General features: G+C 40.9%; 1 protein-coding gene across 6 annotated transcripts; it reads left to right on the top strand.

Moving 5' to 3' along the window:
• The first annotated feature begins 1,849 nt into the window (after positions 1-1,849).
• Positions 1,850-59,463, top strand: MTMR1 (myotubularin related protein 1). 6 transcript variants are annotated; one of them, XM_060250085.1, is made up of 17 exons: positions 1,850-2,151; positions 5,966-6,071; positions 13,121-13,144; positions 16,566-16,616; positions 23,443-23,518; positions 25,742-25,836; positions 26,061-26,168; positions 26,902-27,000; positions 27,494-27,577; positions 28,876-29,025; positions 30,295-30,483; positions 32,651-32,836; positions 38,649-38,855; positions 39,106-39,198; positions 45,104-45,217; positions 47,535-47,711; positions 56,906-59,463. In XM_060250085.1, exons 1-17 carry the CDS (start codon positions 1,958-1,960, stop codon positions 57,062-57,064), a joined length of 2,112 nt encoding a protein of 703 aa, XP_060106068.1. In that variant the 5' UTR covers positions 1,850-1,957; the 3' UTR covers positions 57,065-59,463. The 6 variants fall into 6 exon arrangements, with proteins under 6 accessions (XP_060106068.1, XP_060106067.1, XP_060106070.1 ...); XM_060250084.1 differs by having other exon boundaries at positions 16,566-16,619; XM_060250087.1 differs by lacking the exon at positions 13,121-13,144.
• Positions 59,464-61,947: the final 2,484 nt, after the last annotated feature.

Below are 61,947 nucleotides of genomic sequence, written 5' to 3'. Positions count from 1 at the left end.
TTTCAACCTTTCATACCTTACATCTATTACAATCGCTCTGTCAACCACGGTTCTGCCATGCCACCATGATAGAAACAGCCCACTTTTTTTGAGGACATTTATGTGTTTGCAGGCATCCTATTTTACTTCTAGCCTGGCCAAAAAAAAATCGGATGATCTGTGACAAGTAGAGTCTATAATGGAAAGCATGTCATGCTTGCAGGTGGATGTGGGGAGAGCAAATTTAGTAATGGCTGAAAATCCTGTGTCCCACCCATACTGTTAGGTCCCACAGGTGGAATGTGAATTACCAGCTGAAAAAAATGGCACAACACAATGCTGGCTGAACTGATTTGTCACCACAATTTCAGAAGCAGCCACTCTACAAGTGAACACAGCACTGTCACCATAACGTTTATGGGTACCAAGTCCTGGAAGCTGAAACGGAAACTGTGGGCTGTTGGTTCTTATCTTCTTATTCAGGACTGTGCAGCAGTCAAAAAGGAAATGGGACGAGACTGAAGTGCCCACAAGTAAAATCTAGTCACCTTTCTGCTTCTCATATGGTAAAACTAAGCATCTATTTCTGTCAACTAGCCATTTGGCTTTTAGCATTTTAAAGTATTTTTCTTCTGCATGTAAATATGTTTGCTCTATGCACAGAATTGGAAAACGAAAATACCTACAGTAGAAGAATGGTGGTTGAAGTGTTGGAATTAGTAGAAATGGCTAAAGTTACTGTTTTAATTAAAGACATCTACTTTTATTGCTAGTTGAAGACCCTAATAGACTTTCTATATGCTAAAGAAAAAAATGCCTTGATATGTGGATTTGTAGAATAAGGGTTTGTAATTTGTAATTAAGTTTATAGAGGGAAAAGGTTTGGTGAAAGATTATGGTTAAGAGGAATAAATTTGACTATGGTAATATGTGACTGTATTTTGCTTTGCTGCCAAGATATTTCTTATATTTGGTTAAAACTGTAAAGATACGTTTCTCCACAAATTCCTTCATTTTTTAAAAAATATTTTTTCAATTCTTTTTAAAAATGTCTACCTGGAAATTCCAATAGAAATGTTAAAATATAAACATGGTTCTCAAGCCCAGAATCTCGACTACCGGATCATTTTCCCTGGAAAAAACAGCAGCTCTGAAGTGCGGATTCAGCAGCATTATATACCCTGCTGAAGTCTCTGCCTTCCCCAGGTTCTTCCCCAGAAATCTCCAGGAATTTCCCAGTCTGGAGCTGGCAATTCTAAATTACAAAGGTAAGCATATTTGTAAGCAATGCAAGTGAGGCATTATTGGGTTTTGCCAGAAGTGTTGTGTGGTCACATAAGCTGAATGAGAACTACAAACTAGCGTCTTCAAAGCCGGGCGTACTCCAGGTGGGCAAGGGGCATTCTGTCTTCTTGAGTCGGAATGGCATACAGAAGGCCCAGATGGGTCATTTAAAGTGGCGTCTTTCCATTAGTGCCTCCTGCGAATACTTTTGGTTTAGTATTAACCGCATCTATAAGTGACGGGGCCTGATCCTATCCAAGGATAATCGTATGTGCTGCCCTACACGCTCCCCGGAAGACGGGAAGGATAGCAATGAAAGACGGAGCTGACAGTTAACGATATACTGCCCTTGGCCATGGATGTTCTATCTTGACTCAAAGCTGAGAAGCCGTTTTCTTCGTTTCTCGCCGCCCTTCGACTTCCAAACGGTGAGAGAAAACCATTTCGGCGGCACCCCCCTGCCTCTCCCAGCAGGGCCCCCGGACAAGCGTCCCATCTTCTTCCCCCTGGCGGTGAATCCAGAGTTGGGCCTGGCCCGCCTTTTCCCCTCAGCGGCGCCGCCACCGCGGAGGCCTCTGGGTAAGCCTTCCGCGCGCTGCTTTCGCCGCCAGGTGACAGTTGGCTCCCCGGCTGTGGCCGCCTCCACAGGAACGAGGCCGGGAAGAGGCGCGCGCTCTCTCGCGACGCCCCAAACATGGACGGCAGGGCGGTCGCGGCGGCCGGGCCAGGGCAAGCCGCTGTAGAGAGTGGCGGTGGACCCGGGCCGGGCCGGAGACCTAGTCGCTTGGTGTCTGGGGCGGCGGGGCCGGTGGCAAGCGCGGCGGCGTCTGGGGGGACGACGGCGAGCGTAGCCGGGTCTCGACAGCCCAGCATGGAGACGTTGGACAGGTGAGGAGAAGTCAGTGGGGAGGGAGGTCGTTGGTCTCCCTGGGAACGTGGAGAGTCCTTTTCGCTTCAGGAAATCGTGCGTGCGGGGAGCAGCCCTCCCCTCCCCCCTCTGCGAGCGCCTTTGCAGCCAGCCGGCGGAGGAGGGAGGGAGGGAGGAATGCATCTGTTAGGAGGGGGAGAGGGTGGGTGGCCCCGCGTCCTGCTCTCAGGGCTGGCCCCGAGGGCAAATTCTGCAGCTGAGCTGAACCCGGGTCGCAGAGCTTCTGAGCGGACCCTTTCCCTTCAGGGTCGCTGCTTTGACGTCCAGAAGTGAGAAAGGGACATACACACAGAAATTAAGTTCTGTATGCAAATATGCACACAGATTACATGCTCCCACAGATACAGTTGATTTACACGTATGGAGAGATACGCACACACGTGCACAAAGATTTCTGCCATAAGTTTAATCTTCAAGGTGCCATGACAGTCATGTTTTGGTTTCATAGTACCAGCATGGATGTCCCTCTGCAACACAGATAGATGCACTTATATATACTGAGAGATGATAGTAAAAGAAAACACACACACACACACACACACACGGTTATATATGCATGCAGATCTTCACTTGACACGAAACTGGTTGGGTGACCTGTCAGGACAACTTACCTCATAGGGTTGTAATTAGTTTTTTTTTATGAAAATGTAGGATAAAAATGTGCTGCTAACTAGCTTCTGTGCAAGTGTGACTCATTTCTTAGGTGCTTGCACAGGATAATTTCCAGGTGGGGCTGTATTGACTATGAAACAATCAAGAATAATCTTTATTTAGATTTATGAAAAAATATTAAGCATAAGATTACACAGCATTATAACAGAACAACAATAAAATAACAGTTTCTGGTATTTTAAAGGCTAATTATTGTGACCTAAGCTTTCATGAGTCAAAGCTCCCATTCATTTCAGTGGGATAGCACAGGAGAACTTCTGGTTAGGATTGTTCCCTGCTATGATTACAAATAAAATGCTAAATGGATTAATAATAATACAGTTTTCCTGCACTGTTGTCATTTATTTTTGTAAGAGAATATTCAAAAGAGATCACCTCTAGAATTATTGTATGCAACATTTAGGAATATAATGGAAATCTTATTGCACTTAGTGCATTTGTACAGTACCATTATATATGAAGATTTTAAGAGCATATTTAGACACAAATGTCCTCTGCTGCTCCGCCTCCCAAATCAGCACTTCTGGGGAAATAACATTGACCTACCTGTCAGTGTGAAGCACTTTGAATGCTAAAGTGCTATATAAATGCAAAATACTGAACTTGTTTGTGCAAGGATTGTGAATTTTTGTTAAGTTACATACTCCCTCCTCTTTTCTACATGAGGCAGCTCTACTGATGCAAAAGGCAAGAGGATAATTTGTCTCCTCCCCCTCTCCTCCCTGTAGCACCAGCATAACTATTAGTCCACATGGGTCCCTTGTCCCTGGGAATCAACTTCTCTAGAATCAGAAGAGACTTTGGTGGGAGAAGAACACCGAAAAGATCTGTGGTCACCAGCACCTTTTGCTGATGGATTGCTGGATCCTGCTCATTTGTTATTAGTGCATAAATAAAAATACATTAAAATATCATAAATCTTAAGTACTAGAAATAAAACAGAGAAGGGAGAAGGAAGCCATTTGAAGTGGGAAAATGGAAGTTAATTAACGTGCCTTATCATCCTTGTGACAGGTAACTTAAGTGTCACTTTTGACCCTTACCAGATATGTATTTGTGTAACCATGGGCTTAGGTCAGGTGTGGGTAGTTCATTTCCATAGAAAGTACACTCTTTAAACATCTTGGTTCTTTTTTTCTCCATACTATTTAACATTTCTCTTGTTGACACTGATTGCTGCAGAGGTCAGATTCTCATTTCTCTTCCCATGAGTCTGGCATTCTTCTCAGTTTTTTAAGTCACACTTCCCTAGCTGTTTCAATTAATAGCTTTAATGTTTATCCTGAGTGGATATTCCAGAACAAAGAGCCTCTCTGAGGTTGGAGAATGCTCCATAGGTCACCCAGTTTAAATTCATGGATTCACTAGCTCTAAAAACTATTATTTGTTTTTCCTGCCATCTATTTCATATTCCCAACCAGACAATTGAACTACTGTAGATCTTCTATTCATATTGCCTGACTTTTCATTGATGAAAAAAGGAGGCTCACAGTCCCATTTGACCATGGAAAATGGCTATGCTGGGAATCATACCTTCATGGACAAAAGTTGTGTGGACAGGGGTTGTAATAAAGAGGAGAGAGACTGAATAAAAAAGCTGGCTGGACCCCTTCCCCATCTCAGTCTTCCCAGTTCTGGGCACACTTGCTATGAAGCAGTTAATATTTATTTCAATAAAATTTGTTTTCAAGTATGTATGCATAAAAGATACACGGAACCTTTTAAAATGAAATTGGTGGGACATTTCCAAGTAGTGCTTACATGCAACTGGATTAATCTGATGGGAAACAATGAATATTACCTTGGGCCCAATTTTAATACATTAAAATTAATAAATAATAGGAACATGCACTTGGATCCTAATCCTTTCTTCTGTTTGTGCCCATCTTTGTTGTGGACATAGTAGTTAAGAGCAGTGGACTCTAATCTGGAGAACCAGGTTTGATTCATCACACTTCCACATGCAGCCAACTGGGTGATCTTGGGTCAGTCATAGTTCTCTCAGAGCTGTTCTCTCAAGACCAGTTCTCTCAGAGCTCTCTCAGCCCTCAAGGGTGTCTGTTGTGGGAAGAGGAAGCAAAGGTGATAGTAAGCCATTCTGAGTGAAGGACGGGGTTTAAATCCAACTCTTCTTCCTCTGCTGTACAGGGCATTCCTTGTTTGCTAGGTTATTTTCATGAGCAGCAGCTCCTGGTGTTGAGGAAAACACTTTGCTGGAGGACCATCCCCACAGCAGAAGCAATCAATCAATCAATTTTTATTTGTATCCCGCCCTCCCCGCCGAAGCAGGCTCAGGGCGGCTAACAACATAATCAATACATTAGTTTTACAAGGTATTTAAACATAACTAATTAACACATTAATTAAAATTCTACTAAAACTCTAAAATCAATAAAATCATTAAAATTAATATACTGGTGCTATTGTATAGGTTTCACTAGCAGTTTCCCTTAGTCGGTGAAGGCCAATCGAAACAGGGCTCCCCCTCCCCCGCCAAATGATTCCTTGGTCCTGATCTCTTATTTATTTTTATTTGGTTTTTACCCAATTTTTCTTTCCAGGAGTTCTAGGTTGCATACACGGTAAGGCTACTGGGGCCAGGTAAAAGCTTGCTAACTTGCATTTGTTTTCTAATCATTCTCTAATTCCTGTTGCATTTAGTTCCTTTAAAATATTGCAACAGCATTTGGATTTTGGTTTATCAATTATTTAGATCTTCTGAGCTGTGAAAAATAATGTTGCCAATTTGCTTCTCCCCCCCGCGCAGCACTAAGTCCCATATTTGTTTTTTGGGGGTTGCAGTAACAGTAGTTTGCTACGATGTCTGAATCAAATAAAATTTAATTAGCACTAATTGAAGTCATGGTTTGAAGTGTGTTTGAAATAATATGGTTTTGAGATGTGTTTTGCAATCAATTTTCAGTATTCAGATGTTGGGGCATGCTGTGGTAGGAGGGAATCTGTGCATGAAATGGAGTGGGTGGGGAAGTAATACTCTGATAGTATGTTGCAATTCTTTGGATTGTATCATTGGGATGTAAACAAAAAGTCTGTTAAGTGAGAAACTTCATCTACATAAGATATAATGTTTTGTTTTTGCAGCCCTACAGGATCCCATGTTGAATGGTGTAAGCAACTCATTGCTGCTACAATTTCTAGTCAGATTTCAGGTTCTATGCCTGCAGACAATGTGTCCAGAGAGTACCGGGTAAGTCTTATTATTTTCTTAATTTAATACAGGTATTCATGGTCACATAATTCATTGCCAAAGAAAAGGAACTGCAGAATAGGAATGCGGCATTAAATTAAAAATGTATTGTTTTGCCTTTTTTAAAAAAGGTCAAACAATAAAGTACAATAAAAGAAAGATGATAGAACATCTAGCCAAAGAAGGGATAAATAACACTACATAAACTGCATAAAATAGAATGCTGTTTCAAAATAATGCAAAATGTACAAACTGTTTCAGCAACCATACAGTGAAATGACTAACAAATTTATAACAGTTTCATTTGGGTATAATTTTAATTTGATTCAATCTTTGTGGTCTCTGTGCTTCACACTGATGGGATATAGTGCGCCTGCACCGATCCCAATCGGTACTTCAAAGCCTAAGAAAAAGGATTTTCGCGCCCGTCCCACCGGGCATGTGTGATTCTCCACTGCGCACGCCCAGTGGGACAGGCACAAGGATCCCGCAGGTTCCTGTTTGACCGCCGCGCAGATAGTATCTTTCTACCGTCTTTTGTCGGTACTCACCTTCGTTGCCTTTTCTTCAGTTACTTTGCTCTTTCTTCCACCAAACCTGCAAGAAAAACAAGGACACTTAAGTGCGTGAGTTTTTCTGGCTTGTCTCCTCCCCAGATGGGGAGGGACACCTTTCCCTTTCCCCCTGAGCGCATGGAAAAGCTGTGAGGGTGCTTCAAACGCTACAAAAAATGTGGCAGCAAACTCCCTCCCCCTGACAGCCACGATCTTTGCCTCCTTTGCCTTGGAGAGGTACACCACCCGGAGACCTGCACACATTGTGCTAAGTTCTCTCGACAAACGCGGAAAAATCGTTCCACGTGACTTCAAACAGCGCTTATGGAAGCAGCACTCACCCCCAGTATGCAGTCCCAAGTCGACTCGGGACGCGCATCAACGTCGACCTCTTCCACGCCGACCCCTTCTGGCACGGCTTCCTCCGACGCCGACAGGTCGGTGCGGAAACGCTCGACCCTGGCACCAACCTCTGAACCCTCCACTCCTGCAAAAAATGCAGGGAGGGAAAGGAGCATAAGCGGAACAAGGACAAGAAACACAAGACTCCCAAGAGCCCTCAAGAAGGGCCGAGCCAATCCACCACCCCAGCCAGGCTGGTGGCGCCCAGCAAGGTCCCCCCACTGCAACTGCTCACCTCCCTTATTCGGCAGGCCCCCCCATAGCATCTTCCTCAGGAGGAACTGTCGAACTTCGAGATCGATCTCACTCAGCAGACGTCTCGCTCTGCGTCCTCCAGTACTGAACCGAGCCCCTCACTGAAACCTGATCAGCAGGAGCGAGCGCCTACTTGTTGCTTCCTTGGCGACCGCGTACACCAGTAGAGGCCCCACTTCCGAAGGCTCCGGAAGATCGAGCCCTTCTACTGCCGCCACCGATGCACTGAGACCAGAGGCAATGGCAGTACCTCTATGGAGCGTATCCTATGTCATCGGGGTTTCCATGGATGCTTCGCCCGCCACTGGATTGGGACTCGCACTTGGTCGCATCTTGCCATTCTTGCCATAGGGACCCACATCAGTCTTGAGACACCCCCCCCCCCCCGCAAAGCATCTAGCGGAGCAGCTATGCACTCCGCAGCCTAAGCATGTCCCGACGCCAATGACTCCACTCCGACCCTCAACACCGAGGACTCCAGAACTACCCAGGCAGCCCTCAGAACATGACTCGGCTTCTTCTCACTCCAACCTCGATTTGGACTCCAAGCATCCTAGCCAACACCGAACTCTACCGGACTCCAACACCCGACTCCCAACACCGAACCGTCCCGCCATAGCAATCCATAGAGGAGTTGCTGGTCTCCCCATCTGAAGACCTCTGGGCCTATGGCGATTTCGTTAAGTGTATGGCCCATTCCTTATCGCTGCCAATCACTACTGATCTCGCAGCAACTCTGGATTTGAAAGACGCGTACTTCCATATTGCTATACACCCCCGCTTCCAGCAGTACCTGCGGTTTGCTATTGGGGACCGACGCTTCCAATACACCTCACTCCTCTTCGGGATCTCAACCACCCGCCGGATCTTTATGAAGACAATGATAGTCATTGTCGCCTACTTCTGCCTTCATGGGATCATAATATTTCCCTATATAGACGATTGGCTGGTAGTGGCCCCAGCAGCAAACACCCTCCAGTCACATCTCCACACTATTCTACACCTCCTCAGAGACCTGGGGCTCCAGGTCAATGCGCTGAAATCTCACCTCGTCCCATCCATCTGAGGGTGCAGTTCATAGGAGCCATTCTGGACACTCACCTTGGCTGAGCCTTCCTCCCTCAGGAGCGGTCGGATGTGCTGATCGCCCTCATCTCCGAGATCAGGCCGAGGCTTCAGCACTTCAGATACAACGGCCTCCTCGTCTGACATTACCGGCTCATGTCCTACTCTCCCTGACGTGGTGAGAGCAGAGCCTCAACTTACTCTGGGGCGCTCCATTCCTACTGCCAGCTTCATCTGCGGTGGTGACGACAGATGCTTCATTATGGGGCTGGGGTGCACATCTGAAGGGACTTTGTGTCTGTGGCCCTTGGGAGCCTCACCTCTGGAGTCATCATATCAACTACATGGAACTCCTAGCGATACGGTACGCCCTGTACTCCTTCCACTGTCTCCTACACAGCTGTGTGGTTTCCTTCCTGACAGACAACACCACCGCCCTCTACTACATGAACAAGCAGGGGGGGGTGGTCTCCCGAACTCTCTGCCAGCTGGCCAGTGACATTTCGGAGGACTGCCTTCGCTTGGATATCCATCCGGTGATGACACATCTTCCAGGCATTCAGAACATCACTGCAGACGCCTTGAGCAGGGGGAGTTCCATCTTCCACGAGTGGGAGCTCAACTGGAAGTACCTCAGTCCCCTCTTCAAAGAGTGGGGTTGTCCGGACATAGATGCTTTTGCGATTAGGTGCAATGCGAAATGTCCAAACTTCTGCTTCAGGGGAGGTCACGATCCCCTATCCCTAGGGGACAGCCTCCTTTATCTGTGGGAAGGGAAGCACCTCTTCCTTCCCCCCCCCCTCCTCTCCTTTGCTGACCAGGGTGGTTGCCAAGGCCCGAGCACAGAGACCCACAGGGATCCTAATCGCCCCCTGGTGGCCACGGCAACCCTGGTTCCCGGTCCTCCTTCGGTTGTCTGCCCAGAACTTCCATCAGTTCCCAGGATCTGGATCTATTGGTGGCTCACGGAGGTCGCCTCCTGCACCACAACATTCCACACCTGAAACTCACGGTGTGGTGGCTACGTTGATGTCCATCCAAGAATGAATGGACCACGTTCTCCTAAATAGTGGACATCCTACGACTAGATGCTCATATGAGGGCAAGTGGAGAGCCTTCTTGAACCATAAGGCCACACTACCAGCCTCCCTACAGGACACACCCCTGCTGCTGGTATTTAACTTCCTCCTTGCTCTATTGGACAGAGGTCTTGCCCTCTCTTCACTTCGTGTCTACCTGGCAGCGATCTCAGCCACTCACGACTTTGTTGATAGCGTGTCAGTTTTTGCCCATCCGTCGGTCAAGAAGTTTCTGAGGGGCCTTGCCCGCCTCATACCAGTGCATAGACGCCCGGCTCCCCCCTTGGACCTCTCACTGGTGCTGTATTGCCTCACTCTGCCTCCTTTTGAACCTATGATGAATTCCTCTCCTCATCTCCTGGCGTGGAAGATTGCCTTCCTTGTTGCAATCACCTCCTCCAGGAGGGTGGGGAGCTTAAGGCTCTTCACTGTGACCCACCTCATATCTCATTCTTGGACAGCAGGGTTCGCCTGATTCCCGACCTGGACTTTCTTCCTAAGGTGGTGTCAGAATTCCACCTGTCTGCAGACATCAATCTGCCCACCTTTTTTCCTAATCCTACGACTGGGGATGAGTGCTGCTTGCATACACTAGAAGACCAAAGGGCGCTCTCCTTTTACCTCCATCGTACCAAGGGGTCCAGGAGATCCACCTCGCTTTTTGTCTCCTATGCTTCCAGCTTGCTCGGACAGGGCATTTCCTCCCAGTGCTTATCGAAGTGGATTGTTGAGGCCATACGGACTTGCTACTTGCTAGCTAAAAGACCTCTGCCAGGACCTGTGCGAGCGCACTCCACCAGGATGGTGGCATCATCTACAACGTTCCTCAAGGCAGTGCCCCTACAGGAAGTCTGCCAAGCAGCCACGTGGGCTACGCCTCACCCCTTTGTGCGACACTGCACTCTGGACATTAGGAGGCACCAACTTGCCGCAGTAGGCATTGCAGTGCTGCAAGCAGCGATTTTCTGAGCACTGTCCAGCACCCACCTCCAGGTAGGTCTTAGGGCTTGCTAGTCTCCCATCATTGTGAAGCACAGAGGCCACAAAGAAGATAAACAGGTTGCTTACCTGTAACTGATGATCTTCAAGTGGTCATCTGTGCATTCACACTACCCGCCCTCCTTCCCCTCTGCTGTCAGTTCTCTTGAGCTTACAGCAATCAGAAGGAACTGGCGGGATCCTCGTGCCTGTCCCAATCGGCATGCGCGGTGGAGAACTGCGCATGCCCGGTGGGATGGTCGCGAAAATCCTTTTTCTTAGGCTTTGAAGTACCGATAGGGATTGGTGTAGGCGCACTATATCCCATCAGTGTGAATGCACAGATGACCACTCGAAGATCATCAGTTACAGGTAAGCAACCTGTTTTTATCCCTTCTCCAACTTCATTATATCTATTTTTTGTCTTTGAGATTACATTGTCCTATAATCTAATTTTTCTTTGAGCATCTTGATGTTTTTGCAATAAAGTTCATTTTAACAGTTTAAACAAGTCTTTTACTTTAATCAACCAATCTCCAGCTATTAGTCTATGATTTGACTTCTGTGTTTTTGCAAAGACAAGTCTTGCAATCATCAGTAGATGTAAAACAATCTGGTTTTATTTAGGGATTGAGACTACATAGTTCAGTAATATACCATGGTGCAAAAAATACGGTATGTTCAGTAGTATTGTTTACCTTGCATTGAAAAGCCACTGTCTGATGTAATTACCCCATTCCAAAATATTTTCCCCTGCCAGGGGAAGTCTGTTCCTGATTTCTTACAAAACCAACAGTTATCACTAGCATTACTATAGCTTCTTTGTGTTCTAACTGGCAACAAATGCCATTGGTGCAGCATGTTGTTACAAATAATAAAAAAATGATTTAAAAATTCTAACAAAAGAGTTAACAAAAGAAAGGTAAAGATGATAATATTTTATATTTGAAAATCTTACATCAGTATTTATATGGTTTTGGAGTGCCCTTCAACATATAAAACTGCTGTTTAATTTGAATCCTCAAATGTCATAGATTGCAAGAAAAAAAGTTCATCCTTTTCTTCTGCTAAGCAGTTTCAGAAAGCTCCCCTAACTTGTTCATGTACAGTAGTTTGTTTTGGTGTTCAAGAAGAGGTGGATTCTCTTCTAAAACTATCACACTGCTTAAACTCTTGTACATGTAGGTAATTTTCCACCAGTATTTGAAGATGGATCCATGGAGGCATGTTTGATCATGGTCTCTTTAAACATACTCCTTTATGTAGACGTATTCAATATAGTGTGCCCAGGAAAAACATGCTCTCCTGTAATGCATGGCAGCAAATTGCCTGTTAATCAGGTAGCAGTCTTTTATAAAGTATTGTGGCAAATTTGTCAATACAGCTATTTGTTATACTGTAACTTTAGAATCCAAGTTAAAGCTTGGAATTAAATGTGCCTGGGAGTTCAAAATATAATTCTCAAGAGCAGAGTGGCTTTACTTTAATATCTGCTGTTTCTTGGCTTAGCCATTGTTGGCACCTTTAGCTGACTGAGCCATTTGATAGGTGACCTCTCCTCTCCCTTCCCAGTGTTAAGTTTAATACTTGATGGCAGATATTACTGCCAAAAATGTAGCAAGACCTTGTGTAGGTAGATAGGCTACATGTTACCCACTTGTGTTTTAAAGTGTAGTAAACAACTTTAACCTCTGGTTTTACCCTTTTGACAGCAATGAAAAATAAAGGTTCATATGCCTACTCTCTTTGTACTGTGGGACATTTTAAGGTTGTATGTAGGGAAGCAAAAGACCATTCTTAACTAGCATAGCCTTTTTGAGTTTATTAATGAGTAAGTAGATGATCCTCTGCTAGTACAACCCCTCCAGGTGTGAAGGTGCTAGTGCTGGAATACTGTATTTGTTTGTAGTTGCTTCCTATGGTTCTTTATATCACTGTCATACTCTCTTGAGGCCCACCTTCTTTTGGCTCTCTCTTGCCCCAAATATGGGTATAAAATATGCTCTGCAAATTCAAATGGCTGTTTCTGTATTAGGGTAGCTTGAAAAAAAGTCTGCTTCTTTGATTTAAAATATGACAAAAATGAAGAAACCGTGACTTGCAGTTTCACACCTGTTAACTATTGGGAAAGTATCATAATTAAATATCATAACAGATTAATTTAGGAAATCATTTAAGCCCTGTTTATTTCAATAGAACTGATGCATAGAGTGCCTTATATATGCTGAATCAGAGAGCTGTTGTTTGCTCAGGTTGTAAATTATCTTAATGTTACAGACTTGCTTCCTATGGTTAGCAATAACCTTTTGTGCAGAAGCAATGAAAATAGTTGCATGTTATTGCCATAGTCCAAACTTGTGTTTTCACTTCTGCTGTTATTTTTCCTGTTAAAAATTCAGATAAATGGTAGCACAATCATAATTACACTGTACACTGACAAAGTAATTTGTCCTTTAGTGTCTTGATTGACTTTGCCCATCAATGAATTAATGAGGGAGGCAGAAGAACGTTGAAAATGAGATAGAGTCCCTGAAAGCTTAGGGACTCTTGACTCCCTCCACTTTAATCTTAGGAAGTGTGATCATATAAATAGTATCATGCTCATTAAAACACTTCTAGAACATGGGGAGGTAAAGCAGCAGGCAATGGGTGGTGCTGCCTGATTTTAGATTTGAATACATGATTTGTTGGATAATATCTGTATTTTAACTAACAGGTATACAGGAGGCCTACTATAAGGGTAAGACTAAATGTGGCTACTGGCAAACCAGCCTCTTACCTGTTCGTGTTTTTGTGCTGTGTTGAGAACTCAGTGTGCCTCAGTGTTCTTTTCTACTTCATTAATGATTGCTTTAAATGAGTTGGGCCATCTTGCTATGCAGCGCAGCAGCTTGTTTGCTATAGAAATGTTTTATGTACTTTACATTTTCATGAGCAATATAAGCCAGTGTGTGAAAGAGCATTGTATTTAAGTTATGCTAGAAATGCTTGGGACTAACTTAAGTTTCATTACATTAATTTTGACAAAATGAGCCCTCTCAACTGATGCCTACATGCTTTGGCCTGCAGAGTACTGTATTAGGAACCTTAATGCACTGTATGTGCTAAAGATATTAGAAGGAGAAACTTAAGAAAAAAGCAGTAAGTCTTAGTCTGACCTAAGTAAATAAGATTTCAAATCATGTATTTGCTTATACACATGTTGCCATAATTGCTTGGAAGCTTAATGCAAAATTCAAATCTGGGCTCAAGTTAAGGACCACTGCAGCGACCTTTATATCTGTTCTCAGTTTGTTAAAAAGTGTCTTCCGGTGTTCATTCTAGTTACGAAAGCTTCGTGTACAGTATTTGCTGCCTTCAGTTTCAAATCAGCAAAGACTGTAGAAGGACTGATGACTTAAAAAAACTGGTTCCAAGGACAACAGCGTACACATATTTTCTCCGTGCTAAAATGTTACTCCCTTTTCCCAGGGTACCAAGACTGAGCTTAGAAGAATGTAACTGGCTATTGGCCTGGTTGCCTGTGATAAGTGAAGCTCATCTCCAAGTAGCCAGGTAGATTGCAGATGTGACCCCCTCCCCCTTTTCTGGCCATCAGGATATCAGAAATGACTACCTGGGGGTCTGCTAAGAATTCTTGTGAGTTAGTAGCTTCTGAAACTATCCTTGGAAGGCTAGCATAAGTTTCTATCACATGAAGATGACGATGGACATTTATTTGTATAGCACTTACAAACATTTAGAGCAATTCATATACCTTATCTTGTGATCTTTACAACAACCTTGTGTTATTGTCCCCATATTACAGGTTGAGTGTGTGTCTTGAGGCTAAAAGAGACATGGCAAAGGCCACATAATAAGTTTTTGGCAGATTTGATGTTCAAGCCAAGGAATTTTCTTAGCTCATTCTCTCTGTCACTCTGCTTTCACGCTGAAGCTACAGTTTTGTCCTCTTGTTTGATATTATTTTATCTGTTCCACAAGGCGAATGTATTCATGTTGCCTCTGTGTTTTAATGCTTTAAAAAAAAGTCACACCAAGTTGTTATGCTTTCAAAGATCTGTGGAACTCTTATAATACAGAACAAACTTGCTTCCAGCCAATGTATGGTGCTAGCAAACTGAGAATTGGAAAGCAAATCCTGAGTTAAACTCTTCCACAAAAAAGGAAAACTGGTTGCTTTCTTTTTACTAAGGGACTTCTATCTGTTTAATAATGGTGATGCACAAAGCATTATACATTAGCGGATTAAATGGACAAGATTAAAAAGTTTTCCAATACACAGAAAGGCTGCTATGATCTGTCAGGAGAAGTAGCTGATGGTCATGGATCTTCCCTGCTTTTCTTGACCCCAGATGCTGAATATGTGTATCTTGAAGTTCTTAAGTTTTAGGACATAGTTCTTTTACAGTTTGCACAGCTTCAGCCTTTTCTTCTGCATCTCTGCATCTGATTCCTCAAATTGTCATTTTCTCATCTGGGAATTTCTTTCTTATCTGGGAATACAATGCAAATGTCATCTGTTCTCCTGAGCAGCATTTCTGACATGTGGAAGATGTGTTTTGAAGACCTGTTCTTTATGATAGTAAAAATGTGGGGAACATTTATAATCTGAAATTCTATTGGCTTTTTTAAGGTCAACTGAATACTGCTTTGTTGTGTAATATGAATTATTGCGGGGGAGAAAGCCATGTGGAACTTCTGCAGTCTCAATCAACAATAAGCTGGTCCAGTAAGAAGTCACCTTGCCAGCTGTTTGTTATGTTGTGTTTGCACTTTAGTAGCAAGCTAGAATTAGAAATGCCACAGTTAATTGGCCAGAAATGCCACAGTTCAGAAGTGCATTATAACTTCTTGCTAAGTGTCTGGCCTTGTTGGGCCTTCTTCTTCATCAAGAATAGTGGAAATAAGCTGCCTTTCAGAGAATCCTGGGGTCAAAATGAAATGGTATAACTCTATATGACAGAAATTTTCTGGATCTGTGTAAGCCTTTTTGAGGCCATCAATCTGTGTAAATTGTCGGGGATGGTGAAGAGCAGTGTTGTGATGAAAATACAAGCACACATGTAGGCTCTGCAAAAAAAAAAAGAGGATCCCCAGTTGCATGAAGAAACCTTCCACTTCGTATGTATAAAGAGTCTTTCTTGACAGTCTGCACTATAGGCCTACTGCCATAGTTTCACTCTCTTCTCTCATACTCCCTCCCATGCATTCAGTGTACACATATTGTCTGAAAAAGGATATCCCAAGAAAACTGTGCCTATGACTTTCATTTTGCAGCCTGAGCAATGTGTAATGCTTTTTCCATTAATAATTTCTCCTCCTTCACATTTGTTATCTGGCACTTACCTGGGATGAAGATAGGCTTGTCATGGAAGCTGATAACCAGCTGACCCTCACTCAGCAGAAGTAGCAAAACAAACCTCTCATGGATTCCAGCGATCTTTCACTTTGTTGCAGAGATTTTAGAGGGATCCTTTGCAAATGGAGACAGAAACTGGATGAGTGCACAGAAATTCAACCTTTGAATATTGTAGCAAATGGCATTCTTGTGACCCAGCTAGCACTCTTGGAAAATCGTTTCAAATCACAAAAGTTTAAGAAGCATAGTAGCAGAAATGGTTTACAGCCTAATCCTGAAGTATTTTGCTGATGATATTGTGTTAATGGACACGTCTTCTGATAAGACAACTAAACTTTGTGGATGGAAACTATGTAACTGTTTTATGCAAGTAATTGCATGGTTTTCTCTCCCTCTCCCCCTCCATTTCTCTCTGTGTGACCCTAGTATGCTATAATCAGTTTCTTCTGTTATTTCAAGCATGTGGCCTACTTTATATTCTACATTTTGTCTTTGCTGTTTTAAATATTGCTTGATTCATAAAGACAGTACATACTTCATGTTCTTTGGTATCTGGACATACTGTAGAAGGGATTGGGAGGCATGTGTTCCAGTTAATTTCAAATATATATATTTTAAAAACTGGATTTCACAGGTGCAAAATATATGCTTGATGTACTTGATATAAGCAGGATGCAAAAAGTACATTAATGTTAAAGTATCTACTGTCTCTTTAAAAAAAATTCTGTCCTTTCACCTATTATGTGCATGTTTTTTCCCTATTGCTTCTGCTTGCCCACTGCTGCATCATGCTATTCAGGAGATTCAGGATGGACACAATGGCTATCCTTCTGACGCAGAAGTTGATCAGGTGGCAAGTTTTACTTACTTTTTGTTCCATAACTAAATAGTATGTTACTGTGTTAGTGAAGGTGTGAAAACTCTTTCTTATCTTCTCCTAAAAAGATCCAGAAGTACCTTTAAAATGTTGTTCAGGTCATGTAGAAATGCACAACATTTTTGTAAGTTTCTCTTTTCTTTGGATTCGGAATTTATGATACATAATTGCAGCTAATTATCCATTAAAGCTAATGGTAACTGAACACAATGTTTTCTGGTATTGTGCATTAAGGCATATTTCAAACAGTTTTTGTAGAGGAAATTACAGACACTGGTAAATTGTACTTTTGTTGGCTTCTTTAGAAAATATGAACTGAAAGTGCTAACCACCGTCTTGCTCCTTCCAGTGGTATATAGCTAACAGTGTGCTGAACCTCATTTGTGTATAGTCATGTCAGCTGCTGGATACATGCTGTACCCTGAACTGGCAAACATCCTTTTCTTGTATGTAGTCCATGTTTCCCCTGATCTTTGTGGCCCAGGCTAGCCTGTTCTCATCAGATCTTGGAAGTTAAGCAGGGTTTGGCCATGGTGAATACTTGGAAAGGAGGCCACCAAAAGTTCAGGGTTGCTACAAAGAGGCAAGCAATTGCAAAACATTTATGTTAGTTTCTTACTTTGAAAAATCTTCAGAGTTTCCATAAGTCAGCTATGACTTGAAGGCAGTTTCAAAGATACCAGCATATCCCAAGGCATATTCTCCAGTGTGTCTCAGTCATCTAGTGACCCAGGCATAAGGAGGCAGGGGATCCCCAAGTGGAGTAAGGTGTCCCCCAGTTTGGAGGCCCTCCCCCCACTTCAGGGTCATCAGAAAGGGGGGGAATGTCTGCTGGGCACTTCATTATTCCTCTGGAGACAGATTCCCATAGGGTATAATGGAGAATTGATGTGTGGATATCTGGGGCATGGGGGGCCGTTTTTTTTTAGGTAGAGGCTCCAAATTTACAGCATAGCATCCAGTGCCTTTTCTCAAAACACCCTCCAAGATTCGAAAAGATTGGACCAGGGGGTACAATTCTGTGAGCCCCCAGAGAAGGTGCCCCTATCCTTCATTATTTCCAATGGAGGGAAAGGTGTACAGTCCCTTTAAATGGGATGGCCAGAAGTCCCTTCAAGTTAAACTATGCTCGTCACAACCTTGCTCCTGGCTCCACCCCTATGTCTCCCAACTCCATCCCCAAAGTCCCTAGATATTTCTTGAATTTGACCCAGGCAATACACACCCTCCTTCCCCAGTATAGGTGACTTACAGTAGGAGCATGAGTACAGAGCAGAAGACTGTCATTGCCTGGCAGGAATCAGTAGAGTAAGGATGAGCACGGAACACAAATATGGTGGTTCATTTTGTTTCATGGTTTGTTGGGTTGCCCAATTCAATGGTTAGTTTCATTAATTTTTTTCAATTTCCTGAATGATTCATGGTTCATTGGTTTGTTTGGTTTGGGAAGGCCCTCAAGTAGGCTAGAGATGCCAAACTTGTGGCAATACTTTAGTGGATTCTCCTCTACCTTAGTTTGGTGTGAACTGGAATTCAGGTGCCCTAGCTACAGCTCCCCAAAGCAGACAGTCTAACAGTTTCACTGGAAATTGACCAGAACTACAGGGGGCTGGTGAGAGTGGAGCTGCCACTTGTAGTCAGTTTCACTGGAAACTGACTAGAAGTTCAGGGGGCTAGAGAATCATACTGGGCTGTCTGGAAAACAAACCAACCACGAACCAAACAACATGCCAAGAAAAAAAGACCAGTTTGTGCTCAGGTGCAGCAGGATCAGATGAACCAGTTTTGAACGAACCGCAAATCAGCCATTTTTAGCATGAATCGCAATTTTGGTTCAGTTTGTGCTTATCCCTAGTACAGACCCTTGGGCATTTACAGCTTATGTGGACCACGCTGCTGTCACCAAACTTGTTAAGTGCGGGATGATGTGACACTGCAGCAGTGCACTTGTTTCCAGAACAGTAGCCAGTTGGCTGATTGTACCCACTGCAGCTGTAGCTCATCTGTATTACAGAGTACAGTCTACTTTTCCTTCCTGGTCTCTTACATGGAATCCAGCAAGATCACTGTTGTAATGTAGACTTCTCATGCAGGAGGCTCTCCTGTGTCTTCCATCTGTGCAAACAGGCAAGAGTGGGCAGTCACAAATTTTAATGCTTTTAATATAAATCTACTTGTATGACAACTATTTCTGTGTAAACAAACTGCACAGTCCAGCCCTTTAAAGAAAATACTGCTGATTCAAACATATAAGGCAGTATCCAAAGAACTAAGGGGAAGGTCAGTGACTCAGCGGTAGAGCATCTGCTTGGTAAGCAGAAGGTCCCAGGTTCAATATCTTGGCATCTCCAACTAAAAAGGGTCCAGGCAAATAGGTGTGAAAAACCGCCGCTTGAGACTTTGGAGAGCCACTGCCAGTCTGAGTAGACAATACTGATTTTGATGGACCAAGGGTCTGATTCAGTATAAGGCAGCTGCATATGTTCATATGTTCAAAAAACCCCTACCCTTGGCATGTTCAGTTGAATTTTTGCCATTCGCAGTCTACTTTTGAAAGTCTTTTTTGTTTCAATGCCCAAGGCAGCTTATGAAATATACATGATTAGATACATTAAGTAAAATAACAAATTAATACAAGGAGGGTTGAATATCTGGGTTCTAATTTATCTCAGTAGCTAAATAGTGACCAGAAGGGAACATATACAAATTCAGTTATTTGATTAAAATGAATTAAAATGTTCACTGGGCACATTTAAATAACAAGCAGACAAAAGAAAAAAGAACAAAAAAGTACAAGAGGACAAATATAACACTGAACAGTGATCATTAAGGCAAATGGTTACATAGCAATTTGATATGCAGTAGTCTAATCACCTCTGACCCATCTAGTTAATAATAATAATAATAATAATATTTTATTTATACCCTGCCCTCCCCGCCAAGGCAGGCTCAGGGCGGCTTACAAAGCATGACATAATATCATGATATAACATTAAACAGATAATAAAATCAGTAAACAATAGCATAAATACAGTATATAAATTAATTAAAAGCTAAGCTGTGTCCTCTTGGGGTTTGTAGAATCTTTCGGGCTCAAGTGCCGTGTTCTACTGGAGAAAGTTTTCCTTCCAGACGTTTCTTTCTCAGCTGCGAAGAACATCCTCAGTGGCGTTGCAGCCGGAGCAGGTGCTCTGACCTTCTTGGCTGCTGTGCGCCTGCTCCGGCTGCAACGCCACTGAGGATGTTCTCCACAGCTGAGAACGAAACGTCTGGAAGGAAAACTTTCTCCAGTAGAACACGGCACTTGAGCCCGAAAGATTCTACAAACCCTAATGATGTTACCAGCCGTGAAAACCTGAAATCTTTGTGTCCTCTTGACTTACCTAAGAATTCTTTGGAACTGAAGAGTATCAGTTCAGGAGTCCAGAAATCAAGAAGCCTTTTTTGTAGCAGGAACTTCTTTGCATATTAGGCTACACACACACCCCGATGTAGCCAATCCTCCAAGAGCTTACAGTAGGCTCTGTAAGAAGCTGCAGCTAAGAAGACACAAAAGGCTGCTGATAACTGAGACAGAAAGAAAAGAAGAAGAGAATTCTTGTAACTGGGGGATTTTCTGCATGTTTTTGTTGTTGTTAGTTCTGGTCTCATACTCCTAAGGTTTGATTTCCACACACATTTTTGTGCCACTAGTTTTCACTTTGGGTTTTTTTGTCTTTGTATTTTTTTCTGGTTCTTTTGAGACTACTTTCACCCCAGTTTTTTAAAATGGAAGCTGATTCTGAGTTGACTTTTTCCTCATGCATAATGTTTCTTTGCCCGCCCACTCCCATCCACCTCCAGCCTACTCTTTGAGTCTAGACTGTTGTGGTCAAACCATTCCCTCTCCTCACCCCCACCCTGAAGATGAGTGATTTCTTTGTCTTTGTTTTTTTATGGCACTAAAATACTGATATATTGCTGGAGCATTCTAACAGTGGACTTAGCATGTTTTTGAATTCCCAGCTTTCATGACAAAGAAAAACAACTAAGGCTGTAGTTCCTGCCCTCATGGAGATGTAAGGGAAATGCATCTCTGTGAGGGGGCTAGAGATTACTTCTTTTAAAATGAAAGCTGGGAATTCGGAGGACGTACTAAGCCTGTTGTTACAACACTCCAGCTAAATATCGATATTTGTGGGCCGTTAAAAAAAAAAAAGATTGTGTACTATGACACCAGTGATGAAAATAGCACTCTCCCTTGAAAATCCTCATTATTGAAGGCATATGCAGAAGAAAATAAACTGACTCTACAACTATGAAAATGCAGAGAGGGCAGACGTGTAGAAGAACTGTACCCAAACCTATTCCACTGCTTGTGGATCAACTCCCAAGAAAATCAGGAGTACGTCAAGTGTGCAGAACAGTCCCAAGGCACCAAAACGTTTTTCTGACTTCTCGCTAAAGCTGTGTCTTGCTTGTTTATCACCAAGCACAGATGTGTGCAAGGCTACTTGGTTCAACAGAGTCAGTTCTGCTGTTATTCAGGTTTATTATAATTATGGCATCAATTTTGCAACAAAAATCTGTCTTCTTATCAGGCATTCTACTGAATTGCAGTCTTCATGTGACTTTCACCACATATGTAAGCTTCCGAGACCATATAGTTAAGCTGCTAGCTGGGCCTACAATAGGCCAAACTCAGGGTTTTTTCAAAATCATCAGACTGGATTTCTTTAGGGTTCAGAGACTGGGCGTGGCAACCTTAATAAGGAGTGTTTATGTACTTTTAAAAGATCTTCTGAGTTCTCTTAGGGATGTGGATGTGGATCACAACTTTGAAAGTTTGAATAGTGGAAAGATTATATATAATATATATAATACACTGCAGCATGTAGAATTCTGTTTATAAAATATCCCTAGTGTTGAATAAGAACGGTTTGATTAGCTACCATTCAACCAATTAATGAGCTCATTAACAAATTAAAACATTATAGTACCAATATTGGCAATATTTGAAGACACTCTACTCTTTGAATTTTGAAAAAAAATCATATGTAATTTTGAAAATAATGTTAAATTGTTTGAGTCAAATGATGCACACATATTTTCAATAAAGCCTGTGAAATTGAATACCATTTAGTGGGGTGGGGATGTTATTAAAATCCTATTAGTCTTCATTTTAAATATGCAGTTAATGAATCAGTAATTTAATTGCATCACTTAATGTAGGATAAGTAGCATAAATCATAGTATGTCAGATGTAGTATTAGTAATTTCATGTCTGACATCAAAGTGATAAATTGCTTATCTTTTCAAAAAATCAAGGAATAGACCCTTACTAAGAGAAACAATGAATAGATATATATCCCATCAAAATCAATACAGGAAGGTAACTATTAAAAGTTCAATAGTAATCCTTGCTTTAAATCGGAATTTCACCATAAATCATGGAGAGTGTCTGTGTTTCTTACAAAATTAACTGGATTTTTACTTATGCCAGTATGTATGAAGTTGTAAATTTTACTGTGAAATGCTCTGAATTAGTATCCATTCTCTCTCTTTTTCTCTAAAACAAAACAAACAGATACCCTGGGCCTTTATTTCACTAAAATAGTTTTAAGGTTTTAAATGTTTTGACTGTTTTAACTGCTTATATATTTAAATGTTAATTTAATTTTTGTTTTATTATCTGTTGGGAGCCGCCCTGAGCCATCTTTGTGGGAAGGGCGGGATATAAATCATAAATAAATAAAAAATAAATAAATAAAATATGACCAGTCCTTCCAAATTTTTAAGGTAAATCCAGGTTGTGGCTAATGACTAAAAGACTGAACTAAGAGTTAGTGCGGAGCCTACAGTTCCATTGAAACATCAAGAATAGTGGTGAAAGCTTGGGGGGCAGGATTTCCTCCTCTTTTCTACACATTTCTCATCTGATGTCACCACTAAAAATTAGTAATTAAATATATTTTAATATGCTCAGTTATTGATCTGTCTGTACTTGTGTTCTAAGTGAAAAATGGCATTCTTTACCTAATGATTTGACAGTCTGTCTTTTAAGAACCTTCCTGAAAACTTGTTTTAAAACTAGGCCTAAATCTCTGAAACAAAAACATCAGTGAGTGGCTAAAAAATTAAAAAAACAAACTTTCTTCCTGATCAGCCATTCTTGTAAAATGCAACACTATAACACACTCTGGGAGATGCTGTTCAAAATATTTGCAGAATATTTGCTTGCTCTTTGTATGTGCCATATACAACAGGAATATTTATTGTATCTGTGTAAATGCTTTGCTACTAATCCATGTTTTATGTGTTTGTGTGGTTATATCGTAAATACATAATTAGCTACAAATCTCATCTCTGCAGTCTCTGATGCTTTATGGAGTCATTGCAAGTATATGCTTAACCATAGTGAAGAGGTCAGGGCAGGCCACAGGATTGCACATTCTTTGCATCTCCACTTCAACTGTGGTTTTGTTGGCAGCAGTGTTAATGGAACCTGTGCTTAAAAGCTGACCACGATTCTTGCTTAACCAGGGTTCCAAGCTGCTTTCAAACCCCAGTTCTCCTTAACTGCTATGACCAGATGAAGCACTTCAGTTAAAGCAGGTAGGAGAAATTTGCTCCAGGTGGCAGGAGTGCACAATTGTATGGCTTGTTCAGGATCTCTTCGCTACGATTAAGTCTGCACTGGCCCACAATGTTAAAACAGGAATTGCCTCCTGTAACTTCCTAGCAAGAGCATCTTATAATTGTGTGCTGAAGCTGTGCTGATGGAATGTGAGATTTACTTCTAGCTTTGGCTTTTCGCCAGGCACTGAGGGATGGAAACAAACTCGCCCAGATGGAAGAGGCTCCACTTTTTCCTGGAGAATCAATCAAAGCTATCGGTAAGCAAAGTACTGAGTGACTGAGGTAGCATTGTTATTTGTGGTTATACATAAAATGAAAATTATTTGCTTTTGTATATTTTTAGAAGTTTTACATAAAGTTTGTCAGATTTTATAATGGATCCTTAATCCTTCATACCCGAGTGGGCCATTGAGATATGGAGCACAAGAGGCAAGTATATCTGAGAAGAATTTTAATTACAAATTAGTGCAGAAATCAGTGAGGCGTGAGATTGACTTGTGCTCAGTATAATCCTTAGATGCTTGTGTTTTCTGTACAGCTTTGAGTATGTTCTCTTCCATTGCTTTTTTTCAGTAAGATAATATTGAGAGTACTTTGGAATAGAATGCGGGCAATACAGATTGGGTCCATGTGTACAGCATCTGTTGAAGGAAAGGGTGGATGAGTGAGGAAGTGTTAGGATGGATAAAGTGAGAAAACATTCTGTTATCCAGTAAGCTGAAATCTGGAGAATCTGCTCATATGAACAATGGTTATTAGAAAAAAAATCATTGTGTGGCATAATGGTTTGGCATGTGAGTTTTGAACAAGGAAGACCTCAAAATCTCACCTGTTACAAACTAGCTACATGATCTTGCCAACTGCAGTACAGTGGTGGCAATATTTATCTCTAATATTTATACCCCACATTCTCAACTGGACTAACTCCCAAGGCAACTTTCAGTTTAATTAAAGCAATAAAACATATTGATATTCAATGACAATTAAAAAGACCAGCAGCAACTGTAATGCAATAATAGATAAGCAGCTGCATTGAAATTTCTAAAAAAGACCAACTATTAAAAGGATCCATAACAGCAGAAATTAAACTCTACATTGTTATATTATTGATGCCAATAGAAGAGACACATTAAACAATCAGGAGGAGAGGAATCGATGAAAGGCATTGTGAGGAGAAAAGAAATATCTTTACCCACATCAGAAACTTTGTAAGAATAGTGTCAGGCAGTTGATTGTGGAAAGGGAGTTCCACTGCTGACACAGTACAGCAGGAAAGGCCTTCATGTTCTGTAGCTTCCCTCAGCAGCTGGGGCCAAGCTTGCCAACAAGAGAGGGGTATCTGAAAGAATATATGTAGTGTGCTTTGAACACTGAAAGTGCTGGGTGGATCTAAGTGTGTAAGTAGTAAGAGAATCCTGTACATATAGTATGTCTTGCACCATGGAACAGTGTTTAGAGAGTGGGAAAACTGAATGTTTTTCTCTGTGGAGTAGTTCCAAGTAGGTTCAAAGAATTTTAAAACTACTGCTGTGTATCACCTTACATTTCCTAAGTGTGTTTAGTAATGCAAAATAGTTAGCCCACCCCTGTAAAGTTGTCTTAATGAGACTAGTTTGAGGCTGATGACTTGCAGCAATATCTGGTTCAGTGCCTGGTGAAAATTGCTGTCTGTGAACAGTTTTACATCCGTGGCCCACTTTTTTGACAAATGCTTGTTCATGGCAAATCCAAAGCACATTTCTAGTGGCACGTGCTGTCTCTAAAATAAAATAAAACAGCCATGCCCTTAGGGTGACAATGAAAGGCAGGGTGCACATGGGAATGGGGGGTGGGCATGAAGCAGAAGGGAAAGATATTAAGAGGGGAGATCAGATTTAGGAGTTATTCCAAAGCCCTTCCTTCCTTCCCTCCCTCCCTCGTCTTTCAGCTTTCAAACATCTGATGTTCGTATCTTGTGGCTCTCGAGCATCTGACTTTATTCTATGGGGCTCTTATGTTAAGTAAGTTTGGCTACCCCTGATCTAGCTATTTAATGAGTGATCTTTGCATTCTCACTGTTGCTCTCTATGATTCCTTATGTAGCATGCATTGCTGTCCACCTGTTTCAGAAATTTGAAATAGTCTCTACTTTAAAATAAAACCAGTATTACAGTGATACTGCAAGACTCCAGTAATCTCTCATCCAAAAGAAACAAAACTCTGGACTTCTCACTGCTTGTAGAAGTGGGTAGCACCTAACAGTGTATTTTTGCCACCTTGGCTCAGACGAAGGCCTTGTTTGCTGTAACATTCAGAAGTGCCTTATTGCTAAATGAAATTGTTGGGTGATATTTTATCCAAAGGTGCTGTTATGAATCTATCTGGATTGTTGTGTTGCTTGACTACTCCTAATGTTCAGGAAATAGAAATTATTTATTGAGTAGGTTGAGAAGAATCCTATGTAGGGATAATAAGCATTAATAGAGCCTTATTTTTACCAGCTAAAGATGTCATGTATATCTGTCCATTTATTGGAGCCATCAGTGGTACATTGACAGTGACAGATTTCAAAATGTATTTCAAGAATGTTGAAAGGGTGAGTCCTTTTTCCTTTTTGCACATCTTAAAGCAACATATTTTTCTTGTTTATGTTTGTATTGTTCCACTCTTAAATGTATAATTTAATCTCATATTGACTATATATTGCTGAGACACTTAGGTGAGAAGGGCGGGGTATAAATCCTAATATAAATAAATATAAATAAATATATTAAATATTTCTTACCAATGAATAATAGTTTACTTTTCCTCAAATTCTAGGATCCCCATTTTGTTCTTGATGTTCCTCTTGGAGTGATAAATAGGGTTGAAAAGATTGGAGTGCAGAGCCATGGAGATAACTCTTGTGGTATAGAAATTGTTTGCAAGGTATTGGTTTGATTTAAAAAAACACACTCAGATTGTTCTTCCTTACTGTTTAATTCTTACTGTTTTAATTTGTGTATCAGAGGGCAAACAGTTGTTTCAGGGGTGGCCGATGGTAGCTCTCCAGATGTTTTTTGCCTATACCACCCATTAGTCCCAGTCATTGGCCATGCTGGCTGGGGCTGATGGGAGTTGTAGGCAAAAAACATCTGGAGAGCTACCGTTGGCCACCCCTGAATTGTTTGTTTGTTCCTTGTGAACCCTACCAATTTTCTGGCTTAGCTAGTTCCATGCCATAGAATATTCATACTGATAGAAGAAAAGGGTCAGTTAATTGAATGCTTAATACAATGCAGGTGTTTGCAGGGTTTTTTGTGGGTGAAGTGCATTTAAGGTCAGTCTGGCTCATCTAACTCTTTGAGCTAGGAAGGCAACGAGACATCAGTTTGCACTGCCATTCATACATCATGAAGTTCTTTTTTCCCCCCAGTAATTTTATGTATGTTTTCATGACACAATCCTTTTAAAATAACTTTTATCTTCTGCAAGTGATAGCTGTTTCATTCACTTCTCTGCTGAATGTAATGGTGCAGCTTGTTCATTTGAAGTATATTCTTAGTAGTCAATGTTTAGAATGGAATTTTGCTAGGTTAAGAAGAGGGGCTCCTTAATATAAGCAGCCACTGAAAACTCTTTCATTTTGATGTAACTAATAGTCTAACTATGTATATGACAGGATATGAGAAATTTGCGGTTTGCCTATAAACAGGAAGAGCATAGACTGGAGATTTTTCAGAACCTTATTACGCGAGCATTTCCTCTTTCTCATGGGCTGGTAAGTATTCTGTTCTTGAGTTCTCTCCTTCATGATGGAAGAGAAGAGACATGGAGAATCAGTGTGCAGAAAATATTAAGACTGCTGATTGATTATTGGCAGTATTGAGGCTGAACAAACTTTCTCAGTGAGATAGATAAAAGTACTATGGCTTTAGTCCTAAGCATCAATAAAGTGAAATTCTATTGATATCTGCATGACTCATTCTAAATAAGTAACATTAGAATGGTGCTATCTTTTGTTTTGGTCATTAATAAATACAGAATTGTAAGCTATGCTTGAAATGATTAATTGAACACTCTGGATGCTTGAACTTCGTGATGAAATGCTCCCTGATTTTAGTAATCTGTTTGGAACTAATAAGTTAAGAAGCAGTATTAGATGGATGGATGGATGGATGGATGGATGGATGGATGGATGGATGGATGGAATGCTCCCTTGAATTCTATTGTGAAATGAAATATGTTTAGTAATCTTTTTTTACTGCATTCAGCCATTGTTTGCATTCAGCTATAAAGAAAAATTTCCTGTCAATGGCTGGAAAGTTTATGATCCAATGGCGGAATATAAGAGACAGGTAGGTAATAAAAATATCCACATTTCAAAACAATATTCTGCATTTATTCTTCCTTTGAATATCCACAAATATTAGGAAACATGAAATTTGCCAGTATATGACTAGCATATGTCCAAGTGAATCATACAGTTTGATTTTTTTCTATGAACTTAAAAAGGTCTGGTGGAGGGGGTGATAAGGAGGAAGCTGATCAAATGCAGCTTTTCTGTTGTCTCCTTGCTCTCCCAAACTAATTGCTCTAGAGTCATTCCTGAAACTGATGCTTGTATGTGTACATTTAAGGTAGGGTTGTACTCACGTACCCATGTCATGCTGGCAGGAATTTTTTTTTTGGGGGGGGGGGGGCACATTCCTGACACAATGATGTCACCCAGAAGTGACAATAGGGATGTTGCATGGCAGCACTCTAGTTTTTGGGCAAAACTCTATGGAAAAACCACCTTCAAACCATAGAGTTTTGCCCTCAAACCAGAATGTCACCACACAATGTCCCCAATGTGGTGACATCACTTCCAGGTGATTTCATCATGTTGGGGATATCCTGCAGTGACATTACTGTTTGGGGGGGGGCGGGGTTTCCCCTGACAGCAGGCAGAAGTCCCAAAAACCTGGGAATCCCCTGCTGGGACCTGGGGGCTGGTAGCCATAATTTTAGGTGATTAGACCCTGTCCATGTGGTCTGTCTTTCTCTTTTGTTCTGGCCAAATGGGGCATGTCTGTTCACATGAAGCATCTTATGTACATATTGCTGGGCAGGCCCAAGAAGTTGTTATATTTTTCCAGGTGTACTTATTTTATTTACTACATGAATGCTCTCAAGGCAGTTTAAAGTATAAAATAATGGCTTACAAACCAATTGTCATAATTCAAAAAGAAATTTCTGAATATATTTGAGAGAGAGCAGGGGACACTCAATTGAAATCAGCCTCTTTGGTTACCATTTTTGCTCTCAGTTGAACTCCCCCCCCCCCTTTTTTCATTATCATTCCAAAATAACACAGGAGGAAGAGGAAAATAAGCAAATTCAGATGCCATCATTTAGATACGCTACCTAATCGCAGTGCACAAATCTTCTTGTTACTGAAGAAAAGCTTTAAACTTTATATCTGCCCATATGCTAATGGTAAACAATAAATTTGTGTCATTTTCAGAATCTCTATATAAAAAAAAGACATTGGGTACTATATAATTTTTTACTTTATAACATCAGTAAATTATATTTTGTAGGCTCTAAATTTAGCTGTGTAAAATCAGGTTTATTTAAAAAAACACTAATGAAAATTTTTGTTTCTGTGCAGGGATTACCTAATGAGAGCTGGAAAATATCTAAAATTAATAGTATGTATGAACTTTGTGATACATATCCTGCCATTCTTGTTGTGCCAACTAGCGTAAAAGATGATGACCTCTCCAGAGTAGCAGCATTCAGGGCAAAAGGCAGAGTTCCAGTAAGTAAGATGCTTGACTTTAAAAAAAATGTTGCTGTGCAAGGTTGTGGTGTAATTTATGACATCCAGTTGCTTCCACATGGGGATTTTCCTCATAATATAGTGAAACATCCCCACACATTTTTGGGAAGCATCCACATTGTTCTCATTTCAAGAACAACAAGAAGCTCTCAGGGCTTGCTTGTCTAAATGAAATCAAAGAAAAACATCCTTTGATCTGGTTTGAATAGGAAAATGTGGCATGGCTGTGGGCGGAGTTTCCATTTGAAGCTCTGTCTGTAGCCAGTCTACAGATGGAGGTGTGGTTAAGCCCTACAAAGCCCTTTTCTTTTAATACCTGATTTACTACCTGATTTTAATACCTAATGTATCAGCATTTCTGCACCAATGTAATGATGGAAGGCGAGAGGTGGGGTGATGATAGCACCAAGTGGCACAGGCATAGGGTGTTCATTTGGTGTCCTTGCCCACTTCTAATGCTGCTTGCAGCTGTTTTCACAGTGTGAGCACTTTTTGATTCTACTATGTGTGTGCAGTTCTGATCTGCACAACTGCTCAGTCACAGAAGACCTCTATGTAAGCAGACCAGTTCATTTTTTTTTTTGGAAGTCTGTGTGTGACTTGCAAAAAATGTTACCAGTCTGGGAGCTCAAATGTAACATATAAAGAAATATTTAAATGATTTCAGTGCAAAAACGGGGGAAATGCACTTTGCAAATGCTGGTGTTAAGGTCAGCTGAAATGCAGTTCTGTTCATTGAAGGAAGAATAATACCAGAGGTCAGAGACTGACAAATCAAAATCCTTCTGAGTTTGAAAATCCTTTTAGTCAAATTTGTGCTTGTTTTGTTTTTGTACATCCTAAATGCTAATCTAAAGGAAATATACTTATAGGTAATGAACATACTGTATTAATAAAGATAGGGATCCGAAGAGCTGGATTTTTATACATGACCAAGGCTTGAGCAGGCATAGTGGGATTTTTAATTTTTCAGAGGCCCAGCAGGAGACAGGAAGGCCTGTTGACAAGTCTCCTCAGTTTCAAAAGCAGATTTGGTTTCCTGTGAAGGAAAGAGGGCAGCTAATGTTCTAGTAATTAACTCTGGGTGTGCAGAACTAAATGCTTGGTTTTTTTCGTTTTCCATTTAAGTTGCCTTAACCTCCTTCCCCAGTTGTTTTTTTGCTTTGTCCTAACTACTTCAGATCTGCTTTCAATTTGATGAATGGTTTCAGAGACTTTTGTGGTTTTGTTCATTTCTTCTTAACATAGGTGCTATCCTGGATCCACCCTGAGAGTCAGGCAACCATCACACGTTGTAGCCAGCCTCTAGTAGGCCCAAATGACAAACGCTGCAAAGAAGATGAGAAATATTTGCAAACAATCATGGATGCCAATGCTCAGTCCCACAAGCTTTTTATCTTTGATGCCAGACAGAACAGTGTTGCAGATACAAATAAGGTAAAATATTCATGAAGGGGTAGTATTGGGGGTAAGATGGTGGGGTGGCATGTAACAGATTATTTAATTAGTTCCTAATTAAGTGATTCATCTAAGTTTAGCCACATGGAAACATAAGCAACTCTCTGACTGAACATGAAACAATAAAACTTTTACGATCAGATCTGTCAGGCACTCTAAGAGGAATTTGACTTTGACAGTACTGTATAATTTATAGGGGCCCAGGCATTGAAACCCTCAGCCAACCAAGCAGAAACATTTTTAGTAAATTTTCTTTATTAAAACACAGTTTAACTCTTTGATTAATCAGGCACTCAATAAAAATACTGATATAAGGAATAAGCATACAGAACCAGTAAATATAAAGTTCACAGGTTTTCATACTGTATTGTTATCTACAAGAAACTGATCCTACTACAAGTAAATTATCCTATTAAGTAAACATGAGTCAGATTTTAGATCTTGTGTTTAAAGAGGCCCAGTGCACAAGTGTTTCTTACCTAATACACCATCACTTGCTCTGTATTCTGTTCACAGATTTCAAAATAATTTTCCTTTTCTCTAGTGAAGAGCAAATGGCTATCAAAACTTGGCAGCTGAATATAATAAACTTCTTACTTTGACGTTATCTGTGAAGGAAAATACCTGGAATTGTGGCTAATGATCTAAAACTTACATAATTTAAAGCCTAGCAATTAAAATCAATTTCAGCTCAAACACTGGAAAGTTTCCAAGGTATTCTAACTTCAAGATAAGAAATAAGGGGGTCGTAAATGTGCTCTCTCTCTTAGCAAGGACAAGGCATGAAGTCATACAAGAAACATTTCTTAACAAGCTTGCACTTAACACTACTTTTAAGAATACATGAATAATTTTAAAAAACTACTCTGATGATTGCTTAAATGTCACAACAGATAGCAGTCCTGGTTTCTGTAATCACATCGAGTGATTTCCAGGTCAAATTTTGTAATCAAACAGGGTGCCTTTCCTGACCCCCTCAAAGGATTTTTAAACAAAAATCCATATGATGCCATCATTTCTACTTTTTGAGGTCTAACCCTAAGACTTGACCACTATGGATATTAGAATACTTTTAAAGAGTCCTGATCAAAACTCTTTAAAAGTCAGCCCCTTCGCCCAATATTTTCATGGCGTTTAAAAAGTTTGAAAGTTGAAAAAAATGACCAACAGGGTAAAAAAAAGAGCCATTTTTTAATTGATTTGTGTCAAACAAATGCAGTCAAAGTTCTCAGAATACTCACAGGTACATTCTTTTGTTTTAATATTATTTCTAAGAAGTTCTCAACCCATTGGGCTTCTTCCAAGTTGGAGAAGAACTAGGAAGTTCAGCCATGTTGTCTGTGTTCCCTAAGGAGCATGTCCAGACAAAACACAACTACTAACCAACTCTAGCCCCCTTAAGTATCAAGAAAGCCAGGCTTGTGCATCCAGGTGGACTGAAATCTACATTTTGAATTGACTGGCATACAAGTATTTTTTGGGGAAAGAGAGCTGATCACATGCAGTAAAGTATGAAAACCAAACCTTGCTCCTATGCAGGAACAGAGCATCAATTTGATGGGCAAATATTATTGACTATTATTCATATCTTAGGGCGGTCTGGCAGGAAGGAAAGAGTTATACAGTTGGCCTATCATGTCTAGGCTACTACTCAGAATGAGACACAGAAGAAGCTGCATGTTGCACTTTCCAGTAAGCAAGTTCCTTGACAGACCAAGGGAAAGGCCTTTTGGGTGTAGTTTGAAGGTGGTGTTTCAGGCAAGCTCACAAAGCATTATAATAATGTCCATAGCTAAATATAGTTCAAGTCTCTTTTGTAAGAAGATGATGATGATATTGGATTTATATCCTGCCCTCCACTTCGAATCTCAGCGTCTCAGAGCGGCTCACAATCTCCTTTAACTTCCTCCCCCACAACAGGCACCCTGTGAGGTAGGTGGGGCTGAGAGGGCTCTCACAGCAGCTGCCCTTTCAAGGATAACCTCTGCCAGAGCTATGGCTGCCCCAAGGCCATTCCAGCAGGTGCAAGTGGAGTGGGGAATCAAACCCGGTTCTCCCAGATAAGAGTCCGCACACTTAACCACTACACCAAATTGGCTCTCTGAGGAAATGTATTTAATTTATGTAAGATGTTTTGTGATTGCAGGCAAAAGGTGGGGGATATGAAAGTGAAAGTGCCTACCCAAATGTTGAGCTGATCTTCTTGGAGATCCCAAATATCCATGTGATGAGAGAATCACTGCGTAAGCTGAAAGAAATAGTTTACCCTACAATTGATGAATCTCGATGGCTGTCCAATGTGGAGAGCACTCACTGGCTGGAATATATACGGGTAATGGGCTTGATTAAAATATCTTCTGTCTTTGCTTTGAAGAATTACATTAAGTTATATTGAAGTTTATTTCCAGACTTTATTCTTACATTATCTTTCCGAGATCTGAAAGGAGATGAAATCTTGCTTGATTAGAATGTGCTTTTCCATTACTGCTGTAGTTTGATACTGTGCCAGTGTGGCATAGTGATTGGAATAGAGGCTGGGGGGACTTCAGCTCAAGGACTGAAGTTCAGTGGGTGGCCTTGGGCTAGTAGTACTCTTTCTCAGCCTAACCTTCACAGGGCTGTTGTAGGGATGTGCAATGGGGGAAAACCATAAACACTGTTCTGAGCACTTGCGGGAAAAAGGATGGGGTAAAAATGTAACACCTAGACATTTGTGGATTTCACACTCCGACAAGAGTATATATACAGCTCTTTCAATAGCTCATCTCAACAATCCCATAAAGTTAGATCAGTAGTATTATCCTCCTGTGGTGTCTTGCATAAGGTCACCCAATGAATTCATAGCAGAGGGTGAGATTTGAACTAGAGGCGGATTCCCAGTATGCCACACTACATCAGTTCTCATGTTTTGCTAGGTGCTTGAGGGGTCATATTCAGTCTTGTACAGGGCTCTGTTTCATTGCATTATGGAAGGCTGGCATATTTCCCTAGGGCAACTCAGTTACTGGGCAAACTGCTATGAGAACTACGAATCTAGTAGGCCAACCACCAGAAGCATCTCATTTGTAAACCCTACATACTTTCTCCACTCTGCAGCTAAGTCATGCTCTGTAATTTTTTTGTGTGTGGTGTCTGTGGGCCAAGTATGTTCTATAGATGCTGGTGGAGGTAGGTACTTATTTCAATGACAAGAGGATTCATTTTAGTGTCACTGTCTGATAATATATTGAATTTTCACTAGGTTTTACCTACATGTTTGAAGTTTTTAAAATGGGTACATTCCATGACAGAGATAAATGGAATAAAACCTGTTGTTCATTGTCATGGCTTCTGCACAGGCACACATGGGGACTGCACATTTGCAAGTCAGCCACAGAGAAAAGAGTTTCCAAGATTTTCCAGAGTCTGAGAGTGTCCCCCCCCCACTTTCTGTCTCCAGTAACTCCTTTCCCACCCAAAGGGTCACATGATGGAGGTGAGGCAAGCACTCTCCCCTCATTTCTCTTCTTGCCACCATAATGAGGACACAAGTCTTTCCAAGCTACATCTTTTTTCAACTTTTTCTTGGCTTCACTATGTTGATCACCAGAGCCAGTAGGATGGCATTATTTTAAAAATGTGAAGAGTATGGAGCCAAAATGGCTCAGAACAACATCCATAAGTCTTGTATATTGTGTTTCTATGAAGGGCGTAATATGGCCTCATGCTGCCTTACTCCAGAAACCTGTGATAGTAGAGCAGCCAGGCTTAAGGCAGCCTAATGGAGGAAAGCCCTGGGAGCCCCAGAAGTGCAGACAGAAAAATAGGCACACTCTGATAAGCAGCTGTGAGCCCTGTCAGTGGCCTTGCTCTCAACACTATTGATGTTGGAACTGGCAGACAAATTGGCACCGATGTACTCTGTGTCTAGACCCCAGTCCAAGAAATTGAAAAAGAAACCAAAGCATTCACAATGAACGTCTCCACACCGGTCAATTTCACCTAGACACCACTGTATGCCATTGCCTTGACACTGAGGATCCCTCTCCCCTTGGAGTTGACAGGGCTCCCTGATTCAATATCCACTGAGCAACTCACCTTGCAGCCAGCCATCAATGCAGAGAGAGTATTGATTGGTGTCCCCTCAGCACTGTCTGTCTCCAATGCCAATTGACACTGGGGACTGCAAAGAACACCATCACCATCTGGACATGAGCCGCATCTCTCAAGATCTTTGGACAACAAAATCTACAAGGTCTCTTTCCACACCATGAGATCTGCTAGGAGTCACAAACAACAGGCTCTCCAACTTCAGCCTACACAGTGGCTGATGCAGTATCAGCCATGGTTCCCATTCCCTATGATGTTTCCATCTCAGTGGGGACCCTATAGTTTGCAGAAGCAGGTGCTCTAATTCCCTTGGCAACCACCACAACCGCTCACCAAACATAAGAAGGGTAAAGGTAAAAGGTAAAGCACCAGTTGTTTTCAACTCTGGGGTGCCATCGCATCACAACATTTTCACAGCAGACTTTTTTATGGGGTGATTTGCCATTGCCTTCCCCAGTCATCTACACTTCCCCCCCAGCAAGCTGGGTACTCATTTTACTGACCTTGGAAGGATGGAAGGCTGAGTCAACCATGAGCCTGCTATCTGAACCCAGCTTCCGCCAGGATCGAATTCCAGGTCGTGAGCAGAGCTTAGGACTGCAGTACTGCAGCTTTACCACTCTGTGCCATGGAGCTGCTTAAGAAGGGTAAGCAGTGCACCCCCAACCTTCACTTCACATACCTAATGAAACAGCACTACTCATAGAATTGGAGGATGGACAGGATCATGGCTCAGAAGATACCTCCATGCTATCACCTGATGATGCTGCGGGGGAACCATCAGCCCCATCACCAACAGAGGACATGAAACTACTTCAAACGACTTATTCAAATGGCAAAGGCACTTGACCTGGAATATATAGCTTTAGAGCCACCACCCACCAGACCCCATCATGAAAGTCCTGTATGCTCCAGATTCAGAACCTGTGGCTCTACCCATAACTCAGGGTGTTAGGGATATTGTGATTGGCAAATCGTCAGAGACTTCTTTGTCTGCAGCTTCTGCCAGGAAGCTTGAAAATCTGTACAATGTCAGAGAAAACGACCGTTCCTACCTTTTCCATCACCCACCAGCTAACTCTGATATCTGAAGTCTTACCTGCAAGGGACAGATCAGGATCCCACTCATACCCACTGAACAAAGAAAGGCATAGACTGGACAACCTAGGCTGCAAGGTCTGTTCTTTGAGGGCCATGGGACTACAAGTGGTGAACTTTACCAGCATATTGGAAAGATATCAAATGGTATTGTGGGGCTGTGTGTCACAATTCATTCCCTCAGTCCCTGGTGAGAAAAAACAAAAATCAGTTGCTTGCAGCAAACATCAGTTGAATGCGACCAGAGATGTAGCGGATTGTGACAGTAGGGCCATGGCTTTAGGAATAGTTCTCAGGAGACACTTGTAGCTGAGGTCATCAGCTCTGCCCCAGGAGACTAGAGCCAAAATAGAGGACCTTCCATTTGAACAGATGGATGATGTTTTGGATCACATTAAAAAACCTAAGTAAAATCCTTAGGGATCACTCCTGTCCCCACATAACCTCTTAAGCAATGGTACTTTCTGAGGCACTCCCAGAGGTTTCAGTCTACCAGGCCATACTGAATACAGGTATAGTACCCCTCCAGCCTCACACCAATCTGATAGTCCATATTATCAGCAGGCCCAGAACAAAAGGCAATTCAAACAAAGGAGTAAACATTCCTCTCATTCCCCAAGGGACCACCCCCCTAGAGGTTCAGAGCCATTCTAGCACATTCTTTTTGGACCAGTTATCTAAGTTTATTGATGGATGGTTAAAAGTTAGATATGACTGTTGGGTTTTATCCATAATTAAAAGGGTTATTTTTTAGAATTTAGATCTCTGCCTCCAGTTCATCATTCCACAGAGTCCTCCTCTCTGGGCTCTAGCATGTTCCAGTCACAGGAGATTTTCCTCATTTCCAAGGGCTACATCACAGCATTTCCTCTTGACTTGGAGGAAAAAGGGCTCTTCTCATTGTTTTGCAATTAATAAAAAAGATGGGGGAAAGGACTGATCTTAAATTAAGAGCAGACAAGACCACCTGTATTCACCTGGCTTCGAAGGGTGTGCTTTCCAACTCTGGCAGCTGGCCAAAGGAGTCCATAGGGTTATACTCCCAGCGATGATCTCCAGGTGGGCCTGATCCATCATCCCAACATCCCTGCATCAGACGGCATGGCTGATTCTCCCTTAAGTGACCTCTCCAAAAGAGTCAAGGAAGTTGTGATTGCCTCCCATAGGCCCTCCATTCAAAACTTTTACTCATGTAAATGGAGGAGGTTTGCAAAGTTGGCAGAAGACCAAGGGGTCAAGCCAGACACATGTGATTTGTCTAAAATATTTGATTATTTGTTAACATTGGAGGACAGGGGTTTAACCACCTCATCCATCAGCTGCCATCTCTGCCTTTCATAAGAGCATCAGAGGTTCTTCTGTGATCTCAGTACCCACATCTAAAAAGTTTCTTAAAGGTTTACATAATTTGTATCCACATCTTGTGCACCCTGTACCACAATGGAGTTTGTCCCTTGTTCTAACAATGTATAAGTCTATTGAACCAATGGCAAAGTCTGATCTGTCTTTCTCAGAATAAAAGATGGTCTTTCTGGTGGTAATTGCTTCCACATGCCGCGTGGGGGAACTAGAGGCACTAAGCTGTGGCCCACCCTTTACCAAGTTCCATGTAGGCAAAATGCTTCTGAAACTCAGCTTGGCTTTCTTATTGAAAGTAATCTCTCACTTTCATATAAATCAGAACATCCCCTTCCCAGTGTTTTTCTCTTCCCCAGCCTCTCCATTTGAACAGACACTACATACACTAGATGTTAGGAAAGGACTTCTTTTTTATTTAAAATGCACGGAAGAGTTTTAGAGGTTCAAATAAGGGGAAGGCAGCCTCCACTCAGCCTTTGCCCTGGTGGGTGGTGTCAGAGCTCCATACAAAGAGGCAGACATACCTTGCCCCGTTGTATTTAGGGTGCACTTGATGAGGGCTGAAGCTTTATCAGCAGCATTCCTGTCCAGGCTACCCTTAGATGACATCTGTGGGGCAGCTGCCTGGTTGACGCCCTCAACGTTCATTTGGCACTACTCCATGAACACTAAGGCAGTTGTTGGGGAAACGGTCCTACCCACCTTCTTGTTGAGTTTGCTAATCTCCCATGTGGGGTTGCACAGAAGCCATAATGATGAAAACAGGGTTGCACTTACCTATAACTGTTGTTCAGTGAATGGTCTTCTGTGCAGGCACACATTCCTTCCTCCTTTCCCCACTATGGGCTGCTCTACTGGGATCTCTCTGCAGTTCCTTACAGCAGCAGAGGAAGAACTGAGGGGAGAGTGCTTACCCTGCCTCCGTCACGGGACCCTTTGGGGAGTTACTTGAGACAGAGGGGAGGAGGAGCACTCTTAGGCCCTGGAAAATTCTACTAAAGCTTGGAGACTCTATGTGGCTGGCCTGTGACTGTGCAGTCCCACACATGCCTGCACAGAAGACCACTCAATAACCAACGGTTACAAGTAAGTACAAACCCATTTACATTGTTAACAAGATTATCAAATTGAGCACAGTGAAGCATGAATGTCTTGTCAAGTCAAACATGCTAACAGAGTCTGCTAGCAGTAGAGAGTTCCACATACTTTAGTCTGTGTATTATTTATGGAGGATAAGCCTATTAAGCCATTATAGTTAAACAAAATTTCCATGCTTAGAAGTGGCTGACATATGAGCACTTACATGATGTTGGAGACAGCAAGACTCGGCAGGGAGGGCAGGATATAAATAAAAGCTTATTATTATTATTATTATTATTATTATTATTATTATTATTATTATTATTATTATTATTATTATTAAAGGACTGTGATATGTCACACTTTTGAGCTGCCTGACACATCCAGCTTTTTATGGAAGAAAACAAAAGAGTAGATTACATTTTGTGTTCTCAAGATAAGACCTCTTGACAAATTAAATATATATTATTTTAATAAATAGTAAAGATCTCAACCTGGCACTTTGCTTCTTTCTAAAGATGCTTCTTGCTGGAGCAGTGAGAATTGCTGACAGAATTGAATCTGGTAAAACATCAGTGGTGGTACACTGCAGTGATGGCTGGGATCGTACTACGCAGCTTACCTGCTTAGCCATGCTCATGTTGGACAGCCATTATAGAACCATCAAAGGCTTTCAAGTCCTCCTAGAGAAAGAGTGGATGAGTTTTGGACATCGGTTTGCAATGGTAAGTTTGAAAGACTTCCTCCTGCTATATCAATCCTTCATTCTGTCTGTCTTAGGACCTGCTTTTTTACTGGGGCCAGGCACTGCCTATGGCAAAAGACATGATATCCTCTTTTGTTTTAGTTTAATGTAAACTACTCCATACAGTACTTCATTGCTGTTTGAAGAAATTTAACTTTTCTAACATGTTCCTTAAAAAAAATAAAAGAAGAAGAAAACCTTGCTCAGAGGATGTTTTGTTTTCCCCCCAGCGAGTAGGCCATGGCGATGATGACCATGCTGATGCTGACAGGTCACCTATCTTCCTTCAGTTCATTGACTGTGTATGGCAAATGACAAAGCAGGTGAGAGAGTGCAGCATATTTATGACAACTTCATAAATGTATTTAATTCAAGTAGGTAATTTTTGGGGGGAAGAATGAAATAGTTTTTAACTGAACTATTGGAGTTCATAGCAAATGAACACTAAAACCTGCATTTAGTTAAGAACCCTGACCCAGGACAGCAACAAGAGAACGCACCCTTGCTCTTTCACACCAAGTTTCCTGTCACTTTTTTTCACTAGCTCACTCAGGGAAAGCACACATGAAAAACAGGAATGAGCAGGTTTGAATCCCACCAAAGGAAAGCTGGGAATAAGACAGCTCGCCTTTTGGTCAGCAATAAGTCAGTCAGCTGCAAAGTAGGATTAGGACCAGAACCTGCATCTGATAAGACTGCAGACCATTCATCTTAACCACACCCCCAAGTAGGTATATATAGGGAAAAGACACATGATGGAACACATGAAATCCTCTATTGGACCTGGTTTCACATCTGTCCATATACCCTTGCAGGGAAGATTGCAGAGAGAGGGAGGCTTATGAATTTAGCATGTGTGACATCGCTGGTCTAAGCCTTGCATAAAACTAGGTACAAGCTTCAGGAAGAGTCCTGAAATATTTCCTGGGCACTGCTGAAATTTTGCCCCATTTGACTGAATCACTGGGGATAGGCTTTTGATACTGATTTGCAGCCTCTGATGCATTCATGAGTTTCATTACCGGCAACCCTTGTGCACCATCTCCTTCCAACCTACCCTCACAGTTACGTAGCCTGCTGCATGGTTTATCACCTACTAGCAATGATAAACCATCAGCAAGGGAATTGTGAACTTGGTGGTGCCTGCCCTTGCTAGAACTGTGCAGACATTGGAGGACCCTCCCAAAATGAGTTCTCTATTGCAGGCGATTGAGTAAAAAGCCAGGGGTGGGCATAGATCCGTATCTGCCAGATCATATTAACATAGAGGCACAACTGTGAAGCAATGCAAGCATTTATTGAACAGCATCAAGAATGGAGTTCTGAATGCAAGTTAGATGTTGAAGTTGCCGACTTTGTAGACCTGTCCTGGCTCCTGTGCCTTTGGAAGTGGCACTGACAGATTAAAAAAATATAGGTAGAACTGACCCTGTCACTACATGGCCATGATAGCTACAGCTGTCTCTTAAGCATCTTGCATTGTGCAGCAGCCAGACTATCACCAGTAGCTAGATACTGGTTCTTGGATAGTGCAGGAGCCAGAGAGATGGTAACCACACAGCCAAAGAGGTATATATTTACTGCAGCTGTTACAGGCTCATGAGGTGGTTGGTGTTGCACTGTGCATGGGGTCCATTTATGGCTCTAACCCTGTTGGGGAGTTGCTTGGGAAGAACCTTAAGAAATATAGTAATGATTAATGTTCTGCAGTAGCAAAAACAGTATGTGGCTCAAACACACACTACATGGTGTAAACTACAGATGAGAGTATGGCAGCACTAGGTTTTCTTCCAGTTCTTATATCTCTTCTTGATTAGGGGATTGCTGTACTCTAAGATTCACTTGTTGGATGATGTTGTCACTGAGCCAATACTTACCTATCCCTTTTAGGAAGTTGTATTGGTACAGTGTTTTGTGTCCTTCATTTTGATTCTAACCAGAGCAGTGTTAGAAAGAGACTGTAACAATATTTGCTTTTTTCATTGACTCTGATCCCTATGTGTAGAAAGAGTCCTTTTTTTAGTGTTCCCATCATTGAAGTCCTCCCATGTCTGATCTAAGTGTACATAACATGGGGGCAGTCTTTCTTGGCCATGTTATAGCTGCCTTCAAAGACAGATAGAGCATTCCAAATGCAGAAATGTACAATGTAAACTGAGATATAGGTGTCTTGGCTGGGTTTATTTGGTAGTTAGAAGAGCTGTGATTGACTACAGACTTTAGTATTCTAAGCTGCATCATCGGAATGGTGGAGGTACTGTTTTACTCCCACTGACTGTGTGGAAAACAAAAGACCCTCCCCCTAGCCATCCCCAGTTACTTTGATGGTTTGTACCATCTCCTTGATGGACCATTTGTTTTAGAACTGGAGGGGTAGAGAGTTATCTGCCATCCTTTGCTTCCTTCTCCTCACTTTCCTTCCCTGCTGCTAGTCTGGATGAGAAGTGGGTGCAGTGGGTTGGACTAGATGACCCTTTCGACTCTGATTCTAAGCCCTGGGGAAGCCCTTGACCTCTCACAAGAGCTGGGACACTTTCACATACCTAGTTTTGCATACCTAGTTTAAGACAGATAACAGTCTCTGATTTTACAATTTTTAAAAAACAAATAAAGGAAAAACAGAGGAATCTGATGAGGATACCTCTTTAATATTTCCCAAATGTAAGAACTGAGCTATGTTTAGGTACTGCTGACCTCTGTTTCAGTTTTGTCTCTCCAGGCCATGTGCCTTTAGTACACATGGGATGGATAAACTTGCTCTTAGAATATATAGATTATTTGCCTGGGAAACTGCTGCTGTAATTTTTCTGTGACAAGCTAGTTTGCATATCAAAGACATCTAATTAATATATACAAACTCTGAGGTTTAAGCTATTCAGGATGAATTAATGATGCATTGTATTTAACATTTGGATTTAGAGCAGATCTTTTATAAATCGGATGATACTTGATATCCTCTGCCATTGCACAATAGAATAAAGGTGTATAATTCTCTACACTTGAATTCATATAATTCCCAAAACAAATTATTTTAGGAAGTATAAATCAAATGATGATGCTACTTTAGTGTGATTGACAAGGTGAGCTTATAAAGCTCTGCTGCTTCCCCACCACCACTGGCAAAGGGGTTTTTTTTTTAAATGTTATTTCAAAAAAACAGAGTTGGAGCCAAGCTCCTGTTTGTGTAATCCAAAGGCACTATGCTCATAAAAAAAAAGAGGCATGGGATTCTCACAAGACTTCAGATCAATAACTTAGCCTCTTCATCAGACATTTTGGTGTAAACTGTAGCACTGGAACAGGTTGGCTTTGAGGGGTTTTGAAGAGCTTTTCTGCACTTAGGTTTTTTGCCGTGTGTCTCAAATTGGAGCCTATGCTGCAAATATCTGGCAGTGGGCAATGTGGTATCACCACACTAAAAATCGTACTACCTTGGAGAGTGACAAAATTATACCCCTTTGCCTTCTTGTGCCTCCATGGCACAGGCCATTCATTTGTCATGTGGTAGTTTGTCAAACTGTGCATATAACCACTTGGTGAGCCAGGGATGAGAATTTTCATTCCCGAAAATTTTCATTCCCAAGAATTTTCATTCACATCTTAAGCAAAACTAAAAACTTGAGAAGGAATAAACAATAAAATTCTTGCCACCACTTGGCAGTATATTACAGTTTACTGTATTGCCAAATGATTGTTCATGTTACCCAACAAATGTGGGTAGCAGTCATGTTTATATGACATGGTGTGTGCTATGGTCTTGTTTCCAGATGTGCAGTCTCTCTGGGTCAGAAGTTTTTGGTTTTTTACCATAAGTTTTGGGAAGGAAGAAGAGAACAGGGGACAAAAAGCAACCTGTACCTATGAATCTCAAGAGGCAGCCCAGTTTGTGTTATTCTCAACCATAATAATGATGCTGCCTCTGGATACTGTTTTGTTATTATATGTGCTTGTAATATGGGAGCACTGGGAGCAGACAGTTAAGTGAATGTACTGTGTGCATTGCAGAAGTGCCCTGGAGCACATAGCCATGCAGGGACCTGAGAGATGTATGTGTGGCTTAAGACTATGTTTGACACAATGCCCCTCTTCCTTTAATATATTCCCCCTTTTAAATGCCCTGAATTAATTCTGTACTTTCTGTACTTAGTTTTGTTGTGAATTTAGGTAATTTTTTAAAGCAAACTAACATCCCTTTTAGAGGTTTTCCATCCAGAAATTCGAGCTGTTGTCATAGCTGTTACTTGATGGAAGGATTTCCACTTATTTTGTGATGCTTGTTGGTATTAAACTTTGCATGAGGAAACGGTTTAATATAATCCTGTTCTTTACAATATCATCAGTTAATTATTTTGGACTTTGCTTCCTCTTTGGAAAGGTGTGCAACTATTTTCGGGGGGGGGGGGAGGAATGATCCTATAATAGTTTAGACATCTGGAGGAAACAAAAACCCTTTTCGGGCAGCATAACTAAGAACAGCCTCTTCTGGTTTTGATTTTGTTTTACCTCCCTCATTACTAGTCATTTCTTGCTGTAACTTTGGTTTCCCTCATGTAAAAGGCTGTGAAATAATTTTGCCAGTTCCACATGTGTGCGGAATCCGAATCCAGTAAAAAGTCTGAAATAAACATGAACAGGTCTAGTGAAAGAAGGAGAGTTGAGTGCATTGGAACTGAAAGAAAGAACTGAGTCTTTGTTTATAGAACAGGCTTCTAATTTTTTTTTTCAAAAGACAGTACTATTTCTTACAGTGTAGTCCTGTGATGAAATACTCCAAAATAAGCTAATTGAAGTCACTGGGTTTAGGTTAGAGTTGCTCTTCATGGGGTTGTAGTGTTAATCTCAATACGTAGAGCATTGATCAGTGTCATAATCCTGATGGGGGGCGGTAAGATAAAAGAGCCTTCTTACCTCCTATAATTTAGGGCACCTCTACCCTGTATCTTACAGCATTTCAAACATCCATTTTGCTTACAGTGCTTGAACTGTCTTTATCTGACCACCTGTTACATTAATTGCTGCTAAACTAATAGCCAAGGACTATCATGTGCCTTTTTTAAAAAAAGAACTTTTGAGTTTAAGGGAATTCTGCTGGCATTGGGATTCCTTGTTGTCCTTATAGGATTTGCTTTCTTTTCTTTATGTAAAGGGGCACATGAGAGAGTTGTGCAGGAACATGCAACTAATGGCAACAGATTACTCATAACTGAATTGGTGACAACCAGATGAAACTCCATGGGATCAAGTGGGACAGAGGCTCATCTGGTTCTGTTCTCATCTTTTAAACTGAATGGAGAACAACAAAAGAACTTAAGGGTAGATGTGTTCTGCTTGTACATGGCAGGAACCATTCTCAGTGGCATCTACAAACTTGTTACAGGCTAAATAGTATAAAACTTGTCAATGGCTGGAAGCACAGGCAAGCATTTTTGCTAGTTGGGTTATAAAATCCAGGTTTCACTCCAGTAGAATTGAATCCATACCCCAACAGATGTAAAACATTTCAAATAGAGCCACTGCATTCTCCTTCAGAACATCAAGGCTATAACTACAAATGCTTTTCTAAGAAAAATGATGTGGAATGGAGCACCTTTATGTGAAATGTCTAACTTGGCATTTTCCATAAGAATCTCTGTATGCTTGCAGAATCTCAGCATGGACATGTATCACTTAATCCCTTCCTGTACTTGATGTGCTGCAAGTGAGATGCTTTGTGAATTCTAGTTGCCTGTATGGTGTATGTAAAAAGATTTTGCTGTCAATGTGGTATAGTGAAAACAGTTATTGGGGGTTGGAGTGCCATCCTCCCTTCCTGCTTTTTTTCTGCTATAGAGATTAAGGTACTGTAACTTAATAGTGAGTTTTGGTGTCGTATGTTTGTTCCACCATGCCTGCTTTTATTCTGTTAGAAAAGGAAGAGAAGAGAACCTCTAGTGGGGAAATGGAGGCCCTTGTGCAATTGCCTGATCTCTCTTTAATTCACAGATTAGAATCCTTTAGGGAATCAAGAAGTCCTCTTTCAACCAAAGGATGAATGAAAGTGCCAAGAGCTTCCAGCTTTTTCCTCCTTCTGTCAACCTTTGCTGTTTTGCTGTTTCTTGGAGATCTCATAAACTTTAACACTGCATTTTCCATTCAAAGTTTCTTCTTTTGTTAGAGAGAGGGAAAGTATTTAAATGGAAATAGGACTTTCTCTTTAAAACTTAACAAAACATTTTATTGTTCCTTTAGTTTCCAGCTGCTTTTGAGTTCAACGAACTGTTCTTGATCACCATTTTGGATCATCTTTACAGCTGTCTCTTTGGCACATTTTTATGCAACTCTGAACATCAGCGAATAAAAGAGGTAAATCAACTGTGTAATGGTTTTATATACAGAAGCAGGGAATGATATCAGAGTATTTTTGGGGCTTTTTTGCGTGTTTTATAGAGCTAAAAGTACTTAAATACAATCTAGAGATGAATTTTTAGAATTCTTTTGATGTGCAGAATAGCCTCTAAATGCCACAGATAGATACAGTTTTGGAGTCAGTACTGATAAAAAACCTATTCCCACTTTTAAAATCTGTTAAAATTTCTAGCCAGATATCCCAGGCAAGATTGTGCAAGAGTATAACTTGTAATTAATTAATTATTATTATTATTCCACTTTTAGCCCTCCTTTCCACGGACTGCATCCCTCAGAAGGAGGCATGCTTCATCTTTTCTTGTTGTGACTTGGGATTTTGATGTAGAGTCATTAAAACCAAGAGCAAATTGTTATTTCCATGCTGGGGAAATGAAGGCTAGACAGATTTCCTTGTCTCCAGTACAGTTTGTACTTATTGACTCTGTCCCTACAAATGGTTTTTCTACCCAAAAAGAGGTAGAAGGAAGTCCTGGGTGACTTCTCTACTTTTTCTTGCTCCAGGCTAGAAAGTAACGTGAGGTCCAGTGATCTAGAGCACATGCTTTGCATTTAGAGAGAAGCCATAGAGAGCCCTTCCGGTCAGTGTATGCAATGCTGGGCTGTAGAAAGTGTACATATGAAGCACTTTGATTGCATTGCAAGGCATTTTCATGTATTCCTTATGAGAATTATCAGGATGTCCCTGAATTATGAAATATATGTGGGCAGGATTTAGGAAGGTCCAAGGTGCAAATGAACCCAGAATTTTATTTGCATTATTTTGTGAGTCCATAATTCTATTTCTATTGCACTGTTTATTGGATGCTTTATCCTGTCAGATAGAAAGGTTTTTTTATAATTTGTAATATACGTTGTATCTCAGCAAGAAAGGTGGGCTATAAATCAAGTAAATAAATAAAATAAAAATTAGTCATAATTTGTACACAGAAGGTACAGAGTAATAATGGTATATGCTTTACCCTGAGACTCATTCCCCCTTTATCCCAACAAGAAAAACATATGTGGAAACAGAGACTTTGTGTGCTCGATCTGATGTGTATTTGGTTTAAGTGACTTGATTTAGTGCTGCAAGTTGCATGATCACACCACAAGATGGAGCTGAATTATACATTCTCACCAAGTATGTGCTTACCAGACAGCTCCCGCTCATGAATGGATAATCTAATGCAGCTCCCCCCCTTTTTTTTAAAAAAAAAATGCAATTTAAGAGACAACTGTAGTGGAAACAGATGCTTTATAGCATCAAAGGAGTATAAAATTGCAAGATGAAGCTGATAAGAATTCAGATTCTGAAACCTTGATTTAATAATGGTTTTATGGTGGTGTTTGTGTTTGGTTATAGATTTTAAGGACCCCTCTGAATAAAGCTAAACATGGGTGTTTAATTAAGAACACAATGTTTGGGGTAGGTGTAGGGAGAATGTAGATAAAAAAGAGTACTGCTTTGCTAAAATATTGTTTTGTTGATTGCATTTTGAAGGGTATGTTTTTGCTGACTTTCAGATATTTTGTTTTGCTATTTTCAGTGGGGGTGTTGCTTGAGATTGATAGTGTTTACTGCTAAAAGCACACCTTTGTTCCTCAAAATCCATTACTTCATAAAATATCTAATTTCATCCCATTTTTACTCTTAGTCCAAGGAAATAAGCTTCAGCATTTTCAGATGCCTGATACTTGAAATACAGTCACTAATGACTATTGCATCAACATATGAGTACTGATTTATTTTGTCTTAAAAGAACTGTACCTGAAACCCATTTCAAGTTTCCTTTTCTTGATGCAGGCATTTTTCTAAATTAATAGCTTTTGTGTTTCATCATGGAGATGAGGTTTTCCAAGCATGTCCTTAGGAACCCAAGCATTCCACAAAAGCTTATGAGGGATTCCTCGGTGAAAAGAGCTACTGTGACTGCCAGGCTTCCTTGAAAGACTGCTTGTCCATTTGTACTGACCCTGTATACCAGCAGGGACTTCTTTGGTGTGTTCCTTCCATTGCATGTAAGTGCTGTAAGGTATTACAGGGGTACTCTTAAAGGTAAAAATGAGGCCCAGTAGGGTCTTGGTATTCTGAACCAAGACCCTATCTGTGGAAGATGTCCCAGAATCTCCTGTATCACACAATGCGTCTACAGAAACACTAGAATTCCCCAACAGACATATTCATGAAGAAACATTGTTCTATGAGTAGTAAGCTTTGAGAATGGGTGCATTCCTTGCAAATGTGATTGACAAGAATGTATATTTGTATTTTCAGGAAATCCCTACAAGGACCATTTCTTTATGGTCATATATTAATAGCCAACTAGATGAATTCAGTAACCCTTTCTATGTAAACTATGAAAACCACGTCCTTTATCCAGTTGCCAGTCTAAGCCATTTGGAACTATGGGTAAACTATTATGTGAGATGGAATCCACGAATGAGATCCCAGGTATGTCTTTTCCCCCCTTTCCTTCATTTTATTGTAACAGGTTTCCATGTTTGTTTGTTGCAGTTTTTAATAAAAATGTAACACCAGTCAGGTATCATGTACAGGGTTCAGATTGCATGAAGTACCACTCAAAGGTGGGGACTTAATTGGAGTAGAACTTTTAGTAGAACATTAACTCTCTCTTCTCTCTGGTTAAAACATCACATGCAACAGCTGCTGTAAACAGTTGGAAGGAGATCCACAAATTTTGGATGACCTTACCTTGAAAGCCAAACATTATTTGTGGTTGCCACTGTCTTTATTCCTCTGCTGAGTCCTTTGGCACATGCAGAGAATTTGAGTGCAGCAATATTTCATTTCACACTCTGCAGTGCGAGATATTCTTGTTACATCTTAATTAAACAGAGGTCTGGTGGCATTTTAAAGGCTAAAAAAAAATTGCATAAGTTTTCATGAATCTGGGCTCACTTCATCAGATGCATGAAGTATATACATAGATGTATACTTCACCAGACTTCTGTTTAATTTTGCTGCAACAGACTAACATGATCATCCTTCTGGAAATGTCGCTTCAGAGTTTCTCCATAAACTGTTGCAAAGAAAGGCTAAGTCTTCCAACCAGTTGTCTGCATGTGCTAGAAAATTTAGCACATGGAATGTTTCTGTTCTGTACAGCATGAAATAAGAGACTTCTCTTCCTTCATCCTGTTCCCCTCCTCCTCCCCCCCCCCACAGTCTGTGCAATTTCTGGAGGTAAGTGCTAGCATGAGGTTGAAAACATCCGGGGAGGGGCAATTGACAGAAAGATTTATGGTTGCCAGAGATGGTAACTTCCATAACTCTCTTAACAGCCACCATGCATATAATCTCCTAATGTCTGGGATAACTTAACTGTGTGGCTCTGCATAATGTGAAGTGACAGGGGAGCACTTAAAGCTGAGATTCTCACATAGGGTGTACAGTTCTGCATGAAAAAGATGGAACTGTGTAAATGTGTAGATTTGATTTCTGATTGCTGCTTGGCATTGAATTGCATTGTTTTTAATTTAATTTAATTTAATTTTTGGATTTATATCACGCCGTATCCTGCAAGTGGACTCAGGGTGGCTTGCAACAATAAAATCAAACAAATAATATCATAAACACAAACTGTGGTGATGTGAAAGTTCTGTGGCTCATTCTTACACATATTCATAATTGATGACTGGAGTGATGAGGATATACTCATGGCCCAATCCATAGTCTTCTGTGGAATGTATATTTCTAAATGCATCATTGTTACTGTGTCGTGGTCTTTAATACTATTGTGTGTACGTTCTTTTAAATTTATGTTATTACTGGAGTGTATTTTTTATTTGATAATCTCTGCTGTACAATTATTGTGTAACACTCCTGCTGATTGGATTAGTCAAGGCTGCTCCTTTTTCAGGGGCCACAGTTCTCTATTTCAGGGCAACAGGAGGACCCTGGAGGAAGGGACCCAGCGGTAGCATCATTCAAATAACCTGTGCCAAAGTACAAGGCACTTAGGCAAGCCCTTGTCTAAACCTTTTGGTAAGCAGTAAGCAACCAGAAATCAGAACTGGTTGGTGTATACCTGAAGTAGTTCAGTACCCAACTTGTTAGTCACAGGGGCAGTCTTAACCAATGGACTATAGGGGAAATTGCCCCATACCGCACACTGTGAGGACTGACTGCCAGTGGCTCCACCATTTCAATGAAGGGGGGCAGCTGGCTTTGTGGCACAGCTGCTTGCTCCTGCAGCACCTGAAGCTTGGGCACCCAGCTTCCCCTGGTAGCAGTGGCTTTGCCCACCTCACATGGGACAAGGGTTGTCCCTCGCTTGGACCATGGTGGCAAAGGGTATGTGCAGTGTGGGGCCCAGTAGGGGGTGGCAGTCATTCTGAGACCCCAGTTTGGATTTTTGCCCAGGACCTCAGAATTACTAAGACTAGCCATGGACAAGGTTGATGACAGAATATTTCTAGGATTTTGCACACTTGAATAAAATAAGAACACAAGCAGTACTTGAGAGTGGTGTTATAATGACTTTTTTTTAAAAAGCTGTGGTTTTTAGTTGTAAGCCACTTTGAGCTGAACTCTGAAGAGGCAGCATAGAAATATTCTACTTAAATAACGACACTTGATTTTAGCTAAAAGGCCAAGAAGCGGTTGGTCATGTATTGCTGCCCCTTGTATGATGATCTCAAATGCATATTTATCCAGCATATCTTTCAAAGGATTCCAGGAAGACTGGAGGAATGGTATGCTTCCTTTCTGCGAGCTGACCTTGAGTCTAGAATCTTGGTTATAGTTGCAAGTTCTGTGCTGCTGCCAGAGCCTACTAGGGCACAGTTCTGATATAGTGAATTTTATTGTAATACTTCTTAAATATTTTACTGTACCTTTTATGTATATCTTCTTGGAATTAATTTGTTAACGTAGATCTGTTTGCTGGTCTTTGACTGTAATAAATGTCTGCCTTTCTATATAGATAGACTCTAATCTGGGAGAACTGGGTTTGATTCCCCATTCCTCTACATGCAGCTGCTGATGTGACCTTGGGTCAGTCATGTGGTCTCTCAGAGCTGTTCTCTCAAGAGCTCTCTCAGCCCCGCCTACCTCACAGTGTATCTGTTGTGAGGAGGAGAAGGGAAAGGAGATTCTAAGCTGTTCTGAGACTCCAAGTGAAGGGAGTCTCCCTCTAAGCTGTAGAGTCTTGTGAGCAAAAATTCTGCTTCGTGAGCTGCTGGCATTAAAGTTGTGAGCTACTGCATAAATTAGTTTGCTCTAGGCCATTTTTCCTGAGCTAAGGCAAAAATGTATGAGCTAGAGGCTAAAACACAGTGAGCTAGCTCACACTAACTCAGAGGGAATACTGGGCAGGGTATAAATCCAATCTCTTCCTCCTCTTCTATCTACATAAATAACCAAATAAATTAAGAGTGTTGGATTTGGATTGCGGAAGCCTGGCTTTGGACATCCATCTCAATGGATCACCTTGGACCAGCCACACTCTGTCAGCCTCAAACCTACTTCACAGAGTAGTTGTGAGAGGGGGGAATCCATTTATGCTACCTCAAGCTTCTTAAAAGAAAGGTGGAGTAACTATGGGGAATGAATGAATCCTTAATAGACATCTTCCTTGAGAAGCTTGCGTAGTCAAAGCTCTTTTAGAAACATTCCAAGGCTTGAGCCATTATTATTTAGTGCTAAATCTTTTTACCTTTAGGTTTTGTGTTGCTGTACAAGAAGGAAATTTTGGACCTGAAAGCTGCATAATCACTAATTGCCTCATAGGACCTATTAGAAAGTCTCATTTTGCTGCCAGCTTGGATTATCCATTTGTGCTGACTCTTCTTTTCCTTCCTCTTCTGAAGTCAGACTTTCTTTTTATGACTGCTAGTAAAGGTACCTAATCCCTCTCTCTGGAATACCTTAACGCCCTTTGTGATGGTATATTTTTCTGCTTTCCCCCCCCCCTCAATGTGAATTTCTTTTTGGAAATCACTTGGTTTAAAAAACGCAGAACTGCAGGAATCTTATGCTTCTGATAAAATCAGGAAGAATTTTTTAAGCCATTCTGTTCGGCCAAAGGTTTTAAACATAGAAGTTTTGCCACAGTGGTATACAATAGTGGCTTGAGTCCTTCCCAAAGCTCTCCCCACCTGTTTTATGTCCCTATCATATGTTTGATTGAAGAACATTCTTAGTTCCTAGCTCTTGGTAGGAAAATGTTGTATCAAGGCTGCTTGAAATGCCATGTGAAAAAGGCTTCCATATAGGAAGGACGACACATATAGTGATTGCATGCTTATAGCAATATATGTGCAGTTTTCATTTTGTTTCCTGCACATATAAATGCTTTGGGTCATGTTTGAATTTTGTCATGTTTGAATCAACCTTCCATATAAGACTCTGCACAATAATACTTTGCATTCCCTCTTGAGCATTTCAGTGGTAAGCCAGAAAAGGAGCCCAGGAAACACTGTGGCATTAGGGGAATATCATGGCAGTAATGCTCTCTGGGTAATACAGTTTGATATGCCATCCTGGGTTGTGACTGTTGACATGAAGAAATGGGGAAAGAATAGTCGCAGTCCCGAGGAATTGCCCCATCAAAACATGCCTTCTGTGCTTTAAATAAGAGTTCTGGGTCCTTTCTGTTATAGAGGAATTCAGAACATTGCGGCAGTTGTGTGTCAGAATGAACACTTAAGAGTATGAAGCTGCCTCAACAGTGTGAGAACTTGTTTAAAAAAGGAGCAGCAGTGAGGTGGAAATAGTTGAAACATCACTTAGAACTGGGAAGATGTAAAAGAAGAAGTAATGGACTGTGACTTGACAGATCTGAAGGTGGTAGTTTTTGTTGTTGTGTTCTTCTTTGTGTAACATAAAATGGGTTAGACTTGGAAGAGGGCCATAGCCAGGATTTCAAGATTGGTGGAGAGCATAGTCACGATTTTTTGTTTAGTGGGGCCAGAGGGCTGCCTGGTCTGGCTCTCAGTGCTGGAAGGCAGGAAGGTGGCACCAGCCACGACTGGAGGCAGGAAGGGAACACACAGGGAGGACATCAGGGGTGGTAGGTGGGGTGCCTGGGACCCTATGGGTCCCATCATAGCTACAGGCCTGCTTGGAAGATATACAGCATACTACTTTTGTTATTTTTTTATTAATAAATTTTATTTTATTAAATCTAATCCAGTAACTGTAATATTATCTTGGAAATCTAATCCAATATAAAGGGAGCATAGGGAAAATAAATAATAAAAATATAAATCTAACATACAAGAATCCAATTTAGACCATTTAAACCATTGGATGCATATAACAAACAATTTACAAAAACAATACATAATATGCTAGGTATTAAGAACTGAAAAATAGCCTACAATTCTTTCTATTAGGCAAAAAGGAAATATTCCCAAAGAATTCCAAAACTGGGGCCCAAAGCAAATCATAATCTATAGCCAAATCAGTATCATTTTTGAAGAAAGGGTTATTCATTGTCTTTCCCATTACATACTGGTCCCATAACTTATCATACCACATTTCAATCGTGGGGGTATGTGGAGGTTTCCGATTTTTAGCAATCATCATACGAGCTGTCACCAACATTGTTGAGACTAAATATTTCTGATCTTTACTCGCCAACTTATCAGGCCAGATATCAAATAAAAGAAGTTTAAAATCTACTGGAATGATTAGATTGAATATAAATTTTATTTGCTCTACCACTTTATTCCAAAAAATTGACTGTTGGACATTCCCACCACATATGATACAGGGAACCTTTAGTTTTACAGTCCAACAATCTGGATTTGAAATGCTAGAGATTTTATTCATTGTGACAGGGTTTAAATACCAAAGTGAATATGTTTTTTAAAATTGGAGTTGGATACCAATGCTTCTAGCCTTAATGGAAGGGGAGTTCCAGATCATTTTGTTAAGCCATGTTACCACGACATGCCTGTGCATTCTAGCTTCTAGTACTCTGACTCTTCAGATTCACTTCACGTGAAGAGCCTCTATCAATTTTCAGGCAGTTTGACTTCTCATCTTCTCTTTAATCTTGATGATTTTTAAAAATTTCCTGAAGCGAGGGTGGACTGTGTTGAGTCTAGTACCCATTCATTCCTGTGTTTTCTTTCTAAGACTTAGTTCCTTTATTCCTATGAAATGTGTTTTTTCTGTGCTATAGAATCTAATTTTGGCACTTTTCTTTGTGCTATTTCAGTTTATATTTCCAGTAAGTTTCACCTTCTATAGTGGAAGCTGCATAAGTGTGCCTGCTTTTGGAAGAATGCAGCCTTCATCTCAAGTATTGGAGTGTTTGTGGTAATGCTTTATTTTAGGGATTAAAAGCAGCTCTGCCAGACTGTCTGCTTGTTGAAAGGGAGACAAACAGCAGCAACAGTGACTGCAGCACATTGTCCTTTTGAACAGTTCATGTTCTCAGGCTCTGATTCTCTAGAACAGAGCGTGACACTCTGCTTTACTGCACAGTGATAGTTCCCTCTGGTTTACTATTGCTTCCAACCTTTGCCCCCAAAGCCCCAAGGCTTTCTAGACAAGCAGAGGTGAGGTTCTGAGGCCAGGTGACCCATGGAGCTTGCAGAGTGAGCCTGCAGTTCCTGTAGCAGGTATATACCAGTCCTATACTCACCACCTGCCATGAGTTGTGGCCTGCCAGGTGCTTGACAACTGGCCTGTGTTCCATTTGTGAGCAGGAGGAACCATGGTGCATGCATTCATTTGGAGGTGGGGGGGGGTGGTCCCACTGTTTTTGCAGTGCTTTGAAAACCTGCCACACCCATTTGACCAGAGCTATGGTCCTGCCATATCCCTTTCAACTCTGCATTCTGTTTCCACCCTTTGAGGGAAGGAAGCAGTCTGGAGCTCCTCCTGAAGCATGGTAGCTCCAAGAGTTTAGGCGTAGGCTCAGGCTGCAGTGGTTTTTAAAATCTCTCTGCAGCCTTCTCTTTTATCTCCCATTGCTAAAACTGTTTTTAAAAGTGCCTTCAGAAGAAGATACACATTCCCTGCTGAACAATTTTCATTGACTGTCCTTGAGCTAGCAAAGGAAACTGCAACCATCCAATTAAAAGCCAAGAGTGATGTAAGTGAGTCACTATTATTCTGCCTTTTATTCCTATCCTTGTCAGTACGGCTTTCACTATGCTTCACAATGCTGAAAGCATGGACGAAAAGAGGTGTGTTCTACACATGCCAGCATTTAGATACTATTTAACAGTCCTTTTGTGGGTGTATTAGTTTGTGTTAGGTTTACCTATAAGCCAGAAGTCAGAAACATTGGCTATGTGCTGCCTCTTGTTGTGTATGTGTGTGCATTATATCACAGTGTTGCCCATTAGACTAGCAGGAGCATCTGACCTCATGCTTCCTAATCCACAGGATCCATTTATAATTAGCAACACAGTGAAAACAGAATATTATTGTATTTTTAAACACAAAATTGTGTTCTTAAACACAAAATCATTAAATGAAACCAACCTGAAACAAAATGAATATTTGCACACTTAGGTGGATTGAGTGCAATGCGACCTGAACTGTTATATAATCCATAATCTTTCCCAAAGTAGTTAGTTGTGATTTTATGCATTTTTACTGGACATTGTACCACACAGTAGAATAATAAGAGACTGGATTTATACCTTCAATTGGTATAAATGTACCCTTCACTCAGGAGCCTCAGAGGGCTTACAGTCTCCTTTCCCCTCCTCTCCCCACACCAGATACCCTGTGAAGTAGGTGGATCTGAGACAGTTCTTTTGAGAACTGCTCTTTAGAGAACAGCTCTGCAAGAACTTGTGGCTGCCCCAAGTGTTAGCGTACAGCAGCTGCATGTGGGGGAATGGGGAATCAAACCTGGTTCTGCCAGATTTGAGTCCATGCACTTGACAACTACCCCAGACTGGCTCCAAATAACAACGTAAGAGCTGACAGTGTGCCTGAGTGCTGTAGGAATTGGTGCTTGTTTAAAATCCAGCATCAGTTTCAAAACAGTTGAGCATCCCTGTTTTATAGCACATTAGGTGCTAAGGAATCTGAAAAGGTGTTTCAGGAATAAAATGGTTTCTAATATTCCTTGAACAGCTGTTAGTTGGCAGGTTTTCCTCCCCTATTCTGGATGTAGGGTTCCCCCCCACCACAAAGAAAAAAAGTCTTTTTAATTTGTTGTTGTACTGATACCACACCATAATAGAGCTACCTTTAGTAGCAATTTAATTCATGGCACTATAGTGGAGATTGATCTTCTTATCACTTCAGGTATTTATTGGTGCTAATGACTTTAAACGTATTTGTAGCCTAATTAAGTTAGTTAAGAAAAAAACTGCAAGAGCTGGTGAGAGGATGGCTAATCAATTTTATAGCAAGATTAGATCACAAATGATTCCCCCCCCTTAAATTATCAGTGGATGTAAAATTCTTCCCAGGTTTCTTGTCCACCTCTGTGGTAACATTTCCATGCTGAACACTGAAATAGAGCAAAGGTGGGGTTGCCTTTCTTGTCTGGCATGTTTAACTGCAGTTGAAAATGTGTACTGGATGCAAAGCGTTGCTTAGCAGACTGTAAGAATTCACAAAAGGAAAAGAGACCTGCACCTTCTTCAGGCACCCAGCACTGCATAAACTACTTGAATGCCAACCAGAATGGTTTCAAGTTTGCTCTTCACCCACCAGACTTCAAACGTGCTTGCAAAAGATGCCCTTTGACCTGCATGATGTTTGGCCTTCTTCAATGTGTAAGGGGCCTGGTAACTCACTGCAAAAGAAAAGCCCCAGTTTCAAAGACATGCTTATTTATTTTGCAGGTCCAAAGGACAAGTCTTGAAAACAGGTTTATGAGCTAAACCCTGTTTGCCACACCTCAGGAACTGTTGCTGTGACCAATTGAATTGTGTTTTGCTGCCCCTTCTGTAATTGTGAAGCTGCTCCTGAACCCATTAGCATCAAGTTTCCTTGGAGATACAGTGTATTAGTAATCTGTTTACTTAATATACAGAATTTCAGGTTGCAGAAGCAAGCATGTCGTTGGTATCAGATTCACAGCAACACTGGCAACCCTACATTCTGAAGTGCAGAACACTTACAATTTTGCCAGAATCAAACTGCTTCTTTAAGGTGTTGTTGTGTACATATCCCCTTTCCTCGTTTTCCTTCATTTGTCTGGAAGTACTCCCAAACAAGATCACTGGTAGAATAATACAGCTTTATTACACTTGAGGCAAATGATCAAAATGTTTTCATGGAATATATGGAGACTCCCTATAGAAGATTTTTAGAAAAGCTTTTTATGTTTAGCAAATTTGGGAAGCCATCATATGTTCATCTCCCCAAATTAATGATGAGCAATAAGAAAACACTGATAGCATGCCTTTCTTTTGCCATCATCTTGTCTCTCTTTTTATGAGCCTGTACTGTTTGTTTGCCAGTTGGCAGTGCAAGCCTATTTGGGTGCTCTCTAGTTCTAATCCCATTGAAATCAGTGTTTCTAAAGTTGGAGTAATTGCATTCCTGTATGAAAGAGAAATATATTCCAGTTTTGAACATGGAGGAGGAAACTAGAGATCATTTAATCTAGGGAGTCATTTAAAACTTAAGCCCAAGAGTTGCATTTCATGTGGTGCAATAGAGAGAATTCATATTTATTTTTTAAAATGTGTTAACAGATGCCAATTCACCAGAATCTGAAGGAGCTCCTTGCCATCAGAACTGAGCTCCAGAAGCGGGTAGAGGAATTGCAGCGGGAAGCAGCATCACGCTCCATTTCTTCTTCATCAGATAGGGGATCATCTCCTGTAGCCACACCGGTGCACACCTCTGTCTGATGTGTGACTGGAAAAGGTACAGTTCTGTTACGAATCATGCATTCCGGCCCACAGAAGACTTCTGTACTCGCTAAGGGTTGTGGGATGTTGTCACCTGATCTGCTGTCTGTCTGTTACACTGAGGCCAACAAGTGTTTCCCTGTGTGCAACACTGTAGAGAGGGTGGTGGTTGCTAGTTTCCCTATGTGTCTCTTTGATGTGTTTTAACTGAATTTACAATTGAAAAGTTAACTTTCTCTTAAGCAACCTACAACAGAATTGTCTGAAGCTGAGAATCCATCTGTCTGGCAAACAGTGCAAATGACACTTTGCTATCTTTTCCAAGGTTGGCCAAGCTTGCCATGAACCAGAACAAACAGAGTGATCATTTCTTGCAGGGGAACCCGCCTGGTTCCTTGGTACCTAATGTAATTGTTGGGTGGTTTTAACAATCCATAGCAGATAATATGTTTCTTGGTACAGTTGTAGATGAACTGATGCACTTTGAAATGAGTTTAATTTTTAATACTACAGCCAGTGTTATATTTTGAATAAACATGCCATTTAAAATGAACAGGATTTGCCAATTGTGAAACATTTTGTAACTGTAATATTATCTTGGAAATCTAGATTACTGAATACTATTTTCCCCTCACAAGTTTTCTGTAACTATTGCTCACTTTCATTTACATGAGACTGAATTTGTCTCAATCACATCATTGGCCTATCTATACAGAATAACTTCGGTATAGCCTGACAGTTAAATGTGTAAACTGCAAGTGTAAATTTTGTTCACCACATAATGCCAAAAGCTGTACACACAAAGGATTCCTCTTTCTACAAATATATACAAGTCTAATAGAATCTTCCAATGGCATCTGAAAAGACTCAAGTGTCCCTTTAGATATTTTTTAAAGTGTCAGGAAAAATAGTAAATTGTAATTATTATGACAGATGCATTTTTAAGCAGATCAGTCACAACTGGCTTCTTTGAGACAATAAAGGCTGTTGTGTTCTTTTAGTTGATGTTTGATAAAGTTTGCACAAGCCTCGAGCCCCAATAATAAAGGTGGGCTATAAATGAAGTAAATGAATAGACTCTTTACCTGCATTTCCTATAGAAATGTCTGGCCAACTGGAACCATAAGTACTGTACATGTGGTGTGTTTGTGGCACTACTAGGTAGGATTGCCTACAGGCTATGTGGCATATCCAGGCCTACACTCCCACCTACCCCTTACATGCTGCACTGTTGCTACTCTTTAGCTCTGAAGACTGTGGAGGGGCAAAAACCTCCAAGGGAGGGGGCTCTATGTACTCTTTGTATGGAGAATTTCATATTTACACTTCATGCATGGCAGCTGGCAACAAAGTTGGCCACCACACAGTTGCTTCTTTTTGCTCACTGCTCTTTTCATACCTAATTTTGAAACAATCTTTTTTCTTCCACTACACTTCACAGATTTAGCCTTCTTTCGTTTCTTGAACGCTAGAGATGGTACAATTCCTTTAAGCCTCATGAATTTATTGATTCATTGAGAATTCTTGATTTTATTACACAAGTAGCCAAAGCAGCACTGCCACAGCTAATGTGGTTTTGCTTATAACTCCTTAGAGGAGGAGCTGGGGTGGGGCAGGTTGTGACATGGATTCAGTCTTCATTCAGCCACTTTTTGAGGAGGGGGCATTCTAACATCTTTCTAATCTATTGGGGGGAATCCTGATACTTTTGTAGTCTGGAAACAAAACAGACTTTAAACATTTTGTGTTGCATTGCAGAGATCCATGCACATGGTTCAACAGAGTGTTCAGGGGCATTTTGGAGAGAAATTGATCAAAAATCTACTTAGGGCTGTGTATTTGATCTGACTTTTCAGATTGTAGACTGGCTTTTGCAATATTGCTTTGAAACTGATGCACAGATTTGAGAGTGTCCCAAGCAGTATTATTGTGCTTACAGGAAAGCAGGCAAGGCAGTACCATGATGTTCATAAAGAAGTCAGCAATTATTTCCTTCCCGTTAAGATTTGGCTCTGAATTTCTCACTATGAAGTATGCACTGAAAAAGAAAATTCTCAGAAGTGGGGTAGAGCAAGGCCCAACTACTTTATAATTCCAGGGAGTCTACTGCCTACACTGGCAGAAGAGACATGTGAAGACTTTTTTTGTATAGGAAACTGGCTCTCTGGCATTGTGCAAGATACACACAGACAATGTTGTACAAGTCAGTCTTCAGTTTATTGTTTTCCAGTTGTAATTCAGCAGTCAAGTTCAGATTTCCTTTCCCCATAATTCTTATATGCACTTTAGTAAAATGTGTCTGCCTTTTGACAGCATAATATACAATTTTCATCTGGGACAAATCATTTCTGTATTAGTAAAGGTATGTATTGCCTGAATAAAAACGATGTTCTTTTGAACACAGTCTACTCTTTATATCTGCTCTCTGCATTTTTCTCATTTCTTATCAAGCTTGTCTTTTTCACTCAAGTTTCCTTTTTCATTAGTAAAGTTATGTTCATCTTTTGGATCAGCACCAATTTATGTAATAAGAGCAAATAATCCCAGTGACATTAAAGATAGAATGATTGGGCAATTGACAAGATAATTACTGGTCAAAGCTGTGGCCTTAAACCTTTTGCCAAAGGAAGATGTTAAGAGCAAAAGGTATAAAGCAAGCCAATTCTCAAGCAAGTTCATGTTTATACACCCCCAATGAATATTCTCATAATTTATAAAATGCACAACCATTTTCCTTTTGTATTTTTCCCTTGATGTTGTATATAAATTCAGGGCACGGGAGGAAGGGGGTGTCTTATATACATCTTTGGCCCAGTGGAAGACATTAACGCATATTATTTGACCTAATCTGGAACATCTGGCTGAGTGTATTTGTAGCATTTCATAGCATAGGTAGTTTGCTGAGTAGAAAAACAGAAATTGATTCCTTCTGGAGGTGCAGTGCTACAGAGCTGGCACAGCTATAGAGACACTGGCCAGAAAAAGCCAAGTATATTGTTGCTTGTAGGAAAAGGTTCCAAGGGGGGAGGCTATGTAGAGCACGTTCCTTGCATGCAAGTCCTAGGTTAGGTCTCCAGCTTCTCCAGAGTCTTAAAAAGCAGAGACAAGAAGGCCCTCTAGGTGAGGTCTTTGAGAGCTACTGGGCCCATAATTAAGGTCATTTCCGTTATTCTCTGAGCATTTGTGGGCTGGTTCACGCTTATATGCAACAGAATGAGATGGTAAGTTAGAGTGCACCAAGCCATTCTGGAGATAATCAAATTTTAGAATGTACTTGTATGTTAAAATGTCCCTACAAAACAACAACAGCAGTATAGCAAGCTAAGAGGGGGTAGACCCTCTCTGCCAGCAGTACAAGTTTTGTACTTGCCTGGAGTTTTTAAAGCAAAGGGACATTCAAAGCTGAAATCTACCCACTGCAGGCCAAGATGCTACAGTCCATTTCACCACTTCAGTCATTATTAACGCAGCCTGTAGAATGCTGATTAGGCTGTAGAATGCTATAGAACGCTGACAGGCTGTAGAACGCTGACAGAAACTCCATACATAGCCTGCCAGCAACTGCCATACACCTTTGTCTTTTACCTCTGTTTTAAAAGTGGTAACAGCAGGATGAAGCAGGGGCAGACAACATGTACTGCTTCTCAAGGGCCTGGCCTTACCTCAACATCCTTTAGTTGCTTCTCCAGTATGTGAAACCAGAGTTGCTACATAGATATTTGCGTGGAAAATGCTGTGACAGCCAGTCAGTGGGGGGGGGGGGGGGGGTTGGTGGTGGTTAATGCGTTGGGGTTTAACTAGCTTTTTTTAAAAGTATACATTAGTCAGTTCCCATCAATAATCACCATAATTGCCCTGTATGCCTGATACCAAATTATGCTACAGCAAGTGGTGTGCATTTTCTATACACTGGCTTTTTAACCATTCTACCTAAAATTTACATTAAGGCATAACCATTTACCAAATCCATATAAAAAGGCTTTGGGGGAGGAAGTAGTTTAAAGGGTAATGTATTGCCATGTCACGAAAATCTGGTGTGGGTTTTCTTTTCCCCCTTAGTGGAAACATTTATTTTATAAAAAATTGCATTACATTATACATATTTCAAATGTCTAAGTGGTTAGTGGGTTATTTTTAACACTCAGATGCACTGTATTTTTAGATTCAGATCAGCGGCTGGACAGTGCAATAATAGAAATACAACAAAATCAACGACTTACATCTACAGAAACATGTCCCATCATTGGCAATAAGGAATTATCTTCATTTATCCAAGAAAATGACACCTAGTGCAAGTACTAGTGTCATTGTAACACATTTCCTCACTATGTATCTAAAGATGCACTATCTTATGCTACTCTAATTTTTTTATTTACTTGACTAAAATTAACTTTTTTTAAAAAAAATGCTACACTAGTTGGAAATGTATCATGTAAAAATTCAGCTGTGTGGTCTTGTTAGCATTGGGCTTATCTGTGCTCCGCAAAATTTGCAAACCACAACCTTCCTTTAACAATCTACTCTACAGAATCGAAAGGCAATGTCAAAATGGAAGCCACCAAAAATCACCTACATTGGTTATAGTGGGTGTGTGCTGTTTTGTTTGACTCTTGTGGAGACCCTTGGTGTTACAGCATATGCCATGCACAAGTGATTTACATCAGCCTCCATTCTGGTTATTGTACAGTGTGAAATGCCCTTCAAAAAGCAACTGAACTGCATTCCTTCTTTGATGTCCCCTGTTTTAGTCCCATAGAAGCCAACAGTAAAATGAGACTTCTGGGGAAAGAAGCTTATCATGGCATTGTTAGGAAAGCTAAATACATTCAAAAGATGTGTATTTCTTTCTTTCTTTAAAGCTACTGTAAGGCTTTTGAAATACA

The sequence above is a fragment of the Heteronotia binoei genome, chromosome 11, assembly GCF_032191835.1.
Source record: "Heteronotia binoei isolate CCM8104 ecotype False Entrance Well chromosome 11, APGP_CSIRO_Hbin_v1, whole genome shotgun sequence".
NCBI lineage: Eukaryota > Metazoa > Chordata > Lepidosauria > Squamata > Gekkonidae > Heteronotia > Heteronotia binoei.
This window is presented reverse-complemented; position numbering and strand designations above follow the sequence as displayed.

Coding starts and splice junctions, on each gene's coding strand:
- MTMR1 (XM_060250084.1), top strand. CDS start 1,958: ATGGACGGCAGGGCGGTCGCGGCGGCCGGGCCAGGGCAAGCCGCTGTA. Junction 16,620..23,442: donor ACGCAGAAGTTGATCAGGTG/GCAAGTTTTACT, acceptor GCTTTTCGCCAG/GCACTGAGGGATGGAAACAA. Junction 23,519..25,741: donor AGAATCAATCAAAGCTATCG/GTAAGCAAAGTA, acceptor TATTTTTACCAG/CTAAAGATGTCATGTATATC.